Source organism: Boleophthalmus pectinirostris, unplaced genomic scaffold, assembly GCF_026225935.1.
Source record: "Boleophthalmus pectinirostris isolate CB_2022bp ecotype Guang Dong unplaced genomic scaffold, ASM2622593v1 HiC_scaffold_8, whole genome shotgun sequence".
NCBI lineage: Eukaryota > Metazoa > Chordata > Actinopteri > Gobiiformes > Gobiidae > Boleophthalmus > Boleophthalmus pectinirostris.
In genome coordinates, this window is record NW_026571515.1 from 27877865 (window position 1) to 27949953 (window position 72089).

At 38.6% G+C, this 72089-nt stretch overlaps 1 long non-coding RNA gene across 1 annotated transcript; it reads left to right on the forward strand.

Moving 5' to 3' along the window:
- Window positions 1-11521: 11521 nt before the first annotated feature.
- LOC110164788 (uncharacterized) lies at window positions 11522-53169 on the forward strand. The gene is made up of 3 exons (XR_002318913.2): window positions 11522-11671; window positions 12901-12965; window positions 53096-53169. It is a non-coding gene; the product is annotated as an uncharacterized LOC110164788 (long non-coding RNA).
- The last annotated feature ends 18920 nt before the right edge of the window (window positions 53170-72089 follow it).

Genomic DNA, 72089 nt, shown 5'->3' on the forward strand with positions numbered 1-72089 from the left:
TACTCCAAAACCACTCCAACTTTTCAGACGTCATAGGAGCCCACCCAGATCTCTGCTGCATGGACATAGCACAGGACCTAAATTTAGGCATTATATTTGACTGTAAAACACTGGCCCCTGCCCCACACTGAACACCACTGCCTTCTTTGGGAGTGTTTAGAACAGAGGCGCTTGTCACAAGTTCTATTATTCACAGTTTTGGTAAAAGTCACCTGTGATACACAGCATCCCTAGACAATAACATTTACTTAAGTTTATGTTGGAAGACATTTAAAAGCTTAACTTTTTACATAATTGTGAAGTGTTGAGTGTCAAAATGCTCTAAAACTGCACATGACCTTGATCAAATATCCGTGTTTATCTCTTCATATCTCCATAACGAAGCATTTAAGAAGACTCATGGCTCATGGTGTGACCATTTTCTCAGAAGCAGGAATTTGGAGCTCTGAAAGTTTAAAAATAATCCTTCTATCAAGTTCCACAACAGCTGTGACCCCAGTGTCCTAAAACTGAACACTTTGAGTGGTTGAGATTTGGCCTGACTGCCACGGCATTTGCCCTATTTCACAATGTTAAAGATAAAGTGACAATGGACTAAATAAGCATGCTAAATGTGGAGCTGTGGAGTTGGGGGGTAAATCCCCCTGGTCCATAAAGCCTTGTATTTGTACACATTTTAAACACATTCCAGAATTCATAGATCTTTGGATTTGAGGATTTTGAATGTTTAAAAATAACACTATCGTGTACCACAACAGGTGTGATGCCATGTCCTAAAACCAGACACTTTAAGGGCTCAGACTCAGCTCCATGAGGAGGACATCTTGGATGCTTTATTGAGTCCTTGGTATGTGATATGTTATTTTTAAAACAAATATGGTGGCCTTCTTAACAACAGCTCTTAACTGTGACAAAGTGCTCTGTGAGGCTGCTCTGACTACACAATAGCAGCTGTAGTGGGGACAGACATGTCAAGTTCTGTCTCTGCCAGGGGACTTTCAGCTATTCAATGAGGCTTTCAAGGATAAACGCCATATCAGGTGATGTACAGGATCAGAGCACTCAGCGGGACAGAGGGAGGCACACGCTTGTCCCAGTGGTGACGGTTCAACAAATGCAGAGGAGCAGGGAATGTGCCAGAGAAGTTATGAAGGACCAACTTCTTTTCAACACTGAGTTTGAGAGAGAGGAGGCTCTATTTACTGCGGCTGCAACTGTAACTGAGAATCACAAACATGACAAGACACCATGTATTTCTGTTGTAAGTTGTGCCAAATAGTATATGTTTATGCAAACGTATCAGCTGACTTATAAAATGCTTCTATGTGAAGATGTTCTGTAATTTGACCACTACCAACACATTCTCCAGAGGGGAGCCATTGCAGTCCATTGAGGGTTTGTAGAAAGGTTAAGTTCCAGATTTTGTGAACTAGCCAAAATGAGGTGTCAAGCTTTATGGTTGGTAGGACATTCTGGAACCGCATTTAGTGAGGTGCTGATGCCGTAAGTTGTTCTAAACAAAAGAGTTACGGTGATTATAAAATCACACCGATATATCGATATCCGATATCTGGATACCAGTGTAGAAAAAGTAAACTTATTATACAAGAGATTGGGGTATGCAACTGTTATTTACCCTTCACATCACTACTGAACAGCTTTGTATGAATTAAAGTTCAAACATTATGAGATGTTCTAGGCTTTAATCAGCCTGCAAGTAGTCTTGTTACATCTAATTTAAGGCCCAACCAGGATATCTTCTTAACCGATATCATGAAACCGATCTTGCTATCGTCACTAATTTTCTATACCAGTATCGGCATTGGTGCATGTCAAATGTATACACCTTGTAGCTGGAGACTTGAAAAGACTTCTTATGTCATATTATGTCATGTTTGAATTCCTATAATCGCACACACTCACCTGATCACATGAAACAGCCCTGAGGCGCAATCCAGGGCATCGCTCCCACAGCAGCCAGGCACTGACTGTATCTGACTAAAACTGGCCCTTTTACACAATGATAAAACACAGATTAGTGCTGTATAATTTGTAACCTGGGAATAAATAGAAGCCTGTGTGAGGCAGAAGTGGAGCACAGGTGTGTCTCCCAGCGCCTCCTCCTGACACCTGGGCTATAGGAGTTAATGCTCACTCTGAGATTAAATGATTCCACTTTTACATCAATTACACTGTTACAGGAAGTCAGATGCATACATACACATACATTCTCTGGCTTCAGTTTTCTCTATATTTGCAAATGACTTCAAAGAACAATAAAGAAATCTTCTCAATTTACTCAGTCAAGTGGGAATATTTAAAGGTAATAATAAATATGGAGCATACGGCAGTGGAGATGATTACTTAAATGCAGTCAAAATCAAAATCTCATTCATGCGAAACACTCTGGTCCCTGCAGGTTAACACTGATGAAGCTAAATGTACCACACTTTCACCTGCTCTTCACTTTAGAACAGAGATCAAGTACAGAAATGATAAACATACAAAACACAATCTTGTAATGTATCAACCAAAAACATAATGTATTTTTACTATAGTGAACAGTGATGGGAAGACCTATTCCAGTCATTCTCAGTGGTAGCGGGATGTGCACCTATTTGAGAGAAATCACATAACCGCACCTTTCTATTTTTGCCTTTTTCCCCTCAAAATAAAACCATGCTTTGAAACCAGTAGCGGGAAAAGTACTTTATTTCTACAAAGTGACAGGTAGACGATTCAGTTCATTCACTGTAACGGATCTTTGATGGGATACACGAGGAAACCTGAGTGGCGATTTTTCACCACAGACCGGGACGCTCTCTCTTATTGGCTGAATTGTTATTAAGTGTTATATTTTGGCTTACAGCGGTGGTCGGCGGGTTGAGGATGATTGCTGACAGGGGAGGATTTATTTACCACAACATGCTGTATAAGAAGGTCCTGAGACATACGAGCCCCTGGGTAATGGTGGGTAAAATGTGCTCTACTCCTCTGTCCTTAAATGTCCCTCCCCATCCCATGTCAACTGAGAGTGGCAGGTGAGCCAAGACCCAAAGCACCCAGGATTGTTTTACATTATATCAATCAATTATTCAAATGTCACTTGATGAGGCACAGTAAATTATTGTCCATCTTAAACGGCTTCAGTCTACACCAATGGTGCCCAAACTTTTTTTAAAATCTGAAATACCCCAAGCTGTGTCTCACTGTCCAAGAACCCTCTAACTAATGTGCAAATGTTTCTTTGGGCCAATTATTATTTTTTTTTGTTTTAAAGGTATACAATGGAACATTTCTGGGGAACGTATATGCCACCTGCTTGTTTTCAAATGGAGATTATGGCATACAAAGTAATACAAAGTGCTTTAAGAAATTAAAATCACAATACAAATCTCTGTATGATCTATGTTGTAATGTTGTTTTCTCATCACAAACATACCTAGAGTTTTGGTTCATTCACACAAGTTTAACTCACTAACTCTGCATATTTAGGCTGAGATCTTCTCACACAGAAAACACTTTGTTCCACCTTGCATGTCATGTGGTAATACAGGAAGTGTGAGCTGTGCTTTACTCCATACACCTTCACTAGAATCACCTGGATAATTATAGCCCTGGATTTGCCAATCTCTGCTGAACTAAAGGTAAAAGGAGCTGTTAACTAAAAAACTACGGCTTCATAGCATCACCAGAGCATTTTGAGCTTTGGAGATGTAGACAGACTAAAAATAACGGATTACTCAAACGTGTGAATGAAACAAAACACAACTCCAGGTCTGTTTTTGATGAGGTAACAACATTATAACATTGCTCAAAGCTCACATGAGTCAACTTTGCCTATTATAGAACCTTTAAAAGAGAAGAGTGCAGAATAAAAACCTTTCAGCCTTTCATATGCACAGCTAAACAGAACTGTTTTGAGCCATGTTTAGTCCTGACTCAGGGCACCAGCAGGAGGTCGGTCTCTGAGGTCCTCGGAGATGGTTCATATGGCACTAACATGTCAGAGATGTTGTGCTCAGAGATTATGTGCTTATGGTGTTACTGCTTTGCATGGAATGATCCATTGTTGGCATTTAACTTTACTGTCTGTCAATAACTCCATCAGGCTAAGTTGCAGGTCAGATCTGTGGAAAGGTGACCTGTACTTGAATAAATGATCAATAATACCATGCTTTGGAACATTCACTCAAGTCAATAGTGTCTCCTTAAGACAAGCAGGTAGCGTAACATCCTCCACATAGTGCACCTTCATACCTTCAGTTTTACTTTCTTCTGAAACTTTTTACTAGAGATGTTACAAGAGACAACAAACAGACATGACATAAGGGGATTTGGTCCAGTTTGGACTAGTTTGACAATATCCCACCCCATACGTAGGTCTATTAAGAACAGTGAAGTCTTACACAAGTGTTCAAGATCAGGCATAGTGTTAAGAGTGTCAAAAACACATAAATATTTCAAAGTGAGGTGTGTGTCAGGGCTCTCCATCAGACGTCTGCTCTGTTCACTCTCCCAGGGAAACAGGTGCAGCTCAAGAAGGCAAATTTCATTTCAAAAATAGCATTTAGCATTTTGGTCGTCCTGGAGGCCTTCTCGCAGACAAATTCTCATGTAATCATACACCGCGGTTACTGAAAACTCCTGAAGCTGATCCACCGAGACATATGGCGTCTTAGAGAGGGGAGGAGCGGCCGGGCGCAACACACAAATAGGATTTTGATGTTTGCTTTGTGATTATTAGCAAGAGGCAGATTCCTGTTACAACTCAAGGAAATGACCTGTTTTGCAGCTTCATAAACCCAGTGTTGAAATAAGGGAAAAATGCACATTCTCAATGCGAGTTTGGAAATGAGGAGTTTTGCAACTCTGAAAGCAAAAATGTGGTTGTCACATACTGTACATATTTAGTCATATACTTTTCTGCATAGTTCAGTTCAACAGTATATTGTTGAGGAATTCTTTCCTGAAACAGCAGGAATGTAGCAATAACAAAAGTATATTGTCGTGTCAAAACTCTCCTATATTATCATGAGCTGTCACAATGCATCAAAATAAAAGCTTCTTTGCATAAATGCATTGTTGTGTTGCAAACAGAGAACTACATATACTATGACCCTTTGCTCTCTTTCAGTGCAGACAGCATGAAGAAATAAGTGTTAGTTAGTACTTTTGTTTCTTAATTCTTTGGGTTATGACAGCAATGCTAATACCAAAAACGTAGCATATCCACAGTTCTGTTAACCTCCCTAAAATATTGCAATAAATACTGTGAGATGCACATCGTGATCATACCTTAAGATTTGCATATTGTTCCATACTTGAACCAGTGATTTAGTTCAGCAGTAAATGATTTCACTACCACAAAAGCCTTACTGAATAATAACAAACACTTCACATAATGTGAATGACCCCCTACGACTGGACTTATAAGGTATATGTATATAAGGTGTAACTGTAGCATTTTATCATCACCACAGTGAGTCACGTCTAAGAATAACAATACCAATTGTCCACACATTGTCATGCCCTCATGCATTGTATCTTATTTTTGAGTCATTCGCGTCACCGACTGCTGCCTACCTCATAATGAGAGATGTGCCAATTAATTTTCTTTTAATCAAGGTCGAAACAGAGTAAATTGGTGCAGCTTGGCGAGCCCCCATTTTCTATTTTTGCAGCGATGCAAAACAAATACGATAAAACGCCGGCCCTCCTCACCTCCTGTAATTAGAAAGCATGAAAAAGCAGATGATATGTGCCACAGCACACCTCCACCTCACTACATCAGATCTACTCAGTTCAAGTGCATCAGGGGCCAGGTTTAGCTAAGGTCTGTAAGCAGTACACAGAAACTAAAATGTCTTAAAGTTTTAGATTTTTTATGTAAGGTAATATATATATTATTGTCCCTATCAGGAAATTTGTCCCCTGTATCTGACCCATTTGTCAATACCACTGGGACATCTCCTCTGGACCAGTAAGCACCGCAACGCAGAAGAATTGACCTGGGGTTTGAGCCCACAACCTTGCTGTGGCGCGTGAGTGACCGTTATGTGCTGTATCTTTATGTTGCTGAGAATATTTACTGTAAGTAAAATTGGCACAATTACCTGAAAAATGTTAACACCATTTACCACTACTGATTTGTTTAATTTCATTTTAGAAATCCTAATATGTCTAAGATAGTATAACAGGTTTGCCCAATATTTTCTGAGAAAGTAACCTGTGGTGTAAAACTCTTTGAATCATCTTTGAAGTATTAGGCAGATGCAGTTGATGACAAGAATTAGCTGAACATTTTAACAAAGGTTTCTCAAATCAGTGAAAGTTTCATTTTAATTTTAATACGAATGTGTCCAGTTTCATTTTAGAAATCCTAAAGTGTCTAACTGCTCTGTCCAGTATTGCATGAGTATGGTACAGTGTGAATCATTTAAGTATTTGCTCACATTTCCATCTTTATTTGCTGCAGTTCAGACAGACAGTGGCTGTGACATTGAGTGCAGTGTTGTTGTAATGCCGCTCAAATCTTATTAAGGACCACAGCTGTGAGGGCCCTCGCTGACTCCACACATTCACATTAACCACGTTGTTTCAGGATCCCTCCAAGCTGATTAGGAATTTATTAAAATTAGATTCTACCTGGGCATCTTATCACCACCATATGGTGCAGTGACCAGCTCTCTCCAACGTGGGGTTTGTTTTCACTTCTTAATACACTAACAGCACAAAGGCTTATTGTTCATATGTCCATGGACTATTAACGCGGGGAGCTAAATTTCAAATGAGATTTCATTTGAAAAATCCACCAGGGCTGAGGCAGTTTGTGTGCAGAAAAGTTAAGATTGGTGCGATACTGTGCTCCCACACCTTAATTTCCTGTTGGAAGTGATTGAGGAAGTAGCCACCTAGCTCGTATTGTCCACGAACTAAACGTGTAAATAATCCCAATGGGGAAACATATTGGGATGAGATAAAGTCGCTAATAACCCAAAATTAGACAGAGTTTTGTGCAACTGTTTTATTTGGCCCTCTCATGTCTTGTTTGAGTAAAAAACATCTACAAACAAAACACTGAAGCTATGCTATAAAGGAGAAAAAACAACTAATAGGAGTCAACCCAATTGGAGTGTACAATGTTTTAAGGAGGCTACTGAACTACTTTTGGACACTATTGTTCATTCTTTACGAAAAGTAAGTGAGCTACTTAAAATTGTATTTTGTGTGATTTATGCATATTGGTGTAATCTTTATTGTCCTGCATTTGAGGTGCCATTGCTCTCATACTCCTTTTTCACATACATTCTATACACACACTCATACACAAGTCTCTACTTTGCTTTTTCAATCAAAATAAATTGATTTTTATATTAGGACATTTTTGAGCAAATTTGGCAATCTTATAACATAAAATAATATTCTGTTTTTGTCCTAGATTATAACTAAATAACAGAAGAATGATGTTTGCGTTAATGTGTGTACAACAAAATGGGCTGTGACGGTGATTCAGGTTGCACCATCTGCAGGTTGTACCCAGTTCCTTATGTTATAGGTGGTCCAAAAACCCTTGACGCAGACTGGCAACGACTTTTCCATCAGTCAGCCCCAGGGCATTTGTGGCCAAACTAAACTTAACAGCCTCTCTCCCCCATTTTGGGACAGTTCATAAAGATCCCACTTGAGGTCTTTGGGTTTGCATAGTTCGACAGTGGCTTGTCCTCTGCTCCTCACGCGCGCTGCATCTGTCACACCAAATGTCCCTCTGTGTGTGTGTGTGTCCCTCTCTGTGTGTGTGTGTGTGTGTGTGGACTCAACTCCTCTGCACCATGTCAAAATGCACTGGAAAAATATATACAGAGGCCTGATAGAGCATTAGTTGTAAGTCAGCACAGTGAGGTAGGTATGGAGACAGCTGTCCAATCTAACCACACAGCACACACACCAGCGCTGCTCAAAAACGCTCATGTTTACCAGACTCCGGCAGCTGCCACCTCCTCTAACTTCCATGAGACAGCCACCTGCTAAAGGACATTTGTACATGTCTTTATTTCATTAAGGTGAATGCGGGTTCATGCAGTGGCTCATGCAAAGTGACTGAAAACAAGTCGACCTTCATCAGGATTCTGCCTCTGCCCCGCTCACAGGTGACAGGTGCGCAAGGCCCTGTCGCACTTTTGCCAATAAATTATGACCAACGTTTATGCATTCTAAACAAGCCTGAGTGTAATTAATGAAGACATCACATGACCAGCTGTTCTGGGAGTAAACTGTCTGTCAGTGAGATTTAAAGGTGCACACCGTAACTTTTGTGGTGAGGGGTTCGCCACCTGCTTGTCTTCTTATTGCTTTGCCAGGAATGTTCCACAGTATGGCATTGAACTTATCTAGCATTGATTTATTCAGATATTCAACTACAGGTGTTTTTATTGCTGAAAAATACCTGAAAATATGCATTCTTACTAAGAACAGGATTGCCCCTCTCCAGCCGTGACCAGTAACTGAACAGCTTGCCTCCATGGAGAGTAATAATAATGCCATACTGCAGAACATTCCAGGCAAAACAAAATCTCCATGGAGACGAGCATGTGATGGAGCCTCCAACAGAAATTTTATATAGTGCATCTTTTAACTTACCTTGACTGTTTTAATATATGCTGAACAGAACCCAGCATAGTGAAGTTAGCAAAAATAACCCTATTTATTTCTGAGTTAGGTTTCTCCTTCAGCTGGGTTGTCCAGCAGATTTTGGCTCAAGATCTGGAGAAGGGTCACCCTCTGTTCATGTTGTTCAACAGATCATTCTCTTTCACATTCTAACAAAGCTGTTCAGTTATGTTAAGCTTTGAATCGTGTGAGAAATTTAAGAGTACCCAGAGATAACCCACATCCATCTGGCCTTGTCATTATGAGGTAGAAATGCTAACCACTCTGCCATTACGCACTCCTCAGCCAATTAGCGGCTTGTGTTAGTTCTGACCTCAGTGTGAGAGAAGTCAGGATCCACATGGTCAAGCAGAGAAGTAAGTATTTTTCCTTTCAAATTGATTCTCAACTAGAATTATGCTTTCAAGTTTCAAGTGCGTTCAATACTGAAAACCTATTGAGTAAAATGTGCCCAGTTGTATTGATTGCTGGAGACTGAATTGTAATAATTTTAAGGTTTAGCACCTTTATTATTGAACAATACAACACATATAAAGCAACACACACACGCAGCACTAACCTCTTGACTCAGATCTTCATGTTTTATGTTCACGCAGATAGAAAAATCTTTAGTTTATGCAAAGTGTGTCTTTTTAACCTTGGGTCGCTGTGATTAGTTTTTAATGTTTGATAATTAGTGGGACCATGGCAGGAGTCAGCGGGGCAGAGGTGGGCTGGCTGCACGTGCCCTTGAGAGCAGCCCGTATGAATCAACGCCAGGCCATAAATGCACTGGATCATTACTGAATCAAGTGATCTGCAGAATAATCTATTGATTTTCTGGTCTTTCTTACGTCTTTATTATTCGCTATCACAGTATTGCAACATCAGGAGAAGCTCTGATGGATGGGAGGCCCGCCACGGTCACTGTGGACAGACTGGAGGAGGAACACAGGTCAGACATTTTACGGTGTTTTGGGTTCAAATCAGCTGGACTCTTAAATCACAAATAAAAACCATATGGGTGATTAGAAACAAGTGAGTAAAATAATGAGACTTGTTTTTATAAATGTCGATACTTCTTCTCTCTCACATACTGTATATAAAGACATAATTTTAGATTTTACATTGCAATTTTTCCTTACTGCTGTGGCTACTGATTTCAATAATATTTAGTTAACTAGCAAAAATTTCTAACCTCACCTTTCCAGCGTTACAAACTATACTTAACTATAACTGTATTTCAAATATAAAATCCCTGAATTGGCCCCAAGTTAGTTTTTCACACCACAGTTAAACTAAGCATTTGTGAATGAGTGGAGGAAGTGATACACTTCAAATGCGTACTCGGTATATTTGCTGGATGTACTTTTGCAAATATTTACCACTATTCTTTTTAACCACTAGCCTATGCCACAACCCCCCCAAGTGTTTGTAAATGAGATGGCCTAACCCCTTGTTTATATGTGTTTAGTGTTCACATGTTTTTTTCGGTCAATGGAAACAAGTCACATGTACATCACACCAGTGGTGACACGTAATGAAGTCAAAGTAGTACTATACTTGAGTAAAAATGTTTGGTATGTGTACTTTATTTAAGATATCAAAATATGCATGAAATGTATTTACTTTTTACTCTTTAAGTCAAATTTTAAATGGGTACTTTAATACTTTTACTGAAATAGATTTTTTTGTGAGATACTTTTACTTTTATTTCCATATTTTTTTTGCTCTGGTATCTGTACTTTTACTTAAGTAACAAAATCGAGCATTTCTTCCACCATTGCATCACATCTAAGATTTTATTGTACCCTGCACCACATAGACTTTTCATTCAGATCAGAATTAGACCTTGTAACTTTAAGTAGGCTAGAGACATTGAATTAGCTTGAAATCCTAAATGCGTATTATACATGTATTGTACTTTGCCATTTTAGTCCACACATAACCTAGTGCTTCTTACACCTAACCTCTGAGAAAGGCAGGGATTAAGGCATTATCTTCCTTGTTAGTTGACTTTGCCATCGATCCCTGTATTCTTTATTATGTACAACAGGACACATCACAAAAGTGCTAATTGGCAATAATCTGTTTGTCAATAGACCAGGAGACTGCAGAATTTAGATAAGGAGGGTTCAAGTTTAAAATGATCAGAGTGGGGTTGTTCCTATGGGCTTTACCTGTACCTGCAGCAGTCACACCAGGAGAATATTTTATATGTGTTATTGACATGTGTGCTGATAGGAAAGGTGAAGGGAAACACAGGGAGGGCCATTTAGTCTCCAGGGAGATGATAGAAGGCCTAGATATGCATTAAAACTATAATAGTAGGCTATATAACGGATGGACACCTTTAGGACACCTTTTTCATAATAACATTAATATAAACATATGCCTAGTAATAGTAATACATTGAGAATAACCAGCCTCAACCCTGCATCTTTTCTTGTCATTGTGCACTGCATGCTTTCAAATAAATGGTTTTTAATTTGACTTAAATGTCCCATTCAGTGTGTAGCTTATTTATTTCTTTTTAAATACAATTAACTTAAATGGATATGTGGAATTCAGAAACAACTGTAGGCCTATTTGTGTTTTTATTTTCTGTTCCTTTTTACTACTGCAACAGAAGCTCATCAAACAGATGAGCGAATCTTGAACTTCTGTGGTTTAGACGCAAAAATGTCACGATAAACTTTGTGCATCTCTTCTGTGCTGCAGAGTTCGGTTACACAGAGGTAAAATCACGACTGTCTGACATTGACGGTGGAGTCCAGTCCTGCTTTTCCACGCGCCACCTGCGCGGCCATAAATTCAATTAAGGACTCCTCTTCCCACTCGGAGCCGGTCTCCAGGGCACGTCTTCCGGGCGACTCGGCTTGGAAGAAATTAGAAAAAGCAACAATAAAAAACATCAAAACTGGAAAAGGTGTCAACTTTGAGAATGACAGCTCTTGTTGTAATAAACATTCACGCCCCTCTGGATGGAAGTGAGCGGAAGACAGCTGCGCAGGAACCTCAGGTAAGAGTTTGTCTTCTCTCTCAACTAGTGCCAGCCTCATGCATTTCAAACACAGCGGAAAGCGACACCAAACTGTTCCTCGACACGTGTGGGGGACGCGAAACAAGCACTTTCACACACTTTGAAACAGTACACGGGGACACGGGCTCGGTGAAAGCGGTGTGAGCGGTGACGATGTAGCGGCGCCAGCGGCAGCAGGTCTCCGCTCCTGCCCGCTGTCAGTCCCGCTGCGTGGACACGGCGGGAGAGGAGAGGGAAGGGGCGATGCTTATGACTTTGGACATTCCACACCGGAAGGCGCTGTCCTATCGCGGAGACAGCTCCTGCTCCAAAAGTTGACACTTCTGTGTGTAACTTTTTCCTAGTTTCGGCTCAGTTCTTAAAGCGCGCTTCACGCATGACACACAATTCAAAACGAAAGAACGTGGAATGCGTTGCGTTTGCATTGAAATATTACGCAGACAACTTTAACAATGATGCTTGATAGTCTATTTAAACAAATGATTTACATACTAAAGCAACACATTGTCTATCAAAAAGACTGGAATTAGGCTGGCTAAAGTAAAGCTCAGTGTTTAGGCAGAAGCTGTAGAAAGTTTCCTAAAGGGGTTGTAATGCAATGTTCATTTACTATTAATAGAGGAAGTATTAAAATCAATATTTAGCTAAAATAAAAATGAGGAAGAAAGGCTCTGAAGTATTTGACACCACTATAATAATAGAAATAAAAGATCTACCATATGATATTCTGCAGGCTGTGAAGTTTATAAAGCTTATGTCACATGAATAAGAGAATTTAAAAGAAAAGAGATGTGTTATTGATACATCTCCAACACATCATGTTCTGTGCTGTGTGGCTGTGAGGCAGGTTTTTGTCTCCACTCTCAGTGCAGTAAGCGCTCATGTGTAAATGACCCAAACAAAAGCATGTACAATGTGTGATTTTAATAAAGGGCCTGTTTTGTGCTTTTATCCATGTGCACTTGTGTGTTTAGAGCTGTGCGTGTTTGTTGTGGCTCACGATGAAGACGCACACAGGAATAGATCAGTGGCACTTTAAAGCCCCAGTTCTCATATTCTCGCCGGATCTTTCTCCTTTGCTAATTATTGTGTTGTTTTCAGAGCAAATATGTCATATCCATGGCGACCAGGCAGGTTTATTGTCTGAGCCGTGCACTCGCTCACAAAAGTAATTAATTATCCCTTTTTTCTCTCCCTCCTGTCTGCAGTTAAACAGATCATTCATGGAAAGCCATCTTCTTTATTAAAAATGCCACAGCGCGTACAACACAAGGTAAACACCAAAGTTTATTCTTTCATTTTCCATGCCGTGCACCTTTTGATGCTCTGCTGTTTTTTCTCTATTACCAAACAGCTGTAGATGAAATAATTATCTAATGTTAAAAGATTCATGCATGCTTTTGAGGTATTTTCCATAGCAGCTGTGCAGTGGGACTGTGGCAGATGCATGCAAGCCCGGTACACATGAACAGAGGGGCTCAAAAACACATGTTTAGACATGAAATCAGCTGCATTTTGTGTGATTTTCAATAGAGAGGTTTACCCAGACCTACACACAGTTTACTCAGCGGCGTCTAGTATTTTATGAGCTTATGAAAACTATAATCAGGAGCAGGTGACAGACACACAGCACAGATACATGGGCAAGTCAAGTGGAAGTGTAAGGCTGCAGTCTGGGCTGGCTACTTTTAAATACTGATAAAGTAGTGCTAAGAATGTAAATATTGATTGTTTCATTCCTTTCTTTCATACTTTTCCTTCTTTTTGGATATTACGGCTTCGAGATGAATTAGAATCTTATTAAAATCACAGTTTGAATGGTCACTATTAGCAAATTGCAATTCTGCAAATATCTAAGTAACTATTATGTAAATAATTTTGTCTGCAAACAACACCGTATCCTGATTTATTCACTTTAAAACCTGCTAACCCTGTAGTTTAGACTTTTGCAATTGATATTTCAGTCATCTCTTGAAGGGGGCAGATTTTACAGGTTTATACTTCTGTCTGCTCCTTTTCATTCACATTTGATGTATGTAGCATCATTATTTTATATTCATCGTAAATTAATGAACAAGTGAAATAAAAGAAATTAAATCTCTGAAATTTTCTTACTTATGAATGTCAGAAAAAAATTTGCTATATCTTTTCAAAATAGTTCAGCTCTCTTGAATACTGTAACATAAAATGTATCAGTCATAAGTTCATGTAGTCGTATATCGAGTTGGGACATTTTAGTATAAGTATATATATTGTGTAGTGTAAGAAACAGTAGACACTTTTTTATTATTCCAGTGACAATATTCAGACAATTTTTATGCTACTTGATTTGAACTGTGCTAACATGTGTCTGTAAAAGTATTTTTTATTGGGGTTCAAGTATTTTTTGTTTGGAACTGGTAGATTGTTTTGCAGTTTTTTAACTTTTCTCTTAAATAACAATTTCAGTGTTTAAATTTTTCAATATATTTCCCATCTCCATCCCAGATATGGCCTATACTGTAGTGTGAAGAGTATTTATGGCTCTCTACTCCTTTCGTTGTTGTGATTGCGTGTCTCTCCCTGAATCTGCACTTAAACTGTTGTTTGTGATGCCGTTGTTCCTGGTTGACTTCACTAGCGCAGCATCTCATTGGTTAATCAGTGCGACGTTCCCATTTCCTGCAGTCCTATCAGTCACTGAAATGCCCCATGTCTCATAAGCACCAATCTACATTTGTCAAAGGGCTGTGTAGAATTAAACCCTGGTGGATTCGTCTCTCTCTGACCTTGGGGCTGGACCTTGGATCTCTGATGTCAAAATAGCAATGATAATACCAAAGCGCCATTTGACAAGCTTCAGAAAATGGTCGCACGACTTCTTACTGTGGTAAATGAATTAACTATGATGTGATATCAACAGTAAAGGTTCAATACCTTTTTTATTCAGTTAAAACAGAACAATATATGGTTTATTTTCTTTTTTATACTTATGACATCATGATCTGATAACATTTATTTTACACAGCACAAGATTCAAGGGTTTATTGTCATTGTCACAAGTTACTGTGAAATTACATTTAGAGCATTAAACAGTAGCGTGGCTATAGTGCAAGACAGTATTAGTGTAATTGATATAATCATGAGAACTAAAATGAATTGCGGAAATTTTACAAGCATTTTACAAAAATAAGTCATTTCTATGCTATCGATACACCAAATCACTAAACCTAAAGTACTTTGGGATCTGATCACTATGTCATATTTACTTCTTGTGTCTTCTTTATCATTTTGTTTGTTTTGTCAAGTTTGATTTTATACAGCTGCTCACTTACTAGAGTAATGGTCACATGAATGAAAAGTGAATTTGTTGTTTGGTCATGGATTCAGTGATCGTGAATAATCATACAATTGTGATGTTTAATCTAACAATAATTTGATATAGTGACACCCATAGTACACTAATATGTCATGTTAATGTTGATGAATAATCTTTGCTTAAATTACTTTTGCTGGAAAACTCACTTTATCAGGAGCACTGACTAATACAGAACTATTTTTTCCCATGATGACTCATTCTTGTGTGAGTAAAGTCTGTGTAATATCTGATCATGCCCTCTTCCTCTTATTCATCGATTCCAATCCCTTATATTTGAACCTATATTTCCCACTTTATTTGTGCATCTTAAATATTGCGTGCTCTGGGTCATTGTCCACAGCCACTGCATGCATCATTTTGACCTAACAGTAAGTTTTATCTATTGCTTTTTTGTAATGACTTTGTATACAAACCCACCATTGCGTTTCCCCTTGTAAGAATATACTGCCTTCTCCACATACCGTAATACCAGCATAAATAGCACACATGTTTTTTTAATCATCATTATTGTTTTTATTTTAGTGCAGAGGAAATGTCCTTTTTGCATGCTTGATCAGCCAGTGGAGAAATCCAATATAATGGAGGTTCAAGGTGAATTGCATCCCCCCACCACCCCTTACTTCCATAGCGGGGAATATTCGCCAAGCCAAATAAACAAATCATGCAGACAACAGTAATATAGGCTTTGATTTTGAAGGCATGAAATAAGTATCGATTAAACGCGGCCGTTCATAGATGAAAATGGCCTTTTTGGTGATTTGTCCTGGGGTTCCTTCAATACGCTGGCATAGAGAGAGGAGAGGAGGCGAGCAGAGAGGAGACGCGCTGCCCCCTCTGCGAGCTCATTATCATTCTTAATAAGTCTTAAGGAAAGTAGGAGAGTGTAAATGCAAGGTAATCCGTACACACTGGCCAAGGTTAGCAGGGACAGTGTAGCACATCCCAGCTGGCCACTTTTGGGACAGGGAGGGGACTCTAGCTGTACTGTAACGGGATAGAAGCTCAAGGAGAGGCGTTCAGAGGTGAGGTGGCACTTTATGTTTGGGCCTTTACGTTTGGGAGACTGCACCACCTGCCACAACAGCAAGTAAACACTAACTATAAAGAGTGAATGGTATGCACAGTGCCATATACACACTTGATGATGATACACAATTTTCTATACACAGTTCAATAAGTTTGGGATACTCATAAAAAAAATTTAATGTCTAATTTTAAGATTTTCTGATTTATATCATAATGTTGTTTCTTCATCACAAACAGATCTGGATTTGTGTTTTGTTTCATTCACACATGTTTAACACACAAACCCTTGTGATAGAAATTTAGATTGTGGAAAGATTTCTCTCAATCTGTTTTGTGTAAATTAATGTGATTTCTACCTGAAACCCAGACCAGTCATTAACATGTGTAAAGGTTCATCAGGCACAACTGTCTCCGCCTTCAGGAAGCCTTTTGTTATCATCAACTGTATGTTCATTTAGCACCAGCCTCTGAAACCAAAGTCACTCTGCATTGATATGTATGCAACTTGTATTTCTGTATAAATACTGAGAGCTCAAATGCTCTGGGATAGGGAGATGGGAAGAGACAGGAGGGGACATGGGGGAGACACGGTGAGAGGCTGTTGGGCTTTGGCCGAAACAGGCCTAGGCCCTGTCCATATCTGCTGTAACAAGAATAAACCTTAGTCTATATTCCAAAAACTCATCGGGCTTTGCAAATGGATTCATTATTTATCTTCAAGACAGATATATAATTTTTTCCACAACACCCTACATATTTAGGCTATGTTCTTCTCTAAAACTGAAAATGCTCTGTTTCACCTTGTGATGTCAGGTGAGAATACAGGAAGTGCTCCTCTGTGTTTTTAAACTCCATGCACCTTCACTATAGCATTTGGATGTTTTCAGTCCTGCAATTGCCAATCTCTACTGAACAAAAGGTAAAAGGTTAACTTGAGAAATAAAATAAAATAAAGTGTGAATGAAACAAAACACAACTGCAGCTATGTTTTTGATGATTATAACATTATAACATGGCTTAAAGCTCACAAGATTAAATTTTACGTAATATATCGGACTTTTAAATGTGTCAGCTTGTTGGCATAACTACTATATGCAAATACATTCAATGTAATAGATATGCCATCTATTTTACACCAACTCTTACATTCCCCTGTCCCACATGTCTTGCCCTACAGAACTCAAGAGAAGGATAGAAGCTAAAATTGAATCATAGTTTAACTATTAACCTCACTCTCATGTCCCAGTCCTAAGCATTTTGAAAGTCAAATTCAAATGGCTAGAAAGTTTTGCAACTTTTCTGATTGTGAGATTGTAATCATTTTGAAAATACAATTGTAAACTACAGAGCTCGTTCAAATGGTAGAAGTCTCAATCACTTCTTTAGTTGGTTGACACTGTCTTTAGTCCACTGTGTTTGGATGACTGTTGGCTTCCCCTCTTGCTAACTCCATGCTCTTTGGGTGAGCTCCAAAAACAAGCATTAAGATGAATTGGATGAACTGGTGACCAATTAACTCCTCTAACAAATTGCCGGAGACTTGTAGCGGTTGTTGAGCTATGCCGTTTTAATGGAAATCCAATGCGGCATGTGTTTCTATCATGTAGACTGCAGCAGGATTGAGTGTGGCGTCACTCACTTTGCAGTGTTGGTAATAATGCACATTCCTCTCATTAATCAAATCAGATGTATGTGTGAAGTGCTGCAGATTAATCCAGTTCTGTGAAATCACTGCATGTGTTCTCTTACATCACCAACCATTGATTTGGTCATGTTTTTTACCTCTTTTTACATCTTAGTTTAAATCATATTCCTTCGTATACTTAGACAAACTTTATTGATCCACAAGAGAAATTACGTCTTTAGTATAACCTAAGTATGCTCAGCCTATTTCTGTTCCATAATGTAAAAAAAATCTGAATTTTTCCCTTCATTGCTAAAATACACTTTCAGATCATTTAAATTGTCATTTTTTTTCAGTATGTAATTTAAAATGACTTTTGACTTCTTCTATACTTTTCATGTTAATTATGATAAAATTATACCCATCATATTTCTCATGTGAAGTATTTTGTTGTCTGTATTGTCTGTATGTCTGTATGGCGTGGTCAGTTGTCAGTGTTGTTAAATGTTTAAAGTCGGCTGGGACAGAGGTAAATGCATATGAAACTGGATCCTGGTGCCGAGTGAGTGCCCTTTGTGGTGTGCTCTGTAACACAGCCTCAGTGCTTTTCTGTCATATCTGGATGATTTACTCGGAGACAGGTGTTCACGCTTTTGCTCGTGAACCCGAAACATTTTCTTCTATTTATTGCCCATCTGCGTGGAGTCACAATCTTACAATCCAACAGCCTCCTTCTGAGCTGATCAAACACATGTGATTTGTACTTGAGTCGACAAGTGAGCAGTTTGTCCCCAAAGATAATGTGTCAGAAGTAGAGAAAATTTACAAGTACAATAAATTAGGGATTAATAATTTGTGATGACTAGATGACTGAACCAAAGCATCTCCAAAACGTAACTCGTGTGGGACAGGAACAGCAGTACTCAGTATCCAAAATATCAATGAAAGAGCGGTAGTGAACAGATGATAGTGCACATGCTGAGTGTAAAATACCCTGTGGTCCAATTCCTTAGATTATGAGCTCTGCAATTCAGATTATTGATGAAGTTGTCGCTGGATGTGATAGTGATCATTGCATTCAAGTTAACAGTTCTGAAGCAAAATAAAAATAGTTGTAACAGATTAAAACTTAAAGACTCAGTTAAGACAGTGTAATCTAAATTTTGGCTTTTAAAAATTTAGTTAGTTGACCATCATAACTGCAAACATTATTAGTACATTTCTGGATTTGTGTCTTTAAGAATATCCTTCAATCCTTCAGTTCCTTCAAATCGTTAATTTTACTCCAACTTTCGGTTTTACTTGTCTGTATTTCCAAATAATGAATTGACCATCTTTATACATTATTATGCAGCTGTATTTAGTGGCAGCTCCTCAGCCCCCTCCAGGGAGCTTTGGGATGCAGAGAGGTGTCTCCATGGTGACGTGAACACCAACCCCCCCCCCCCCCCCCCATCCCCACCCTGACACACACACACAGACACACACAGACACACACAGAGAGACATGTACGGTGCACTGTGGTTGTTGTGTGGAGGTGAGAAGAGAACAAAATGTCACGGCAACAGGTTTTTCTGTGTTTTTGTTTTTGACCCAACTCTCCTCGGGATTGCACCTCAGATCCGTCAGTAACTCGGGATGCACTGGCTCCTGGGAAGACTGGGGAGATATGGAAACAAGTGATACATGGGAGAAGATAATAAAGGGCATGTTTTGAGTGACCTTTTTTTCCTGTTATAAGTGTTTGCAGCAGTATTATGTAATCAGAACAGTAAGGATCAAAAACCTTTAATTTGCTGTGTATACATAACCTTTAAAGTGAAAGCATGAGATGAAATGAGCTTGGATGTTTTTGAAAATTAAAAAAGTGATTGCAGATTATCACAAAAATTGTGTCAGTTGTTACAGTATACTTTTATAGCGCTGTGCTCCAAGTTTTAATTTAAAGGTACACTGTGTATATTTTCTGGTGGAAGGTCTGCCATCTGCTTGTCTCCATGGTGATGTTATTGCTTTGCCTGGGATGTTCCGCAGTATGGGATTAAACAAATATATCTTCAATTACAGGTGTTTTTATTTCTCATAACTACTGCAAAAATATGTATTATAACCATGAGCTTGTAACTAGGCCTGGTGATGTGGCCTGTTTGTCTTTTTATTTATTTTTATTTATTCAATATTTTACCAGGTAAGTCAGTTGAGAACGCCTTCTCATTTACAATGATGATGTGGCCAAGAGGCAGAATAAAACAAAAACACAAACAGAAAACACTCACACAGCAACTATAACAGAAAACAGTGAATAGAAATATAAGAGTAAAACATTTGCAGATTAAAGATATAAAAGTGTTAAAAACATGTGGAATTATCCTGTAAGATACTCTGGATGGAGTTTTTATAAGTCGATAGAAAAAAACAAACAAAGTTTTACGTTGTCTCCATGGAGTTAGTTAAATTAAATGCCATACTGTAGAACTTTCCAGGAAAAAAATATAGCATCTACATGGACTCAAACAGGTGATGGGCCCTTTACCAGAAAAGTTACACAGTGCACCCTTGGCTTGTCTTTTGCATAATGAAACTGATGATTTATATTTGAATTAAAAAAAACCAAAAAAAAAAAACATAAGTGGCCACAGTGTTAAGTAAACCAATCATTAGAAATATAACTATATTGTCATTTCAATAAACTATTACCACACATTTAGATTTTTTGTTTTTGTTTGTTCCCCAATATCTCCAATACTATACATCTAGTATAGTAGTAGTTGTAGTAGTACATAGACCTGTCACAATAATTACCATATTGACTTCATTGGTCAATGTAGGAAAGCTCGAACAATATATTTTGTGCTATTTATTATGTGTGCAATTTCTTTGCAAAAAGTGGGAAGATTTTTGTCGTTTTGATGTAAGAAAATAAGATTGAACTGTAGGGGGTATACATTAGCCAGGCTGGCGCCACCGAGTGCCTCCACTCAATTTCATTGCTCTCATTACTCTCCCGCGACTAGGTCAGGAATTGGAATACACTAGACGGTTTGCAAAAACCCCAGAAGTGTGAGTTTGGGCGAAGAGCCATACATTCTGTGTTTGCAACGATTCCTGAGATCCAGGATTTAAAGCTGGAACCAAGAGCATGTTTGGTGAATTTTATCAAGGGGAAATATGTTAATGTTCTTCTCCCTACGGGATTTGGGAAAAGCTTAATATACCAGTTAGCCCCGATAGCGACGCATTACCTACGTCATGACCAAATAGCAGTGATTGGTTAAATGAAAAAAAGTATCCGCCTATCATCGAGCGAACAAATTCTAATACTGCGAGGTCAGACGGTTTCTATGAAGTGAAACCGGCTGATGAATCAGGCTAAGAATACATAACAATAACAATACATACATAACATACATAACAATGCATAGCTAATTATTGATTCATTCTACTGCTTATTTGTTGCAGCTTATGCTTTTTATTAATACAGTAAACAATATTTAAAAACTGCCTCCTGGGATTGTTCTGCTTTACTGTTATTGTGTCAGTGGCATAAAGTTGTGTCAGTGTTATTGCTTGTTGCAGTATTTCTCTGTAGCGATACATCGTGCTTCAGAATGTGTTATCGCGACAGGCCTAGTAGTACATATGGTTTTTCTTCATAACTTGTTCTCTCCTCTCCCTCACTAGGCACCAGCTGTGTGCTAATGGTTGACGCCTTTCGCTGAGAACCATGCTTCTTTATCTTGTGGCGTGTTCGAGATGGGCTCTGTTTGGCCTTTACCTTTAGGCGGCTCCTCTGACAGCCTCAGTGTTGCCCCCAGGCCCAGAGGTTGAGAGGTAAAGTGCAGGGCAAAAGGGCACGTTAGCGGCTTCAAACCCACAACCCGAGCGTCTGGCATCATGTCTGCACTCACTGGCCTTTGCTCTAAAGGGAGACAGCACTGAACCCAAGTTTTGTCTTCTTGCATTGTTGTTCTGTTGATCACTGTGGTAGCCCATAGTGACTTCATCAGAATTAAAGTAGCTGTTGCATCATTAATTATTGTAAATATGTAAATACAGTTTTCAGACCTTTTGATATCAGATGTTATGGAGCAAAAGCCTCATCTTTCTGAAAAGATGTTAAATTTAAACCAATATGCACTTTTATCATAGATGTACAAATCCCATTGAAATGTACACAGGTTACATGTATCAAGCTTTGTCTAAACCAACTTGTAGTAACTAAGCCTGAGTTACAGATTTAGCTTAACTAGATCCAAATTAGTACTAAACCAGGACTGAATCACATCTAAACCAAGTTTAAACCAGGTCTAAACCAGGTCTAGACTAGGTCTAGACCAAGTCTAGACCAGGTCTAGACCAGGTCTACACTAGGTCTAAACCAGGATTAAGCAGCTTTACATGTTTGAGGATATGTTTGATCTTTTTCCCACCAGTCAAGCAACACCCAAAACATTAATTACAAGATAGTTTCTTTTAAATTTGAGATACTGGTGATTATCCCAGCAACCATGAAATGGGAGAGCTAAATCCTTAGTTTACAATGACTCAATTGTGAGTGTCTAATTTTGTTACTAATTTTGGTATCACTTAGTATCAGATTTTCAAATACTTTTGACAAGTGTAGAACAAATATAAACCCACTGTAACACATAGTGGACTTGCAGACTCAAACATTTGTCTTCTCCCACTCTTACCTATTGTGCAGAAGAGATCCACTTGTGTTATGATATATCTTGTATAAATGCACACCCAAAGTAGCAGTTACCTCATTAATTATTGTTGATGTGTAGTTTTAGCAGTCAGGCCTTTTCATGCCAAGCCTTTAGGACTCACTGCTGCGTCTCGGAGCAGATGCAAAGGTGCATATCCTGGGAGACCCTTTTATGTTTCGAGACCTCTCTCCTCTCTCTCTCCCCTCTCCTCTCTCTCTCCCCTCTCCTGTCTCTCCTCTTTCTCTCTCTCCTCTCTCTTTTCTTTCTCTTCTCTCCTCTGTCCTTCCTCTCTCCCCCCTCTCTTTCCTCTTCTTTCTCTCCTCTCTCTCCTTGCTCCTCTCTCTCAACCCCAGCCTCTGTCTCAATCAGCCCTAATCCCACTCCAGAGTTCCTCTTGGCGCATGGAGTAAATAAATTTTTCAGCGTTTATTAGAATACAGCTTGCCAGAAGGGACTCTCCTATAGCCGCTTCAGTAATTAGCAAATTGATTAGGAGAACTTTAACACACCACCTTGGCTCTTATCTCTCTCGTTCTAGGACAATATTGTGGTGCCACGGGATCAGTGTAAATATTTTAAGGGAAGACCCCTTTGGTGAATAGATTAAATGGCTAAGGGGCGCAGCAGCTGTCTCCTGTGGAAGGTCCCAGCCAATTTTCTAAACTATGATTAAAGAAAAGTTTTGGATATTTAAACACGCCTTGTCCTCTGGGTTTCTTTGATTACACAGAAGACCACCAGATCACGCCCCCTCTGTCGCCCCTCTGTGGTACCAGGAACATCCCATCGGATCTATTAGTATGAAATGACTTGAGTGATGACTCTTTGAAAGGCCTGGACATGCAGTGTTCAAACTCAAACAAAGACAGAGTCTTTTTTCACAAATGCTAATTAAAATATTTGAGCCCCCTTCCACCAAACTCCCCCATTCTTGCCCCCAACTGCCACCCCGGAGCTGCTGCGAGAACTTCTTGGCAATTTGGCACAAAATCAAATTGAATTTCAAATGGAAGCGTTTAAGAATTGGGTTTGCTTTGAGCGAGACATACGGTGCAAGCTGGGTTTCATAGGTGGAAATAAAAGAGATAAAAGTATGGAAGTATGAAAAATAGTCTTGTCTTCCTTTGTACATTGACTGCATCCAGTGTACAATAAAAAAAATCCTTTTAAAGATATATATTTGTAAATATTATGACATGAAGTAAAAGAAACAAGATGATTTTCTTTGAACACTCGCATAATGGAAGCATTTTCATTTTACATTTTAAGCCTGAGAGAAACTGTGTGGAAAACCTTGTCAAAAGAGATGTTTGTCTACAAAAATGCAGCTTAGGAGCTGTCCCCCCAAATTTGGTATACATCATTAAACTCCTCGTGGCCAATCAAATCACCGCTCACACGGCATTCCAGTTCCCATTAGTGACATCTCGTTAGTAGAATACAGAAAACTGACACAAAAATTTGGGAAAAACAACCCTGAATTGTTTACCTGTCAGAAAGTGTAATTCTGACTGTGCTGAATTAAGTTCACTTGGCTTTGAAAAAATACAGTTTCAAATGTCTTGTCCTTAACCCTTGTCATCCAAACAGGCCTAGACTACCCAGGTCTTATCCTTAACCCTAGACTTGTTTAAATCTAGTTTAGGTTCATGGACTAATCAGGACCTAATCCTGTCTACACCAACAATTAACTTTTATTATATTTGGTCTAAACTGGGAATGAATCACAGCTAAACAAGGAGTCAATCTGAACTAAACCAGGACTAAAGTAGAATCTAAAGTGACCTAAAGTAAATCTGGACTAAATCTAAACTTTTTTCCAACGTAAGTGGAAACAAAGCCGAAATAAAACAGAAACCAGGACTTGCTATGAAACCCCCACATACCTGTAATTTGAGCTCCACAGCCATCAGAATTGCTTCATATCCATAAAACCTATTACGGACAGCACAACAAGTGAAGCCTGACTTGTAAGTTTAAAGGCTTGTTAATTGGCTGTGATTTGCCGTAGTGCAGGAGCAGTAGCAGGGCTGTAATGATCCTGCCTGGATGATACATGACTCGTGGGGGGACTTATTGCACCTTAATGTCCGGATCTAACTGTGGCCCACCCGTTAAACTGTTGGCTTCATCTCAGCTCTGGAGCTGACTGACACGGCAATGCATTTGACCTTTGACCCCCGGGCTGAGTTAGAGTAGATCTCACCTTGACCTCCACTTCCTCAACTGGTGCGCACTTCAGGAAAGCACCGGAGAGCGTCATCCACATGGAAATGAGAGGTGCCTTAAGAGAGCATGCTTGCCTTGGTTGGTACAGTGTGTCATTTTCTGGAGGTGGTAGATTGTCTCTCTGATTCCATGGAAATAGGAAGTTAAACCCACACTTTGGAACATTCTCCATGGAGATAGATAAGATTTAAACTATACTGTGGAAGTTTATGTCCAAAGGAACAACATTTCCATGGAAAAAAGCAGGAGAAGGCCCAATCGCTAGGTCAAATTTTTCAGTGTATTAAACACAACCAAAATGAGAAAAAGATTATTAAATAGTGTAGTTAAAACACCACCATGTAACTTTTTAGCCCAAAATAGGTTTGATCATTTTGGTATATTTCAATGCTCTAAACTGCAGAAAAACACACATTCTTACTCTGAGAGGGATTGCATCTCCATAAAAAAACTAACAAATAAAAAACAAAACAGGCCAAATATTGCTCATATTGTCATTTATACTGTCAGTTTTATTACATATATTTAAGCCATATCTCCCTGTCCTTGTAGAAAATACATTTGAAGTGTGACACGCAACATATATCAACAGACATGTGAAACTATTGGCTTTTACACTAAGGTGGTATGGTTTTCGAAAAGTGTGTGTGTTTGCATTGATTATCTATAGTAACCGATCTTTATCATGCACCAGAAACATGGCCACACTGATCTATTGTTTTTTACGTTATTATATTTTTGCTGAAACTCATCTTTTCTTTCCATCAGAATCGAATGAGCCACACTAATTGGCGCCACACTGTGCTGCTTTATGACGCTGATTGACAAACATTGTTGCGAAGTTAATGGCACAAGAGGGATTGGATTGATCAAGTGGATGGCTGATCATAAAACTTCAAGTCAATATTTGGCCATGGCTTGATTTCCTCCTCTCTGGCAGAACATCTGAAGAGTGCGCTTATGACAAGCACATATTTACACTTAGGGCGCCGCTGTCTGTTTGTCCTACAGTAAATAATATCATGAGCAGACTGGGGCATATTTATTCAGAAAGGGTACATGCTGTATATGGCTCAGGTTAGACTGCTTATTTCAGATTTGATTGTGATTTAAAAAAAAAATTGATAAGTTTATTAGTATTAGTATAATATTAGTATTATTAAACTTCCCGGTTAGATACGGACAGCAGATATGATACATGTAGAGGTAATACCATAGCAGTTACCTATAGCAACCGACAGTAGCTGCTCTCGACATTAACATCATTTATTGAGCGGTCAGATCAGATGGTATGATTCCAGCTCCCACAGATAAATGCTGCCGTTGTGTCCTTTGGCAAGACACTTAACCCCCCCCCCACCCCCTCCCAGTGTCTGGAATTTGAACGTTGCTTTGAGTGCCTTGAAGGTGGAAAAGCGCTATATATAAATGTGACCAAAAATTTACCATTAATGTTAACAAGGGCCACTAAGTAAATTGTTATGATTAGACTAATGAGAATATTTATCACTTTTATTTTGTTGAATCAGTGTTTCATCTCAGAAAGATGCCTTACTTGTACATACATTGTCCTTGCATATTTGATGATATTTAGAACTCACTGCTATTTCATAGTTTTGTACTTTTCTTTTCAATCTATTTTCCACAAACTCCCACTGAACTGATGCAGGACTATAATAAATATTTACCACAGGAACTACCCACCAAACGAAAAGTAATAATTAGAAAAACATGCAAACCTATGCACTATAAAGCTGACCAATTCTGCAGAGGCTATGACCAAAACCTCCCACTAATTACTGTGGCAAGTCCCCGTCCCTCTGCTGCAAATGACAGTATTAAAATCCCCTCTTTTATTCACAGAAGTAAAATTTTAGCTTCGGAGACAATAGGCTAGTCCGGTTTTACGGCACAGCAGACTTTATCATTTTAATAAAAACTGGTGACTTGGTGAAAGTTTAATTAATAAGGGACTTAAAGCTACTGGAAGGGGCAGGGGAGTTAGCTCTTGAAGGGGCCGCTTACTTTTCCATCTGGGCTATCCTCCAAAAAAATGCTCAATTAGTGCGTTAAGCTGAACAGACAAAAACGTCATTAGTTTGGTGCTAAAAGAATAATGGGTTTTAAAGACCAAAAGCACAAGAGTGGCGCTAATGCGTTTTCACCTATTTCCTGCAATATCCTAGGTTTGACAGAGTGGAGTGAGGGAGGGCAAAAGTGGGCATCTGGGGGTTTGTCAGTGACTGTGCATCTCTGCTCTCTCTGTGGTTTGAGGATGTTTTAGAAGTATTGATGAATTTGAAAAAGACAGGAAACGGAAAGAGATTAAGTTAAAAGTAAGTAAGAGTACTGCGTGTGTTCATTTCATTCTCAAATACCGAGATGATGATGAATGCAAGGGCTGTGCTACAGCACAAAAGTGACTCTTGTGAGCTTAAAGCCATATTATAATATTGTTACCTTCAAAACATTCTTGGAGTGATTTGTTTCATTCAGACATGTTTGTGTAATGATTTATTATTAGTCATTCTTCCTGTCCTCTTTGCAAAGTTTCCTATATTGCCACATGACATTTCATGGTTGTTTTCTGTTGAAGAGAAGAACACAGCCTAAATATGAAATGAAACAAAATATTTGATTATTATAACATGGATCAGAAAATAGCCTTAAATGGGCCCTCAAGTGACCAAAACAGTTATTTCTATCAGTTCTCTGGTGGGTGTGGGCCTGTGTATAATGGTATCTGTCGATAATGTCATCAGGGTTGATCTTACATACAAAAAAAAACAAAAAAAACAAATTTCAAAAACAAAACAATCCTGATTATACAATAACTGTTTTTGTACATTTTTTTTCAATGGTCTGAAGTCCTCAAATTATCATCCTTGATAGGAAAAAGTGAAACCCAGAACATGCACATCGCTCTTTTATCTAAATTATTTTAATTTAAGACTTAAGACTTTAGACTTTTAATGTAAATACTAAATATATGAGCACCAGTGGTAATGTGTGGTTGCATGTTAAATTCTGAATACATAAGTGACTGATAACTGACATCCAAAGATGTTATTGAGTCTGTCATGTGAGCTGCAGTGAGACAGTGGTGTGTTCCATTATGTAAGTGGGCAGCAGGAGGTTTCTGACTCGTGCCACACACAACAGGAGACGGGCTTGGCAACGCGGCGAGCTCCAGTAAATGATTGGTTACAGGAGATCCTCCAATAAATTAATTGTTTCCACTTGATGGTTAAGTATGTGCTACTCTTCCAAATCGAGAGCTGGTTCTTGGTTATTACACTTTAATAGCTCGCTTGCCAAACTAACGATATATTACTCGACGTGCTGGCTCCGATCACACAAGATGAATTGGCTATTAATTAGAGTTGCACTGAGAGGGCACAGGGGAGAGACTACTCATAGCCCTGCAATCAGTGTCAGAGGGGCCTTTTCTGACGGGGCTGTCCCAGGGCAGGCCCAGGTCACTGCCCCCGACATAAAACCTCTGAATCTGAGGAAACTAACCCAACATGGCTGCTGTTTAGACAAGTCAAATAAAGGACATTATGATTTATGAGGATATAGCTGTCTCCAACTGTCCATAATGAAGACGTCATCGACTTTTGGAGACTTAAAGGTGCATTATGTAACTTTCTGGTTGGGGGTCTGTCACCTGCTTATTTCTATCATTGCTTTGAATGGAATGTTCCACAGTATGACATTAAACAGCTCTGCCTTACATTTATTCCATTACCGGTGGTTTTACTGCTCAAAAATGCCTACAAAAACACTGAGCGGGGTTGCCTCTCCACAGATCTGACCTGCAACTTGGTCTGGTTTGGTCTCCATGAAGATAGAAAGGTTACCATACATACCACACTGTGAAACATTCTAGACAAATAACAGAGAAAAGCATTTGGCGGACCCTCCACCAGAAGAGTTACACACTACATCTTTAAACATGATTTTAGTTGAACACAACTGGACTCTTAAAATAGATTACAAGTTACCCTTCACCCATTAGTCCATATTTAATGTGAAATTTACAGAATTGACATGTAAAATGAGAGGTGGGCTGTTTCTGTTGAGTTAATTTCTGGAATCAAATTAGTTAAATATGATGTAATTATGTTTATTTATATTATTTATTCATTATTTTTTGACTAGCATACATTAAATAAAGTTTCGTATTTTTTATTAACTCATAAATGTTTTAACAACCCCACTGTCTCCTGACTTCCTCCTGTCATGACTCATTAACCAAAAACAAGGAAGATAGTGAGACCTGCAGGTATCATTAAATCAAAATATCAACTTTTGTTCAATAAACACAGCCTTTCCCAGTACACATTATTCATCTATTTATTTAAAGGTGCACTATGTAACCTCTAAGGTAGAGGGTCCGCTACTTGCTTGTCTCCATGGAGATGTTATTTCTTTGCCTGGAATGTTCCATAGTAAGGAATTAAACATATCTCCCTTGGATCTGTTCAACTGCAGGTGTTTTATAGCTCAAAAATACATAAATTCTTACCATGTGCAGGCTTGCTTCTTCATAGATCTGACAGCTAACCCCTCATTTCCTTTATGATTGCCAAATTTATTTCCATGCTGAGGAATAATCAGGGAAAAGACAAGCAGGTGACGGACCCTCCACCGGAAAAGTTAAACAGTGCATCTTTAAACATTCGTATCTCAACTGTAATCTGACAAACAAGCTCCCTTAACAAAAGCCTCACGTTCGAAGGACTCGTAAAGTTATGGCGGAAATATTTGACAAGGCGTTATGATTTGTGGCTGAATATTATTGTTTGGCTCTCTTTTCTCGTGCTGCGTCTGAATTGGGCCTTTTATCACAATTAATTAGCGCGCCCTATAGGAGCTTTTCCATCTTGAGCTCATCGCCACCGGATAAATAAGTCACCGTCCCACAATATATGTCCTTTTATTGGCGGACTTGATCTTCCCGGCATCACAACACCGCGACTTTGTGGTTCACGCTGCTCTCATCCGTCACTTTGAATGCGTCTTTTATGACCGTTTTGTTAAAATCCTCTTTTTTAATGCAGGTATCAGGAGTTATGAGCTGTCTATGCAAATGAGAAAAAATTGACAGTTTGTTATTCATGTCATCGCCTTTTTAAACACTTAACGGCCGTAAATACCGCAGTGACAGGCTCAGGCGAAATTGCCACTAAATATTATTAAATATTTTAACAAGTTCCCTGTAAATATGCCTTAAATGTTTGAACGATGGGCAGAAAGAAAAATGGCTTTGCATCAACTTATTAGAGGCTATAAAAGTGCTGGTGATTTATCATAGACTGCGTGCGGCACAGGGCATCTCGTAGTGTTGTTTTGCGTCTGCTTTGTCCTGATGAGCACATTTAAGAGGTATTGTGTTAAAAGCCTGCCGCTCCGCTGGAGATATGGCCCTGCCTAAGTGATATTGGACAACAGCGGTTTAAACTTTAAAACCGCCCATACGCATTTATCGTTTTTAATGTTAAATTTTGTGATATCATATGATTTGATGCTGCCGTGAGTTATGGCAAAGCTTTTAGTTGTTTTAAGTTGCCATTTAAACACTGTGCTTCTATCTGCTGTGGATGACCTGAAGTCAGACAGGACAATCTTTAAACTAAACAATCAAACAGACAGGGCTGTTGGACACCTCTGAGATGTTTATTATAGAGTGTAAACCTCTTCCAAACACTAGCTCTATTGCCATGAAAAATAATTAGTGTTCTTGTTCATTTGTTCATATTGTAAGTACAGGCTCAAGTGGGCAAAACTTGGGAAAAAGTCTTGCACAAGTAAAAAATGAGTCAGAATGGGAATAGAACCACCAACTCTCCAGTAATTTGACAGCATCTGAAAATAATTATTAATAATTTAGATTTCTGTAGTGCTTTTTTGGACACACAAAGGTGATTTATTTCATTCCCTCCAGACCTAGGAATTTTAAGGTGTACTTCTCTAACCACAGTTGCCCAAACTGATGGAAGTGAGACTGTCAGTCTGCACCATACAACCACCAATCACTCATTCAATCAGCTTGCATAAAGTGAGTGAATCACCCCGCCCAAGGACACAACAACAGTATGTATTGAACATCAAACTGCAGCTTTTGGGTGACTTGGACAAGCACTAAAACACAGATCCACTGTCGACTTTCAAACTAAAAGAAAATCCAACACTGTAAGTTAAATGCTTTAACACACTCTGAAAAACCTTTTGCACCTCAGCGTATGAAATCATACAAAATAATGTGAGTCTGATTTAGACATCAGAAATGTGTGCAGTTGAGTTAATTACAAAGTGAGGCTGTTCTCAGATGCCTCTAAAAATAGTGTCAGATGTGAGCACGTCCTGTGGGCCTGAGCACCTTGTGATTGGCTGGAGCTGCACAGATTCTGTCACATCAGGGTCAACCGGAGCAGAGCCAGCTTCTCAGGGACTGCTGCTGCTACAGTCTTTTATCAGAGTCACTCCAGGTTTTTATATTCAAAACGCGGCTTTTCTGTGACCCAGACCCTGCCATTTTGGGACTTTGAGTGGTTTGCTAATTTATTGCTCTTCAGTTATGATTAAGTTCAGCGAGAAGTTATAAAGGGATATAAAGTCTGCTTTGAATCAGAAGTGGATTGTGAGATTAACTTATTTTATGAAACATATAGTCATTTATTTCTACTTTACAGTGAAATTGTTTGTGAAAAGTTTTTGTTTGTTTTATTTTGGAAATAGCAGAATTAACTTTTTATATAATTTATGTTGGGCCTTTGCATGCAGTGTTTTTTCATGATTTAATGTATGTAAGATGTATGTTTTCTTTTGGGGTTTACATTTGTCATCACTAAATCCCTTTGTTCATCCTCCCCTTGAAAATAGAGCGATATAAAGACGAGTCACTCATGGGTCAGGTCGTCCACAGCGCGCTCCACTTGGGCTCTGTCTGAGCTCATCACTGTTGCTGCTTAGTGTGACGTGACGGCTGCCATGTCAGCAGCAGGGCCCATCTCTGCTTTTTCTCTCCCCAGCCTGGGTGACTGCTCCCTGGGGTGAGCAGAAGATGAGTGCCCCTCTCTGACTGGATATAACCTTGCCACCAGCGTGTGTTTGTGTGTGTCTCCTCCGGTTCTAAAGACTTGAGCAGCGATGACTGGAGCCACGCACACTGCACCTCAGGGAGAAGAGCGTGGAAATAAAAATAACAAGTGGATTTTGACTGCAGTCAGATGTGGATGAGACGCACTGGCAGTGGGCTAAAAGCTTGAACAGAAATGCCCCGTCCAAAGCCCCGCGTCATTAGATTAGACTGTCTCAGATGCAGGAAGTGCTGAAAGGCACCGCAGATCCTATCTGCACAAAATACTGTCCTGATGTCCACAGACACATGCCAGTCCCACTCCCAGAGTCCTCTGTAATTCTCAATCCACTTACATCCTAATCTGTGATAGGGATCTTGGTAAAAGTTTTAAATCCCTGGAAACGCCTTTCAACATTTTGTATTTATGCATTGTGTTTTTATGTGAATACTGCTGACACATACTAGTACAAAGGTCAGATGCCTTTTCAAATGCCGCCTTGTCCCATTTATCCAGACTTGGGACCAGAGTAAATCATCATAAAAGTATTTAGCATAATAATAATTATTAGAGATAAATATTATGACAGTGTTTCAGTTTTGGGCTATTCTATGCTCTAACCATCACTATATTATGGTTTTATATACTCTTGTTGGTTAAATTCTATCTTTCCAGCTCATTTGGGGCCCCCAGTTCAATCTGCCCCATGTGTTTCTTATCAGTGCAGTTAAGCACTCAACAGTATTTGGTATACTGTCCCTGTAGCTGCTCATCTGCCTTGCACACATGAATTTCTCCTAAATTATTTATTTTCCTGACACCTCCATATGGCGCTGTAACGTGTTTGTTTTGGAGCATGCAGCTGAAAAGCAAGATCTAAAGTGGATTACTTGTGGTGTGTATACTTGGGAGACCCTCTTCAAACAATGCCTGTTTTCTGTTATTTCTACTGCTGGGTGGGCTTTGTTGATGCAATTCCAAGCAATCCACTACAAGATCTCTCCTCTCATCTTCCTATGAACACAATAGAGCCAAAATGCAGAGATGCTAAGGTAGACTGTTACTGGGAAGCATGAAGAAGCCCTGCAAAAATGGGGTCTTGATCTTCTTTGAAATGCCACAATTAATTGCAATGCGTTGTCCCCAATGCATGGATGATTAACGTGCTCCTAAACTGCCCTGATTTGTGGGGGCACCTTGCCGATTTTATTTGCCACTGTTAACATTTTCCTCTCTGCATTATGCATGGTGCTGTGGGGCAAGGAGGAGCGGCAAACAAATGGCCTGCGGAATGGGCGTAAACACAGAGGGGAGAAGACTAACTGTTCTGGACTGCCTCTCCGAGCTCACTAACTACACACATGCAGTGAATCTGAGGAGACGCAAGTAGTATTTAGTGTTTAGACTTTTACATGTTAGTTTCAAACAATAGCATGGTCATGGTTTCTAATCCAGCGGTTGTTAGTTTCATCTCAACTCCAGCCAGTGCAGTTATTGTGTCCTTGGCCATGACACTTAATGCTCATTGCCTCCAATATTTGTACCAGTATATCCAGCTATAAAGTCTAATATTTAAATGCATGCGAAATAAGTGGAATTATACAAAGTTATATTTATTTATTTATTTACTTTTATTTTTTTATTTTTTTGTATTAGTATCAAAAACATTGTAAACTTGGTGTACTAATTTAAATAATATTAATGACCCAGAAACAGATTTATATAATTAATTATTTACCATATGTGGCAAAATATTACAATTAGCAGTCAGTAAAGAAATCATATTGTTGTATATGATCACAAATTTGTGAAAATTTCAATGTGGAATTAATTTGGTGGACGTCAAAATGATCAAATGCCATGTCGTGTAGTCAGTTCCCAATGACTGAAATTTGATCTGAGCCACTTTGATGTAACATTGCCATCATTAGAGACTAAGCCCAAACTTTCCCTGTAAACGTGCACGTTATTGGAAATGTAAGGACTGGGATGGGACTGGCGGAGACCCAGTATGCTCATCCGTATCTTTATTAATCAACAGTGAGCGCGTGTCTGATAGAATACTTCTGTTGGACTAATTGAATGTGATTCCCCTTCTTTGGGCGCGTATAGGCCGGGGTCACTTTCACTAGTTAATTCTGACAGCCGGAGCCGTGCCGTGCTGCTTCCTTTGTGTTTGGGGAGTTTAATTCCACATTGCAATAATCAGTGAGCGATGGAAGCCTTACTGTTGCATGAAGGCGAACCAAATGACAAGCCCCTTTGAACATGAAACACTCAGTACAAGTCTGGATTTTACCATTAGGGCCATATTAGCTGTGTGATTAGGAGCTAGTTGATGTGGGATCTTGGAGGTTGGAACACGGTCGGCCTGAGTCGTCAGCTGTCATGGCCGCCTCCCAGGGCAGCCCTCTTGGCAGGTCTCCACCCTCTCACCACGGGCTGACAACGCAAATACAAGCAAAAGACGTGTAGCCGACGGACAGCTTTGTGTACTCTACTGTAATTCTAGATGGAATTAGGGCGCTTTTTACGATGGTGCTTCTCTCGCTTTGAACAAGAGATTTCTTTGTCAATAAAGACAATAAAGGATTGTCTCACCTCAGCACCCGTCTATCGTACAGTACATTCACTCACTTTGATGTGCTCTAAATCTTCCGTTTCAGTGTCATACTTCCAACTCTGTAACCAAAAAATATTACAGACTTCTGGCTACTTCTGAAAGTAAAACCTATATTCAAAAGGCACTTTTAAACCTATGAAGACTGAGTGATCTGACAATATATAGGAACATAGATACAGATAAATTCTCAAAATCTGAGATGTTTAAAGAGCCCATATTACGGTATTATAGGATCTATGTTATAATGTTGTTTCCTAATCATACCCAGATTTTTTTTTTGTTTCTTTCACACATGTTTAACACCCAAACCTGCATATTTAGTTCTCAAACAGAAAATACTTCTTGTTTCACCTTGGGATGTCATGTGGTAATACAGGAAGTGCTCTACTGTGTTTTTAAACTCCATACAGCTTCATTAGAATCATTCATTTCAGCTCTGGAATTGCCAGTCTCTCCTGAACTAAATGTAAAATGCTGCTGCCTCTTTATGACATCACAAGGTGTAAGAGCATTTGAGCTTTGGAGATGTAGACAGACTAAAAATAATGAATTACTCAAACATGTTTTTGATGAGGTAACAACATTCTAACATGACTTAAAGCTCACAAGAGTCAATTTTGCATAATATAGGATGTTTAACTAACTCCTTGGTGAAAGATTTGGCAATCGGTATTTATATTGTTCATGAACATAAATGGATCCCAGTTTTTGCAGTCATAAGTTTAACTAATGTTACTTCTATTTATAATTTTGACTTTTGCAGTCTCTATCTAAAACATAAAAACTTTACCTCATTATAAACAAATCAAAACACTATAAATTTCCCACAATCCCCTACACTGTGAGACCCGCCAAATTCATGCCCGTAACCCACCTCCAATTGTTGCCGCTTGCCGTTAGCTGCATACATCTCCACCCTGGGCCTGTGCCATTCTGCCAAATCTGCATAGCATTATCAATAACTAATGCGGGATGCTCTAGAAAGAGGGCAGATATTGTGTTTTATGGCCTGACCTTTGAGGCGTTATTATTTTTATGATGAATAAGTGTTTACTCTCAAAGCGGGCATTAAACAAGTTTCCTTTAAGGCTCCAAGTCATTGCCCCCGGTGCAATTGTCAAAACAGAAAACACCTCAGCCCGTTCGCAGCCAAAGTGAAGTGAAGATGTCAGCCGTTGCTACGCTAACTCGGTGGTGTTAAAGAGGTGGCTCCCAGTTCATTAGGATGCCTTTCGGAGCATGAAGAATGACCTTTTCCCTTGTAATTGTTCCGCGGGTTCACAGATAGTTGACTATAACCCAAGCGTACTCTACACTGACAAGGATCACTGCAAACAATTAGCGTGCTGCATCTCTGTCCCCATTCAAAAACTCTATCCGTGTGATTTTATATCTTCCAGCGAAAGTGCCATTTTGATCTGATTGGATCTGACAGGGGAAAGGAGTTTTTATTTGGTAAACTGCAGTGCGATGAGTGTAATTTATTTTGTGTCACTTTGAGAGGATAGTAATAATGTTCTTATTCTTGTTCCTCACTCTTTCATATTCTGCTCATGTTTTTAACTTTTTGAGATTAAAATGGGTTTGACAGTGTCACTAAATGTTAGAGTGATATTTCTCATCTTTACTTAGATTATGAGAGCATAGTGTACATTTGTCTTGCAGCAGAGAGGTTGTGGGTTCAATATCTTGTGTGTTTTGTTACCATGACTACTGTTTTTATCCCATAATAGATATATTGGGAAACTTGTGATTCTGTAACTGCTCTAAATTAATGTTTCTTCTGTTAAAACTAAGAACAATTTGTAATTTTATTATTATAAAACAGGGCTGTGGCTGTTTACTTAAGGTGTTCAGTCCTTTAGAGATCAAACTGGCAAAACACAAAACACATAAAAACCCAGACAAAAAAAAGTGTGAGTTGTACCAGGAAGTAAAATACCTTTATTTACAGGACTAAGCCAACATGTTTCAACTTACAATGATCTTTATCAGTGCTTACATAAAACCATGAGTTTTGGAGTTTCTATGTTGTGTCTTGATTCAAGGATCGTTCATCTCCGCCCCTAACACTGCAGTACCATCACTGTCCACTGTAAAACATCTGACTACTCCATAAAAACACTAGTATGTTTGAGTATTGAGTTTTTTCATTCTGTTGACTCTCAATGGCAGTGGTTGTTTGCCCCACTTTCAGTTTTATTTACATGTTTTAAGTGCATAAAAATAATAGTATCCCCTGGCTTTTATGATGAATTTTATATACCTCTGAGTGAGACAATCTTGTCGTGACATTAGCGTGAACCTAAGGGAGTGCTATATATCCAGTGTGCTTGTGGAAAGATTCAAAAATGTGTTTGTCAATATTTATGGACATCTGTAGGCCTGTTTTTAGCGCGGGTCACGGCAGGGACACCACGCACAGATAATGACGATGCTTTTGAGCTTTTATTGCTGGCGTCATCAGAAATTTGCTCCGACTCTGTGGTGTTTAGAGAAAGCAAATGCGGTTGAAGCAAGCAAATATTTAAGGTATCTGCAAATGTGATGCACATCTGTGAAACAGCCCAGGGGTGAAAAGCGGCGCATAACAAGGCAACAAATGCTGATCCGGGGCTTCTCTGCGGCAAAATAAAATATGGCTCAAGTTTTCATTAAGGTGCTATTGATTAGCTTTTCCTGGCAATGAATTATGGGCCACATTAAATAAAAGGGAAAATATTTTTATGACTTTGCAAAGGCCATGCCAGATCCTCCGCTTGCTTTGTGTGTGCTCGTCCCGACAGGCTTTTTGTTTTCTGAGGGATTCTTGTGGCTTTCAGAACTGTGAGGTCTAAGATGAAGGCAAAATAAGGTTATTTCACCTCACATTAAAATGCAAGCACGGTACTTGAAAGGCTGAATTTGTATCTTGGCTCTTGGAACACAATCATGAATAGGCTTATTAACTTCAAATGCAGATAACTGCTAAATATACGTCTGTAAATTCATTGTAATAATACGAGTCTGTTGCTGGTGACGATGCATGCAGCTATTACACAATAGTTTGAGTACTCAAAGGGATTAGCTTCTGTTGCATCATGTGACTGGTTCTGGTTGTGTTCAACATCTAGTACAGCATGAGTAACAAAAGGAGGTGTCAATGTGCCAGAATCAAACACAGTCCAAATATGGTCATCACTTCCCAAACACAGGGACACTGTGTTTGTTAAAGGTGTCTGATACTGTCACCTTCAATGTTGTGCATTCATATCTTCTGTAAGATCTATGCAAATATTTTTTTTAATTTATTGTTGGCACAACAGCAAATGTGGTCAGTGTGCAGGTCCTGATAGGAATAGGTGCAATTCTTATTTCACTGATTATAACAGGCATGTCCAAACTATGCCCCGTGGGCCAAATGTGACCCCCAGACAAATTTTTCTTGGCCCCCAGCCTTCTAGCTGAATTGGCCCAAATTACCTTGCATCAATTAAAAATGAACTTATTACTGCAAGTTTTTTTTTAAATCTACCTTGATAAAACTATGTATTAAATATTAGTGTGTAGTTTTAAGGATCTTAGCATGAAAAAAGACTGATGGCTTATTCTAACGTGTTAAACATGCACATATTTTAATTATTCACTGTACTGAGCACCAATCTACTGCTTCTTCTGCTTTGTCTGTGTTTAGATATGTGGCCCTTGATGAAAAAAGTTTGGACACTCCTGGATTATGATATTAATGTTTAACAGTAAATGTGCCAACAGTTGGCTTAGCTGTATTTATTTAGAACCAACCAATCCAGTTTTATATTCTGTGCACATTAATATGATCTATAAATGTCTGTTTCTATCTCACAAAACATGTCCAATCAGGCTTAAAACTTGTAAGTAAAATGTATTTTACAGTTGTTTTCTTATATGTGGGTGTAAAACTGGATTCCTAAAACATAAGCATGTAAAAAAGTATGTCCCTGGCATTCAGACGAGACAGTGGTGTCATTAACAGTGCGTGTACTGTATGGGAGATAAGGGTTTCAAAATAATGTATCTCAACAAAAAATGCAGCAGGTGCTCAAACTAGTTTCTCCAGAAAATCACATAAATACGGGTAGTGACAAAATGTACAGTCAAAACAGGTTCACAGAAAGAGCGACCGAAAACTTACAAGCCATGCCAAATTTATATATATATGTGATACACATTTCAGTTGGTAGCAGATAATGTGGCAAAACGGCTATCAAACATTAAGAGGGTTACTGTTCGCACTAAAAATAGCTCACTAATATAGCTTTCATTAAAAACAGAAATGGTTCCCACCAAATTTCCTTATATGATGTTTTTTTTTTTTTTTAATAGTCAAGTTTAGTCAAAAAGTGCATTGAACCTATAATATCTGGCCTGGTTCTGTTTGAAAAGCTTCATAGGAGAGATATTCAAAAGATCACAAATGCTCCAAACAACCCAACAGGAGGTTTATTATATGAATAAGTGTGTCATGTTTTATTAATACTTTCACTGTGATGCATTAACTGGAACAGAATAGTGTGGTAAAAGCTCACTGATTTGAATGATATGTTTTTAAACAGATCACTTTTTATTGTTTTAGTTAATTTAGCAGCTAAAGAGCCTTGAATCCTGTCTTTGGAAGCTCATTAAGTTGCCTCATAATTACAATCAAGAAATGACAAGCCAGTTTTCATGGAGTCCTGCATATTAAATGGGCAAATGTTAGCGTTGTGACAGTGTGGTGACTGCTAGCTGCTCTTCACTGTTCAGACCCAAAGCACTTAGAGCCACCAGGTGTTTGCCCAAGATCCTTTTTTCCGCGAGACAAATGGAAAAGTGTCGTATCCCTTTAAACACGCCATTAATATGTCTTGTATGACTCGCCGCAACTGCGTACTTTTATGACAGTTTCTCAGTGTCTTTGTTAGACATAGCTTCCAGTTTACGTTTTGCAGGTAATTATAGCGTTGTGCACACCGGAGTGGCACAAATGAGCACTTTGGGGGAAGAATCAGTTGGCTGTGTGCCCATCAGGACAGGGTAAACACTCCAGTACAAAACGCCTGTAAAAAACACCCAAAGTCTGTCATGGTTTTTAATAGAGGAGGTGTCCGGACGCTGAGTGGGTTTACACACTCAAACTGAAAAATATAACAAGTTTGTGAGTTATTATGTGACATGGGGAAAGTGGTAAAATCACGTCTTTGTATGTAACTGGCGTGTCCTTTGGTGTTATGAATGTGTTTGTCAGAATCTAATATTAACCAAGAGGGTGGCCATTCCGATGGTTTTGTGAGGCCACCATGAAAAACACCATTTGTCTGTCAATGTCTTTTTAAACACCATAGACTGTAAATAGATGCCATAGACGGCAAATTTTAAAAAACAAGAAAGTTTGTCCCACAGATGCAGATAATGGCAACACTGGCTGTGCATATTCTACTGCCAATGCAAACTTGTAAAATGGCTTAAGTCTTGACCTAGTAAAATTTCAGAGAAACAATACTTTCAAGCAGGAAATGCGTAAAAAACTATAGCAAAAGTAACACATATATGAAACTGCAAAGGCCCATAAATGTTGGCACTAAATTGACTGTATACAATGAAGGAGGGAGATTATGTTGATTGTGTGATAGTGTCATTGTTGCTGATTGAAGTGTCACATAAAGCAGCCATTTTCAACCAGTGGGAGATCAATCTAAGAATTATCAGAATGAGAGTGATGAATGGAGGTCTGAGCTTAGAGTTAAAGTGCTCATATTATGCTCTTTTGTGATCTGTTTTATAATGTTTTCTCCTCAAAACATTTCTGGAGTTTTGTTTTGTTTTATTCACACATGATTAACACACAAATACTACATATTTAAGATGACTTCTTCTCTCTAACACTCTGTTCCACCTTCTGATGTCATGTAGTAATACACTGTTTTTAAATTCCTTACATCTTCACTAGAAAGTGAAAGCAACTGCTTCCTGACATGACAAAGTGGAGCAGAGCATTTTGAGCTTTAGAGATGTGGACAGATTAATATGACAGGATTGCTCAAACATGTAAATGAAACAAAACACAACTCCACTTATGTTTTTGATGAAGTAACAACATTATAACATGGCTTAAAGCCCACAATCTTACAAGTATTTGGGTATAATATAGAACCTTGTAACCTTGTTTTTGAATGATTTCAAATGTACTGAATGTTTCCACAATGTATTTTTTCAGTATCACTGAGGAATTTTACCAGGTTTTTACTTGACCAATATATTCATTTCTTATTCATGTATTAATCGATCCATATATGGTTACACTGGCTAATAACAAATTACAAAGAAATGTTAATTAATTTAGTCCATTCTCTTTTGAGAGCTGAACCAATTCCTCTTTTTTCCCTAAAACATGCCATAGAAAGTGTATTCCCCACTTCCCCACTGAACTATGAGATTGTATATATATATATATATGTTTTTCTTTTCTTTTTTTTTTAACCTTATTTGAACCTCTTAATGTACATTTGTACCTTTGTCTGTATATTTTCAAAGCCTTTTAAATACTATTGTCTATTCAAAATCAATACAGCTTTAACTACCCAATAAAAAGTATTTTCTAATCAAGTACTAACTCTTACGGCAACAAAAACATTTTATTATGCAAGGAAGTGTTGTCAGCCAGCATTAATGCACATCTGTTCTGTACGTATGTAGTAATCGATAGATGCCAAGAAATACTATATAGTTTACAGTGCGATCATGTGGAGGCAAAAATAACAATAAGTAATCTCATGTCATTTAGCTGTTCTATGCAAAGTTAATGTAATCCTCTAATGTTTAGTGTAACGCATCAATCATGCAAAAATCTATTGTTGCATTAGCCTTGAAAGAACAATAATAATAAAAATGCTATAATGGTTTGAGCTTCCTTTCCATAAATCACGCGCAGGCTGGGGAGGGGGCATCTTAACTTGCCATTTCAGCTCATCTGGTCTGTGGAGGGGATGCAGAATACTGATATCATATTGAACTGGGAGCTGCGATGCCGTTTGGTCACTTTGAGATCGGAGTGGTGAAATACTGCAGGACACAAGCTGCAGCCGCATGTGGACTTGACCCAACGCTTTGTACAATGACATCAAGCAGTTTTCAGTTCAATAGCCACTCAAGCAGACACAGTAAATCAACAAGAAATGCATAAAAACTGAGAGGGCTGTGGGATTTATTGGAACAAAGCAAATCCTGCTAAACAAATATAAAAATAAGCCTTGAATCAATAGGAAATGTAAATGAAATTAAATAGGACTTCTACGATTGTGTGGATGTCTGCCATAAAAGGCCACAGGTGTATTATCGTGCCACTCCCAAGCTTATTAACATTTGCATATGCTAAATCATTATGTAAATTACCACAAGTGAGGAGCTATGATTCACCGCCCTTCACAACATTTGTCATATTCACTTGTATATGAAGACACAAATCAATAATTGAGCATGTATAGACAATGTGTCAAAATCACAGTGTTTCATCTTTCCATTCATTTTGTTCTGTTTTTATGCTAATACAAGTCAGGTTGCGTTACATTAGTTTTACAGCATTCCTCAGCTCTTATCAGTACATTTTCTAGTGCTTATTATATTGGCTGTTAGGGTGGGCAATATGGCAACATAAAAAACAAAAAAAATATAGTAGAACACGTTTTCTTTTTTTTTAGATCACCGGTAACTAGCAGCTTTAAACTGTTCACATGTGATTGGTTAAATCCGCCTGTGACTGTGTATATTTATATTGATATTATTACAATATGTATTTATAGATTTTTCATATTAGGAAATATTGAGACAAAATCACAAAAATTGTCATTGTTGAAGTTTAAAGTATTGCAGAAAATGTGCATGGACTATAAAATGTTTTTTTTTCATTTTTTTTTTTTCTCAATAGTAACCAAGTTGTTTCGCAGCCTTTTAAGAAAATTATATCCAAGATGATAATATTCTACACAAAGCAACAATCTCAGTATTATCAATTTTCCGGGTATAGTCTATTTCTAGAAAGCCAAACCCATAGTACAATGGAGTACTATGTTAACATTGAGGGTGTAGTAAAATAGTTTCCCAAAATGCAGCCTGCACACAGAGATCAGCAGTAGAGCCAGTGTTTAGATTTGATAAGTGAAGTGCATTTGCAGAGTGCGGTTTCAACCTGGGACCTTGAGGAGAGCAGTGGAGGAGCTGAGTGCGTCTGAAGAGGCTGTTCCATTTCACACAATACACTACACAGGCAGAGGGAGGAGAAGATAATACTCCAAACCAGACCCAAAAACGCAAAGTGCAAAATTAATAAAGCTTTTTAGTCGGCATAATCATCCATTTTGAACCTAAACTGCGCAGAGCAACAAAACAAATCATTTTTGGTGAAAGAATACATGTATTTTAATGCCCTCAAGCAAAACTAATTAAAGACGACACCTCATTTACATAAATAAGCATTATAATTTGCATGCAGGCACAGGGGAATAGACTCAGAAAAGAAAGCAATATTTTGCAGTCTGCTAATTTCATTTTATTCAGGATTTAAGCTTAATAAAGATTCATTTTGGAGGGGAAAGGAAAATAATCAAAGGGGAAATTTGAACTATCTCCAAAGATGCAGCAGCATGTATTCAAAGGGCTTTTTGCGAGTCACCAGATGACTCCTAATCTGGAGTGGCACCGCCTGGAAGCGCTCCAACCCAACTCCTTGAAAGGTAAAAAAAAATTTAGAGTCCAATTTATTAGTATGCAGTTCTGGCATCGGGTGGAGAATTAATGGCGGTGACTGATAATGACTGTAATCGCGGCATAAATGGGGTGTTGAAATAGCAAACAACGGGCACAAGGCATGTAATGGGGATTTTATTAATTAGCCCATGTCCCTAGCATGAGCAGTCTGCAGGATTTACTGTGGCCATGCTGCCGGTCAGGAAGGGGTCGGACAGGCTACTGCAACTGAGAGGGGGTCAATGTGAAGACTGTAGACTGGGCCAGAGTACGCCATCACCCACTGTTTTAAAATACTGCTAATATGTCCTCAGGATTTATATGTGTTTATTAGACATATTTTATTCAATGGAATTATGCTGTAGTGAAAGCAGTCTCCTATATAATCAGAGGCCCAGCTTATAACTATATACTTTTTTATTCATATTTTGCAAGGAGTTGGAGTATTCATGACACACTATTTGAAAGACCAAAGCCAAACCTCCAGTCTCCCTGTTAGTTTGAAACCAACAGCACCAACTAATCTTGACATCCCTGAAGCTTTAATTGTATTGCTGTTAATGTTAATGATAGACTTGTTTTTTTTGTTTTTTTTAAAAATCATTTTTAATTTAGTATATTTTTAATCCTGAAAGGCACTTAAAAATACTGAAAGCGTGCCATTAAAGTTGCAGTGGAGTTATTTAATAAGAGTATTAGAGTGGTAGTAGTTTTAGGGGTAGCTGTCAAAAGTAATGGTGGTATTTTTGTACTTTAGTTGGAGTACTTGTATTTTGTACCTTACCTTTCCTTGTATTTGGATGTTGCTAGGAGAACTGAACATATGGTGGCAGTGTCGCAGGAAGAGCATTCACACATCAGCTCATCAACAGGAGAGGATTGATTAAAAGTCCTTTTTATTACTCACTGCTTCCTTAATGGACGCCAGACTTTCAAAATGGAAGAAACAATTAGACTTTTACTGCTTTGTGGCCACTACTGATTTATATCAATCACTGTGCGGGTGTAAATTTTCCAATAAAAGACGGGACCACTCCTAGCATACATAATCAACATCTCTGTGTGCACATAGGACTGCAGCTTGTCTTTAAGTGAGCAGGTCTGAACAGTTCACCTCATCAACAGAGTGACTGATGGACTTCCTAAAATACTCCTGAGCTCGGCTCTCAATCACCACGAGTGCTAAAAGATGACAGATCTCTCACTCTGGATCAAAACACTTTATTTTGATGTGTCAATCAATGGAGAGGACGTTTAATGGATAGGTGTCACTATAGCCACAATCAGACTTAATCTTTTTACAAATAATACAATTTTACTTTCCAGTTTTCTACAGAATCACCACAGCAATCATCTACCTTTTTAAAGTTGTGGTTTGGTAAAGGTTATAATGTGCACACATGTATAAGATGCCCTTCCAGACATGCACAAATCACAACAATAATTTGGTAACTGGCAGAGGTAAGACACCCAAGGCCCACACTGTTGTCCTGCTTCGGCCCACAGCTCCTCTTTAGGGGTTATTCTTCTCAATCAACAAATGTGAAATAAAATGTCATGTTCTATGTCAATTTCGGTGGTTCCTCAGCTATAGAAATGTATCAATAATAAATAAATAGATTATATTACTTTTGAGGAAATTTTAAAAAGTAGAAAATTTAATAATTGGCTGCCCAGTTACCAATCAGAATACAGAGAATATGAATCAAAATTCCATGGCCATGGTGAATGTGACATGTGATAAAACAATGGAAATCACAACTTAGTCTTCATGGGACCAGAGCATTTCTGCCCTGTGCAGAATTAACATAGACACTGAGTCAGCTCAGTCTAAATCTATGAAGGCTCAAAAGGCTAAAAACAGGAGCTCCGGTACTGAAGCCATTGCCTGGAACAGGAGACCAAAACCAAAAAGAGCAGCAGCTATAAGACAAGGTTCTGGATTCACAATTATCCATGTGGGCAAACCTGATCCCAAAGTCCAGGGGACACAACCATCCTTCAACCTTGAGTCTGACTTCCCTGCTCTCAAAATGATAGATCTTGAAGTTCAGACTGAGGAGAAAAGGATTCTACACCACTTCATTTGAAAGACCAGTCCTATCAAGGAACTTCACCTGGTACACGGAGGCAACCTCTCCAATGTGAACCAGGTTCAGCCTTCCAGACAAAAAACTCCTGAGGTCAAAGCTGCTGCACTTGTGCAGCCCAAAATAAGAGAGACCTACACCTACATGACTACTCTCGTGAGGAGGCCATTGAGATCTTCATCACACAGAGCAAACCAACACCAGTTTTGTTCAGGCTGATAAAATGGCAACTCCTTCTGCAGGTCTGGAGCCTAAGTTCACCCTTTCAAAGAGAAATCTTTACACCATCTCTGAGGTGGAGGCCGAGATGGACTCCACCAGAGAGGAAGTCCTGGAGATGTTCCTGAGGCAAGCCTACCGCAGCACTGTGCTTTGTTCATGGAGACAAGATGGCCAAGATAGCCATGGTCCCAAACACTGAGGAGATCATCTTAAAACCCATGGGACCTCTGGCAGCAGGATGCCCAATTCTGTACAAATAAATATAGTGCATACAACAAACATCTTATCAGGGCCATCATCTTATTATTGATGATAATTATAACTATGGATGTGTCGATAATCAGATAATCAGTGCCTAAGTTTGACTAAATTCATAATCAAAGAGAAAGGAGGCTTAGAGCAAGAGGGAAGGGATTCAGGGGGATCAGACTTTTAGTCTAAATAACTAAAAGTATGGATTAGTGACATGTGTGGGGCTTTACACTGCACTATTGGGCTTATAATTAGTCCATAATTAGTTTGTATGACTGACAAAAGCCAGTTCCTTTAATGCATTCACTAAAAGCATTTCAAGTAATTTCTCTTCCTTTATTCACATAAATAAACTAATAAAATTACACATATAAAGCACAATATTACTAAGAAAGCGCAATATCTAAGAGCATTTACTGATATGTTTTAAAACTAACAACCTTTTAAAAGTATGGCATATTTATTGAAATGACAGGGTTTGCCAAATGTCATGTTTACACAGAACCGGATTAGAAATTTGTGATAAAAACTGGTCCAGTAGTAATGGCCAGTTTTAGTTTTAGTAAGTCAATAATGTTTATCATCTAAATATTTAGTGGTGGTATGGTCGTGGCCTATACCCTTAGGTGACTCAGTTGTCGTCCATAAAACAGATGGCTTCTGTATGAGAGCGAAAATATAAAACGGCCACTCCCTGTAACATACTCTCACTTTAAAATGGCATTTTAAAGTTGGCTGTGTCCCGAGTTGCAGTCAAAGCACTACTCCACCCAAAAATGTCTTTGCACAAGCTCACGTTGTTGACAGCTTTGTGTAAAAAGTCTGTTTTTGCCCTCACAGTGAAACCAGCCGAGGGGCACCTGTATTCATGTCAGTTACAAGATACTGTTTTTCAATGTGGTGTGTGTCATTTTATTGTAGATAGTTGTTTTCTCACACTGATAGGGTGCCACCTTAAACAAATAAATGTACTGTTCTAACCTACTTCAGACACAAGTTACTATAGAAAAAACCCTCAGAGGAGCATCATCTTATAGTGTGTACACATTGAATTTGGCCTTATCGATTTAGACTGCAGACTTGACTTTCTGAAACAATACAAAATTAATGGCATTTTGATTACTTTTACATGCGTGCCACTGCGTAATTAATGGTTTGCAAAAAGAATGTAACCTGGATTGTTCTTAACAGCTTTTAATATGTCTGAACAACTTAAGTCCTAACACAAAACACAAGAAGATTATATATTTACACTACAAAAGAGTGATAAGAAAAATGTTTACTCTAAAGGCACCTATAACATTGGACCTCTGCCAAGACATCTTATAGCTCCACAATATAAGCTGACTATAATAACTATAACTTCTAATACTTAAAGATGTACTGTGTAACTTTTCTGGTTGTGAGTTGGCCACCTGCTCATTTTTCATGAATATGTTATTGCTTTCCCTAGAATGTTTCACAGTGTGGCAGTAATCCATGTGCAAAACAAGCCAGTGACGCCATCAGGCCAAGTTTCAGTTGAGATCTGAGGAGAGGCAACCCTACTCACAGTAAGAATGCATGTTTATCAAGATATTTGTAAGCAATAGAACATCTGTAATTGAATAAATGCATGTTGGGGAGATTTCATGCCACACTGTGAAACATTTTAGGCAAAACATTAATCTCTCATGGAGACTAGCAGGTGATGTACCCCCTACCAGAAAATGTACATTGTGAACCTTCAACTATTGCTTATGACTCATGACTTATCTCGAAAATAACACATTTGTGCACCAGACTTACGTGTTTGCATTTTATTGTACCCTTAATAGACAAGAATCCTCCATACCATTGCACTGGATTGTAGCAGTAATAATGAATAGAAATGCCTTCCCATTGCGTGACAAAGGTGTGCTTATATTGTACTGTATATTTATCTCATGCTGATGCCCAAGGCTAAATGTTGGTAACACTAGCTGCTACAATCTCACCATTCAGGTTCAGATTCACACTTTTTGTCATTGGCTTTTAATGGAATGAGCAGAGAAACCTTAAGTGACTTTTCGCTCAATTCATTAAATATGTTGGGAGCAATTCAAACTTTGCTTTTATTGAAATGACTTAAAATAATGAATTCTAATTATGGAGAGTTGTAAAAGCTACACAATGCTGAGTAACCTAAATGCATTGTTTTTGTAAAGCAACGTGGTGATGAATTAACACAAAAAATCTCAGTCTTGGCTAAAATAAAGTTGAAAAGAGAACCATTGATCAGGTGCTATAACATTGTGACCAATCTCTCCTTATCATGACAGCTGGCCTTTTGGATTTTCTGCAGGACAGCAAGTGAATTTTGGTTCAAAGTTGGTATATTAGAAACTGGCAAAAAAGCACACTTAGGAATTGTTTTGAAGAATCTGAGTCTAGAAAAATATCATGACTTCAGAGATTTGTGACTGCAGTAAAAAATGGTGCAGAATAGAAAAATGTGATGTGTGTTGTGAGGGTCCAACCAACAGATGAACTGTAGTTATGAAATGAGTTGATTGAAATGGGTTGTTTGAAGTTACCAAATAAAAAAAACAAAACAAAAAAAACCAAACAAAAAAACATGGTTTATATTATAGGTTGTGAAATACTTCACAAATTACTACAACTCACATGTATTCACAAAAATGCATTCTTAAAGAAACATAATTTTTATTTATTCTGACTGAAAAACAATACTGCAAAACACTGAACAAGAGGTGATGCAGGGGAGCTTGATGCACTCATTGCAAAGAGCACATTCCTTACTGACTTGTGAAATCTCTTTTTGTGGTGTTTTACCTCAAGTACCTGTTCCTTTGGGCGTGTGCAGTGTTTTTCAACCCCTGATGAGGTCACATACAAAAAATGTGTTGAAAAACAGTCAGGCTGAAACATATCAAAACCTGTTTTTATGTAATCATAGAGGCATTTCTCAGAGTATCTCCCATCTCAAAAACATGAAGTGAATGTTCTTTTATGACTTTGTTTTTGTTAGCTTTTCTGCCTTTTTGTGGTGCTGTGATGAAAGAAGGGCAGATGAGAAGTTGGCAGCATTCCTTGGCAGTGACACAAGACTTACACACAGGTATCACCTTATTGCGAACACATAAAACACAGTATAAAGCAGATGTGCCGGCACCTCTCTCAAAATGAAGGTTCATAAGAAATATCTATATTAGAAAAGCTACAATTTCAAACAAAGCCTTCTCAAACACTCTCACAACTTTTTATATGTATATATATATATATATATATATATATATATATATATATATATATATATATATATATATATATATATATATATATATATATATATATATATATTGTATATTGTATATTATTATTTTTTTTTTATGTGATAAAAGTTTCACCTTGACACACCACAAAAGTTACCAGGATCATGGAACGAATTTTGGGTATGAATAATGTAAGCAGTGTGTTTTTGGGTCCATAAAACATTGGTAATACATTCACACAACTGAATCCATTTCACTATATTGTAATGAAAATATAAACATTCTCTGTACTCTTACTAAATGTACTTTGACATTGACCTTGGCATGTTTTCAGAAAAGATTTGTTTTTCAGACCCTGGGATAGGATCTATGTCTTCTGTGTGCTTTTATGTTTTGTATCAGCAAACTAAGCCAAAGTAGTTGAATAGGCACCAGTCACATGAAACACTTAATGGAAGTGAAATAAGGAATAAGGAATAAGGGAGAAATTATGTATTTACTTATTTGCTTTATCTATGCTTATTTGAGAATAAAACAAACACTAGATATGAGAGAAGCACAGTGCTGCAATACCAGCAGTGTTTGACTTTGAATTTCCTATGTTTTGCTGTGTTTTGTTTTTAAGTATATCTCACACATCTTCATCTTTCTCTGTAATTCTTGTATATTCAAAGCTATCCTCAGTGCAAATAGTTTTCCATGCAAAATTAACCAGAAGAAGTGGAATCACCTGGCAGTCATAACACTGAATTAGTCATGGATTGTAAAAACACGTTTGTATTGAGCTTATTCCAGGATGCCAGGAAGGAAAGTTTGTGAATCGGACTGGTCCCGTGGGCGTATGGAGTGGGAGATCCCTGTGAGACGCGGAGGTGCCTCAGACAGGAGTGTTGCTTCACCTGCTCCTGTGTTTACCTCAGATGGTGGGATTAGGAGGCAGCCATGTGGAAGATATGACCGTAATCCAGAGCGCTTTGAGTTGGCAGTCACATCCACCACATCCGCTAAAGGTAGAGCACAGAGGTAGAGTTAGGAGAGTGAGAAACCCCAGTAGAACTCACAGAGACACTTGGATTTGAGTCTGACTTTTGGAAAAGGTGAGAGGGAGATGGATACTTAGGTGGATTGTGGATTCTATTAAATAACACATGGTTAGATTTGGCCAGAGTGGCTGTAGATCAATCAGTCATAACACTGCCATAGTTTAAGGGCCCGTATTACACTATGATTTATGCTATAATGTTTCCTCATCAGAAACATACCTGGAGTCATGTTTTGTTTCATTCTCACATTTAACACATACACCGTGCATTCTTAGGCTGAGTTTTTTGCTCAAACTGAAAACTGTTCCACCTTGTGATGTCATGTGGTAATACAGGAAGTGCTCCACTGCGTTTTTAGACTCCATACACCTTCACTAGAATAATTTGTTTCAATCAATTCAGACCTAGAATTGTCCAGTTCTTCTAAACAAAAGGTAAAAAGTAGCCGTTAACTGGAAAACTACCTTTTCGTGACATCACAGGGTGGATCAGAGCATTTTGAGCTTTTAAGATGTAGACAGAATAATAATAAAGGGTTACTCAAATGTTTTTGATGAGTTAACAACATTCTAACATGGCTAAAAGCTCAAAAGAGTCAGTTGTGTGTAAATAAATACGTTTTATTTATATAGCACTTTTTACAGACATATGTTGCAAAGACGCTTTACAGATCATTATTCATTCAGTCCATACCCGGTGATGGTAAGGTACTATTGCAGCTACAACCATCAGCCCCTCCGACCACCACCATCACTCACGCGCACACCACTTTCATACTAGGACATTTAACAAAAAATAAAGATGAAAATATGGGCAAAGACTTGAGTGAGTTTGACTTAACTGTGATAGATGGAAAGGGGCCAACATGAACCTTTTCTCCTCAAATGAGTTATGCACTGTGCACGTGTGGATCCTGCTTTGATGACCTGTTGCGTGGTGTCAGATATTTTCCTGTGTTCTTTGTGTGCGTGTGTCAGTGTGGCCGGGCGCCACACACACATACAGAGAGCTGCAGACGCGGAAATGAGCTGTTACTGTGCACTGGATAATCAAAGCAGGGCCTACAGGTTGCATGCATGAGACGTAACTGAGAGGATAGACGGTTTGTGATTGTATTAAACCATGTAACATTTGCTTATTGATCCAGTCGACCATCAAGATGTGGCACTGATGCTGTTATGATATCAGCTTTTGGTACCCATTCCTAGCATTCATCCATGTGAGGAATGACGGATTTTATGTGTAAATTTAAGCATGTCAGCAGTGTTGTTTCTGAGTTTCCTATCCGGGAAGTCTCCATAACATAAAGGGCCTGTACCAGATTTTTTTTTCATGTATTTGAGCAACATTTGTCTTGTCCCAGTACAGATAAATAATAGTATAAGCAGCAACTTAAAAAATAAGTTTACTGTGTATTGCTTGCACCTAAAATATAAAGAGTTTTGGAGGACTGCTTATTGCAGTGAATAATCAGGATGTTCAGAATACAGATAAGGGTGGAATAAGTTGAGACCACCGCAAATCTTTTAAAATGTATGTATTCTATTTTTTCATGTTTTTAAGACAGAATAATTAATACATTTTATTAATTTTTAATTACTGAACAATATTATCAATTTTGATATCCCACATATTGCAACTGGAATTGTTCATGGACGGACTCTTAACATCACATAAGATAAAAATGTGTGTGGTTATTTTTCAATCAAACTGAACAAATTATTTTTCTGAAAACATTGCCACCAGTCCAAGGTTAGCCTGTTACCTGGCAATAACAGTTTGAATACACAACCGATAGTACAACAAGGGGACGTGTTAAGTTGTTCTCACATCCAACAAGGCCATCAGTGCTCACTTTGCATCCTGGGTAATACTTGTCTAGATGTAAATATTAAAACAAAATGAATGACCAAATTAAATCGGTTTGAATGTGCATTTCCTGATCATACGTCAGCTGAAGAAGTCGTGTTAACTTGTGATTTGTTGTCTGTGGTCCAAGCACCATCGCCCGCACCATCACAAACAGGCTAACGCTAAACTCTTATTTATCCATTGTTCTGATAATTAAACCCTTCTCATTAGTGACATAATTGGAAGTGTAATTAGCAATAGTAATAATTATTGCATTTAATACGTTTTCTCTTTTGGTTATCAGCCTCGTTCACAGCTAATTAGCAGTCAAGAGAATTTCATACTTTTGTCCTTGTTCATTTTACCACCAATTATTTCAGATATATTTTTCCTCCAAACTTGGCTAAAAAATCAGTTTAGCTTTGTATAGCAGACAGTTATTTGTTTTCATAATGTAAAGTCCCATTTGCAGTCTGAACTGTGCATTAGTTTGTTAAATGAGAGAAGGTGAAATTGGTTCGGTGACATATGTGGTTTTTAAGTTTGACCTACGCAAGGCCCCGATCCTTTTACACCAAAAAGTGCTCTTTAGAGACAGCCTCCGAAGCACGCATACAGAAGCATACGCACAGAGCTGTAATGAAAACATATTTAGTTTAGTGTATTCAACAACATAAAGGGCATTACCTCCAAGCAATCATCCTAAGATTCCATGTTGTAGAGATTATTGGTTCAGACTTTAACCTTTTACATAAATCTGCTGTAGGACGCTGTTGAAATGCCTAATGCATATACGTTTTTTATATATGAAATTACAATGCTGTGTTATTGAGTTTACTTCTAGTTACAAAGAATTATCTTTGTACTTCCACAGAGTTATCCTAGGAAGGGCATCTGATGTAGATTATTTGTGATGAACCCTTTGAAGGGAAAAATGTATTTATTCAAGACACATCACCCACCTTGCTTTTGAATGTGAGGTATAAGTCGAAGGTGGTTGTTGGAGGGTTGTTGGCACAGATTGCCACCCATGCTTCAGTCTGTCAGGGCAGTTGTGGCATCATTAATAATGTAAATTTTATTTATCTTAAATATTTGTTTGTGAGCATTTTGACTTGACTAGATTCTGACTGGATCACTGTTGTTTTGATGCCCTGCATGATTTATTTGTTGTAAACGTTTTAGATTTGTGACATCTTTGGTATAATCTGCTAAAAAGCTCCAGGCCTTGAACCACTTGATGTCAAAGAAACCAGTGTAGATGAGATGCTGAACAGCTGTTTTATGTTTATCTACAGAAATCATATGGAGGACGAGTGAGCTGTGGCTGCAGGCGATAACTCCTCTGTGGATCCAACTACTGCACATCCTCCAATAAGAAGGTAAGGCTTTACTTATGTACACAGGCAATATTTGTATAATTAAATGACAAAGGGCAAGTAAGACTGTATGCATTTAGCAAGTTATTGTCAAACTAAACCTCTGATTTTCTTTTTTTCCTTTGATTTTGTTTTTTAATGTGTTTCAGTATTTCATATAAACATATACACATTAAAATAATATTCACTTTACATTCTTCAAATGTTCAAAATGCTTTATTTTTTAACTATGATGACAGATATTTTAATGAACTTGTATTAGCACTGGCAGATGGTCTATGCACCTGCAGATTAATTTAAGCATTCAGTGTTACACAAACTTTTATAAAAATCAGTGTTACTATCTGACAGTTAGCATCACACACTATCAGTCTTGTGGTCCCATTGTAATACTGTGTGTATAAAGTTATCACAGAGAAGTCACAGCTATGTCACAGTTTAGCTCACGTCAGTTTGGGTGTAAAAAGTTGCCCCTCTGCTTCATGGGACGACTTAATTGTGTGAGACACAGAGTGGAGTCATGATACCCCAAGGCCTGGATTAATTTAGCTGTGAAAGCCCACGAGCAGCCAGCGTTCAGCAGGTGCCTGTTTGTCTTCAGATGGGACTTGTCTTTGGCACTGGTGCAGCGGCTCATTATAAATCTGTAATTAAGTTACATTTTTATTTGCTTTTTTAAACTCTCTGTCATGAGGGATCAACATAGTGTAAACTCAGTCTCTGCTAAGTGCACTCCTGGCTACATCAAACTCATAGCCTTTATTCTTCCATGGGAGGTTCAGTTTGCCAAATAACTCAATATGAAAGTGAACGTGTCTCTTGCTGCTTGTTATCTCAATTCATTTACAAGTAACTCTTACCTCATACGATAAAGGATTAGCCAAGTTAAAGTTTAATTATTTACAATAGATGTATATTCAATTAATGGTGAGGAAGACTGTAATGTTTTACAATCAGGTCCTGAAATCCTGCTGATTTTTTGAAATCTCTCAATTTGTTTCTAATCTGTAGCAGTGTGCTCCACCCTCTGTGTGTGCACAAACAAACAGTGTGTCCCTGCTGGGCTGGAGGGATACTCCTGTGCCCCCTGTGGCTCGGCTCATCCGGTGCGGGGCGTGTTGCCAGAGCTAAGTGAGTGCACCGAGGCTCTACAGTCACCTGCCAGGGGAGAGACAGGGGGTGAGAGAGAGGGAGAGGGAGAGGGTGGGAGGGTGAGAAAAGATGGAGCGCAAAGAGAGGGTTTAGATGAGGGAGAGGGGAGAGAAAGAGGGAGAGGGGAAAGAGAGGGGGGGAGGGACAAATGGAAGGGAGAGAGAGAGGAGAGAGGGAGAGTGGAAAGAAGAGAAGGAGGGGACAGAGAGAGGGGAGAGAGAGAGAGAGAAGGAAGAGAGAGAGGGAGGGTGAGAAAGACTGAGAAAGAAGAGAGGACAGAGAGAAGGGCGAGAGGAAAGAGAAAGAGGAGAAGTAGAAAGACACAGAGAGAAGGAGAAGGAGAGAGCAGAGAGAAGGGGGTGGGTGGGAGCTCTGCGGGGGCCTGAGAAGGATGAGCATGGATCGGGCAGAGAATAGCCGCCTGCAGGGTGGTCAGGCTCAATGAGAAGCACCACTGCGGCGCTTGCGTTTGCCAAGAGCCTGCTCCAGCTAACAGCTAACAATGTGGCCTGTGGAGGGCCAGTGGGCAGGAAATTGAGGTTAACAACATTGTTACATATTAAACATGGTTTAGACAAGTGCAGAGTCAATGTGGGAAAGTGAATTCCAGCAGTTGAAATAATGGTTATGGTAGCAGAAAAAAAGATTTTGGATCTAGCCACAGAAAAGTTACATTTAACTTTTTTCTTGCCAGCCATTGAAATTTACACTATGGCTGTTGCAGTCCTTATCCAGAGACAGAGAGTTTTGTAAATGGTGTTTGTTTTTTACCATATCTAAGCATGTACTTTGCAATTATGTCACTAAACAATCTCTAAAACCATTGCCAATCTATCATCCCGTACCTCTGCATGGTCACTTTTGGTTGACATAAAAATGATTTGCATAGTGAACAGTGAGATGTGTTTCTTTGGCCATAGATTTGAAATCAGATGCTCTTTGTAACACATCACCTCATTTATCTTGTGGACTTAGGACAGGCGCAATTTCCTTGAAACCAAACTTTTACAGTGTTGTAAAAGTGTATCCGTATGTCTGTGACCAAATCACTTCCATAGGCTTATAATTACAAAATCAAATCTGAACCGTATATGATATTTCGATAATGCTTTGCAGCTGGTTGAAACACTGAGATGTTCAGGTTGCTGCTTACTTTTAATAGTAGTTGTCAAAGTCATCTGATTCCAGCAGTTCCTTATCATCTCCCAGCGAAGTGAGTTGTCAGCATCACAATGAGCACTTTCTTAGGTGCCTCTTGTACATGACATGCGTGTTTGGATTCCTTCACTGGAGCCTTCCCAGAGAATCTCACCGCTTTCCATCACACTTTCCCCACTGAGCTTTGCCTCGGGGAGCGGCGCCTGCTACGTGTTGTAATAAGGAGAGCTGATATAATGAAGGTCATTGTAATCACAGCTAATGTGCCAAAGAGTCAAGGCACTGTAGCTTTATTTGCAGCAAGACTGTGCATTGTGCGCCCGGGGGAGGGGCCTGATAGTGTTATCTTAGCTAACCTGACTCTAATACCACTGTTTGTGTCAGGGAGGTGAACTTTTCCCTATGATCCCGTTGGTGGATGGGTACAGCTTGGGCTCCTGTGCTGCATCCTGGTTAAATCCTCTCCCCAGGTGTGTGCCTCCTCAGACCCTGAGCACAGATAGCTGCCTCTGCCTCTGTCTGTTTGCCCGCCTGACTGACTGGGCTCTGACATGGGCACACAGAGCTCACAGATGACCTCTAAATGTAATTCCCCCCCACAGGAAATGCAAATGACCTCAGCTCAAATTTGATTTGTTTTTCTTGGTTCAGGATGCAGTAATTTGCAGTAATAATCGATTGTATTAACATAATGCGAATCATATGTTTTAGGACACTTATTGATAAATGTATAGGTATATGTCTTAAGCATCTTCTGACTTTCCTGATCTGTTTGCAAATAATGGTTTAGCAAGGTTAACGCTGACGTCAGGTTAACAATGTAGATATCTCAAAGTTCTGCAGCTGTCAGTATAGATTAACACCCACTATATGTTTGAACAGTTGTCTGAAGTGTCGATCATGACCTCTTTTTGGGTTAGGTGTTGAATTTCTATACCTCCCCCTTTCATTTTTTACATAAAACCAAACTGAAATATAACAAAAACATAACAAAATAATTAATAATAATAAAACAGTGTTGAGCAACATAGCAGATTTAGACACAAATCTAATTAACTTCAACATTCAGAAAACTGCACACAAAGCTGCTCCACTGCTCAGTAACTGCTTCATCTCAAGTCCCCTCCAAGCGTCTTCTCACATGCAGTCCTATCATCTTCTCATTTCAAAATTTCAGTAATATTTAGTTTTAACCTTAACACGTTTTACATAAATGATACTGTTTTCTCCTCCCCATCACATCCAAACAGCCAAACCGTGCTCTAGCTCCCTGCTCTGATCGTTCAAACTTCCACAGGCCTCTCACTATGGCTTCCTCCTGGACCCCGGTGAAATGATCTCTTTTGTTTCGCATCATTAGCTCCATCTGTTGTGCGTGGGGCCTGTCTGTTCCGGCGGCTGGCGATGTGACGGTAGCCGGGGGCGACGGGGTGCGGCTCGTGGGTCGACCTCCGCCACCACCGCCGCCTCTGCCACGGAGCGTCCCTGATCCTCCTGACATGGCAGCACAGGCCTGATGCGCAGCTCTTATTTATGCATACAACAACAGAGAACACAAGCCAGGGTGGAATACAGTGTAGCTGGGATAAATGTGTTAGTATATACTTTGTAGATCACATTTTTGTGGGAAATGTGTTTTACTTTTATTCATAGATTGCAGTTGTTTTTTGTAGCCTATAATCAGCAAAGGCAACATTATCGTTCTGATTCTAAATGTTAAGAATGACAGGTGTGATGATCCGCCTCCTCCAAGAGTCTTCTCTGTCTAAACCATAAACTATATAAAGAAGTCGACTAAGTAAGTGTGACGTCACCCACAGTGTTTGGCTCCAGTCAAATGAAGCAGTTATAGGGCTGAATTTGGAATTGGGTCCCATATTATGAATAGGAATTTATTCATGGACAAAATGGCTAAATAAAAACGCAGTATCTCAATGCAAAATGGATTGGAACCAGAGTTGTTGGAGCCAAGAGCACACCCTTGTTCACATCCTATTTGAAAACTGGCAGCTATCGTGGGTTAGCCATGTCCATTTATATACTCTACCTGTCTAAAGTTTTAGAACACCCTAATTTTTCTAACTCTATTTTTTTTAGCAATTCAAGTCACCCAGTGAATAGCTTGAAATAGTACAAAGGTTAAAGAGGTTAACAAAAAAGATAAAAGATAACAAAACACACAACCAAGCTCTGCCAAAACTACCTCAGGAAAAAAGAACAAGATGGTAAACTTGAAAACATGGAGTGGCAAGCACAGTCTCAAGCTGTTTTTTGGGTGAACTGGACAGAAGAGTGAAACCCAAGCAACCTTTAAGTGCCACACATTTATGGGAAGTTCTGCAACAGACTTGGGAAGAACTTGAAGAATATTTGATTTCTTTTGTAAAAAGAATGCTACCAGTGTGTTCAGCTGTTATATCTGCCAAAGGTGGACACTTTCATGAATCAAAAGTTTAGAATATGTTTTGCTCAACTGTAAACAGTAAACAATAAAAAACTGGAAAAAGTGGTGTTCTAAAACTTTTCAGTGGTAGTGTGTATACAATCGGTGGTCTAAACCTACAGGCTTGGTATACAATTTAGGGCTTTTTAGTTTTTTTTAAGGGATGTGTATTGCACCTAACAATACTCAAAATGTTGGTTAAAAAAACAAAACATTTTCAGCAGCACTAATAAATCTTGATTACTGACAGATGGATACATAATTTTGTTAAGCTCCTTACTTATTTCTTGGTTTTTTTTGATAATGCATTGATTTTGTTACACTTTACAGTTTAAATTAGGAAAAGTATTGCCACCACTATCACCACTTATCATACAGACTTTGTTTCCAAGTTTGAAATGCTCCCCATAAATATGAATGACCTGACTTGTCTGTCTCTAAACTGGCTTTAATAGGTCAGATCTGTGCGTTGTGTTTTCTGCAGTCAGGAGCAAACAACGTATCAAACAGATGTAGCATTTTCTCTCAACAAGGAAATATTTAATTCATGATTTACATGAATGATAAATCTTCAGAAAGTCTTCGCCGCTGATGGGCATACACAATTTAACATCTGTCTTGCTCAGAATAATTAATCACTTTGCCAAACACTTGGGACTACAGTTTTTCCTCTCACTTGGCTTCGCTTTTAAAGAAGTAGCTCCATCCGAAGACAAACATACGCCGCACTAATGACAATATTACGGAAATCTCTGAAAGTGGTGTTCCGCTAATGACTGCCTTTTAGCCCCTGTCACTGTAAAACACCCAGCATCCGTAAAAAAGACTGCAAAATGTGCCCTTTCTAATTATAATTTTTAATTCCCAAATGAATATTTCCGTAATGTCTCCTGCGAATTGCTTTGGCCTTATCTCTGTGTGGTACCAAGGGCATTTGTGTTGCATGTCAATGTGTAGAGATCATTTTCATTGGAGATATAGCCATCAAAGGTCATAACCGTCCCAATGACCTAACCTTGCAATGTAACACCTGGGTGTAAAAGTGGACTCATCCTATCTTCTGGGATGGCTGTAATGTACCTCTAATGTATAAAGTGGGGAAATAAAATAAGAGTTATAGGCAGACTGTGAGGGGGGGGAGATAGTAACCCTATTGGCTGAAATAGCTGTGTTCTGGAGAGGTGACAGTCTATTGCCAAAGTGCCGTATTTGTTGGAGACCATTATGAAATAAAGTCTGTGAAAAAGGCCAATATTGGGTTTGAATTGATTCCTGAAGACTGCACAAGTGAATATGCTTTCATTTTGATGGTGTTACTATGGACCCGGTGTGTTAGTGTGTCAGTTTCACCCCAACCATTACTTTGCTCCATTAGGCCTAAAGAGGGTGATTTTATTTTTGCCCAGTCTATTTGGTGTGATAAAATGAAAAATCTGGAGTGCTTTATTAAGTCTGAGTGACACCTAAAGCCGCCAGCCAACAGGAAAATAAGTCATGTGGGATCCAGTTTCAGCTCATTTTTGCTCAATTTTCCATCTCCTGATCAAATACAGCACTTTCCAGTATGAGCCTAATGGGAGTGTCAAGTTCACCCAGGCCTCTCTCTTCCGCTCACTCTATTACCACAGAACAGAGCGCTGTCGATGGGTATTTTCACTGCTGTTTAGATACACATTGCAATTGCACTTGTTACTATAAGTGCTCGAATCTTACAGCAAAGAGGTTGTGGGGTTGATTCCTGTGCTGGCTGTTGGAGTGACACTGAATGGAGGTTATCTGAACTGCCCACATAAGTAATAGTGTTCAAGAGAGGTGTTGTATCTTGCCCAAAGGCACAAAAGTAATACAATTTGCTGCAGAACAAACCACCAAGTTACTGCAGTTCACCTGCACCTGAATGGGATTCTTGAAAACAAATTTTCTTTTTGGTTAGGCCATGTCTTATTTTGAAATAAGATTGAAAGTTGTAGTAAAGAGTAACATTTTACAAATATTCAGGAAATGTATAACTTTGTTCTATTGAAGTGCTATTTCAATACTGCTTTAATCTAGTTTCATTGATTATTTTTTTTTCCCTAGGTATAATTTAAAATTTTTTTTTTATCATACATTTTTAACAGTTTATTGCGGTGCAGTGATTGTTGCCCTAACAAAGGTTATTTATTCATAAATTTTTTTTCTCCTTGTGTGTCAGTTTCCCATCTGATTTTGGCTGCTGTCTTATGCGCATCATTCCGCTTTAAGCTAAACAAACATGACCGGTGATGTCTTGGGTTCAGGGCCTTTCAAACAACCTTTCAATAAAACAAGCTGAGCTGTGAGAGACATACAGGATCTCTCACACTGGGTCGCCCCGCTGAAAATACCCTCCCTCCGGATTCAAAGGCTGCAGCTTTTGGTTCCCCCCGGGAGAGCCAGCATTATCCATGGGGTTTATTTAAACTTGTTGGGAAGGTCTTGGTGTTTTTTCTCTTTTCAGCAGTAGGTTATGTGACATTTAAAAGAAGCTCAGTGCGTTTGAAACAGATTTTATTTGGATTATTGATCGCCGTGACGACCACAGCTGACAGTTTCCGGGGGCAGCTGAGTGGTGGGTGGCAGTTCTTTAGTGACACATGCTCCAAAAGGTTATGTGTTTTTGGACTTTCACCAAATGGCAGTAACCTACAGACAAATTTGACAAGAGCATCTTTAGAGAGATACAGTGTGATTTGTTTCACTGACATTTCCTCATTTCTTTTTCATATCTTTCTGCAGTACTGTAGAAGAAGCCACTTACGCAAATGTCACCCAGCCATCTGTGCTTGATACTGACACATGGTATTTCTGAGATTTCTTTCAATTGGCCCGTTATGGGGAATTTTGTGCTCCTTTTCTGTGTAGTAATGCCCAGACTTGTGTGAACCATTAACAACAAATGTGTGCTATCACATTTCCATGTGGCTTTGTTGATGTGATTTTTCTTTATTTTTAGATTAGTCATCTGTCATTTATGCTGAATGGGGCTGTTAGTGCTTGGGTGGGAGACTGCTGAAAATACCAGTAGTGTAGTGGGCAGCTGTGGCTCTGTTCATAGTGTTGTTGTGTCCTTAGGACACTATACCCACCTTGCCTGTTTCTGAATGTGTGATGTTGGTGGTTTGGAGGGCCTTGCTTCCATCTATCCCAGGGCAGCTGGGCTACAAAAGTCGCTTACTACTATCAGGTGTGGAATGAATAAATAATGCAATGTAAGGTATCTTTGAGTGTCCAGAAAATGTAAATTTAAATCAAATATGATATTACTATTACAAAGATAATGTAAAAGTTAAAGCATCACTTGGAAAACTATTTTATGTGACTGAATGTCCACTTTTGTGAAACCTCCCTTTATAATCACTCCCGCTCACCTTAACAGCCTCTTTAAGCTCACACAGGTCAGTGCTGTGTCTTACCGTGCTGCCCTGTCCTGGGAGTGCAGCTTCCGACATTACTGGGCCATTAAAGCAGGGCCCCTCCCACCCCTGTGCACTTATACTTCTGTATAAATGCATCGGAATGACTCTGGGAGAGCGGCTGGTGAAAAAGGACCACAGGAAAGACTACTTATTCTCCTAATGATGTCCTGTCCTTTTAAAAGTCGTCATCTTCATTCACAAATGGATGAGTAAGGCCCAGGAGCACCCAAGGGACTGAGGTCATCCCAACCTCTGTGTCCCGCCTCAGGAAGTTACTCTCTCTCAATTGAACCGAAGCCCATGAAATTAAAAGTTCAATTTCTTGATGGGGAGATGGATGATTTATTTGGCAGGCTTCAAATGGTTAACCTGACAATAGTTATTAATGAATGTGTTTACATTTACAACAATGCAAACTATGAAATATTATTTTTTAAAATGGATGGACATGATCTGTCCGCTAGTAAACAAAAGACTACACACCCATAAAATGCATGTTTTTAATGAATGCTTTTAGTCATAATCTCTATAATTAGTAAACAGCACTATACCATCACTTTCTATGCAAAGTGTTTCATATTCCTTGATTTTGCATTGTTTTTTCCCCGTAATTACATGCAAATGCTCCCAATTAGAGACAATGTTAATGTTACATATTTAGTAACATTAAACTAGGCTTAGGGTGTATTTTATTAATAATTTTATATAAATGTTTTGAACTTCTGATTACAGGTTCAAATAGGCTGTGTTAAACACAATGTGTTGCAAGCAATACTATCTTACATGCTTATTTCCGAACAATATTTAATGTTTTCCTCTCAAATATTAATTTATTTATCATCACATATCAAAATGTCTATATGGGCTTAATGCAGATTTAAAGTAGTAATTGAATCAAATAAGTTACCATCTGACTTTTGACATCATTGTTCTATGTAAACCCATATGCATTTCTTACATATATTTTTAAATTTAACTTCTAATTTTAACCCTTGTTTCATACAGTAGTATAAGTATGTACTGCCATAAACAAACTTCTTTATTATTGAGAAAATAAATAAATGTCTTGCTGCTTAAACTCCCCTTTTAGCGTTATGATGAGATGTGGCTCTGCTCCGACTCATGTGCAGTTCGTCCCACTGTAATAAACAGTAATGAGAGGCTGGAGCACCTCTGGGCTGTGAACAAGCTCACATCAAGCAGCGGAGGTGTACTGCCTGATACACATGACACCGCTCTCCCAGGAATCTGATTTGTATAATATCCTTCAGACAAGGTCAGAGCAGCCCCACCGTCTTTGAAGATAGAGCAAGGAGAGCCCCGGTACAATCGTGAGCGCGTGGTGTCGAGGGGCTGCCACTCTTCAAAGTTGATATGAATCAGACACGCAACGATTCGGATTAAGTGATCTTTGTTATCTTTGTTATCTTTGTTATCTTGATTCTTGGTGCTGTTCGCTGGATGGGCAGACAGCGTTTAGGCAGGGGCTGTGTTTTCGTGTGAATTCCCGGGGAAATGTATCCATCTGGAGCATGCATAATTTAAGCGGCTCAAGTTAGTTCCTGTTGCTGTAGTGTTTGCGCTCTCTCCCCCCTCCTGAACATCACTCTGGAGACTTGTTTGTGATGCTTAAAGGGAAGTGGGGCCACAGGAGGAACAGCTGGGAGGAGGACTGCACTTTACCCCTGTATCCAAGCCTCTTCAGCCTGTCTTCTGAGCTTAATTCAATGTTTATTGAGTATTCCTCAGTTACAAATGTCAAATCAAAATATCTAGAGCTGGATTACTACATTCATTATAGTATTATAGTATGTTATGTATATAGTATACAATATGTATATTTTATATAATTAAATAATAGTAAATAGCAGTTTTAGTTTAGTTAGCCAGTGACTGTGCCTGATTTTTGTCCATGCAGTAGTTTTTCCTGTACATATATATTGTGAAAGCAGCTCTTTGGTTCAAGATTAAACCACTGTGTGCTGTTCTCATTAGGAAGTGTTTTATCGTCTGAGAATCAGGAAGTGTACTGTTATCATGGCTAGTTGTTTTTCACTTTAGCATGACAGCAAAACTCGATTCTGGTGTCTTAGAGTTGTGAAAAGCACCCATGAACTCATCACAGTAAATAACTGGGATGCCGTCCACTAGGAAATTGAGGAATATCTGTGGACTGGAAACACTTTAAAATAAATTGGTTCTGTTTTCCATGTTTTTAAATGAGGTATAGTGTCTTTAAATTCAGAAATATCATTTAAAAAAACAAATGTATTAAATTACTAAGTTCAGCCTTGGTCTTAATAAAGTGGTAAATTCAAGCGTAGTTAAATCAGGCTCCCAGATATTCTGTGGTAATCCTGAGATGGAACAGCAGACTGGAAAGAAATTGAATTAGGGCTGTCACTAAGTAGTTGTACACATTTTGTACCGTATGCTAAGATGTCTAAAAAGGTTTTCTATCAATTATTAGTGAGCCAAGACCATTTTGTTAATAATCGTGGGTGTGTCTTTATATAGTACTTTGACAACACACTGCACTTATGTATCCATTATACATTACCTATGTTGTACAGTTTATTGATGGAGGTAAGTGGAACAGAATAACCGGACTGACTCATTCACAGCTATGTAAAGCAATCTGCACTGACACAAACTAGACAGTCTTGGATTTGTAGAAACAACAAGGTTTTCATATTGTCTACCAGCTTTTTTATAACAGCAGTTATCACGATAACAAAAAAGAGGTGGTAAAAGGGAACATTTAGTTGGAGTTTAGTGACATGCCAAGTGTTTGCAAACAAGTGTACAACATGCAAATGAACCTATGTGCCAAGGCAGCTTTAGCGTGCCCACATTAATTTATTTATTGTGAAAAAGCAAGCGTGCTGAAGCCCACTTGTGTCCTGTGTGTAATCCAGTCTGTGTCTTTAAGCCTGTGCGAGGGGCGAGCGAGGAGGGGCACAGGGGGAGAGAGAAAGGAGGAGGGGGATGTGACAGGCCCCTGGAATCTCAACCCCTCTCTCCTGGCGCCCGCACTAATCAACCCCTGTAATTTATGCAGAAAATATGATTTATATTTAATTTCACTACACTTGCATTGTTAATTTGAGATGTAATTAACGCGTCGCCACGGCAACTAATTTCTCAATGCCGTAAATTATCACCGCCTTTTCATCAAAATTCAGTTACTTTGGCTCCTCTGTGCTCTGTTGTGATGCAATTAGGTTACCCGGGCAACCCCAAAGTGTTAATTTTCTTTTGTTGTATAGCGGCAGAGGCAGAAGTTTGTATAACGCCAAGACAGTTTAAGGCATAGAGTATGGAGAGGGAAGGAGGAGGGGCTGTGGGACAGGGGTGCCACGTGCTAAATGAAGCCTTAGGAGCAGTCGGCTTGTGAACACAAATATACAACACTGTCCCAGCAGTGTGCAGTCATGGCAGCCAAGTGAGCTGAGTGACGAGGAGACAGGCAGCGGGTCTCCTGAAATCTGAAAACAATTTCTATAAACCTTATGTAAGATATTTCCAGAGGCCCCTGGACAGTGACAAGTAATGATTGAGAAGTGTCTTGCTCAAAAACACTTCAACAGATTGAGTCAGGATGAGAATTTATCTACTGACACAAAACTGTGCACAAATGAAAGCTGCGTGTATTGACTTAGCCTTCAATAAATGATGGAACAATATTTTTTGTGTACATATTCTTTGCACAGTTGGTATCGTTTTATTGTACTATGATTAAGATTTGAGCTGTTGGAGGTTGATTAACAAAATATCAGTGTTTTTTTTTTTTTTTTTTTTTTACGATATTGGACTTTTAGAAAAGGGTTTACTGAGATTAATCTGCTTCAAGGTTATGTTAGTGGTATAAAGTTTCAAAGCTTCATTTTCTTTTTTTATTCAGAGTTGATCATTTATCGTGATAGTTTCTGTAGCAATATATCACTTCTCAAAATGTATTATTGCAACAGGCCTAGCCACATCTTCAGTTTTTTATCCAACAATAAAAAGTATATTTTAATCAAGCCTGCATCATTCCACTGGAGTAGTACATGTGTATTTGCAGTAGTGGCTCTAGTTGGCTCAGTGTGTGCCCTGTGGACGCGTGTGTGTTTTTGTATTGTCTCTTGCTCTAGTCTCTGTGGTCCTTCAGACAGTCTTCAGTGAAGGCATCAGGTCATTGGCTGCTCAGCTTTGGTTAACGGCAAAGCTAATTCAATTTGTGGCAGGCTTTGGGAATCTTTTAAACCTCTTCTTGTACCTGTGGGACTGAATGCATTTTTAACCACAGTTGAGAAAATGGCAAAATAGTGACAATATAAAAAGATCACAGATGATTGTCTCATATTATTATGATTTTGTATTTTTGTTATTACCTTTATTTAAAAAGTATTTAATAATGTGTTAAATGACGTATATATGAAGTGGTGAGCCATGGAACAATGATCACCTGCCAAGTCACTACGGGTAAATACATTTATTATAACTGTCAGAGTTAGGGCTGGGTATCATTCAGAAGTTGCTACATTGATACGATACATATCTCAATACAGTGAGCTTACAATTCGATATGATTTAAAACAATATATATATAAAAAAAAGGCTAGATCATGGCTGTGATACTAAAAATCTTTGTTAAACCTCTTCTTGTGCAAAAAAAGTTAAAAACGTTAATATGAAACACAACCATTTTAATCATCAAAACAGTGAAAATGTCAAATGTGTTGCTTGTTGAAAGGAAGGAAACTTGTTTATGCAACAAAACTGTAGCACTGAATCAAAATAAATGAGTAAAATATACCAAAAAATACTCTTGGTGATATATCGATACAGCAGCCCACGATATCGATACTGTATCATCACATTAAACGATATGATATATTGATATTTCAATATTTTTGCACGCCCCTTTAGTTTAGTTTAGCCCCTAGAGTTTTTTTTTTATCAATTGTTTGTGTTTGTTATGTTACAATTTCAAATACTTTAAAGTAAATTTAAGTATTTCTCTCTCTCTCCCTCCCTCCCTCTCTCCATATAAATATATATATTTGGGGCCAAATGAAAAGTCTGTGGTATGACAACGCATACCTGTGCACGAAATTCTCCCCCGTTACCTTCCACCTCATTGCTGTGGATGGTATCTTTTGATAAATAATTTCAAACCTTTTAACACCAGTGATTATTAAACCATTTTTGATTTCAACAGATCCTGCTTTAAACAACAAGTGGGTTGAGGTGAGTCTTTGTAGAGTTAGGCCATAGGGACACCCCCGGCAGCAGCCTGTTTGATTTCCACACATTTTGTTTATCATGTGTTTTATGTATTGGAGGGATTTACCTGCTTCCTGCTTTGATCCCTCCCCTCTGATCTTGCACCTTGCAGTTTTCAGCAAGCTTCAACTTGTTCTGAGCTGCACCTGTGGGACAACAAATACCGGAATTATGTAGAAATTTACAACGGCATATTGCATAAAGGAAAAGCATGTTAGTGTCAAAGCCTATGGTTAGCGTTGCAATTAGTCACAAATAAGAATACATAACAAAGCAGCTTTACTTCTTTGTACTTAAAAGTTTGGCTCCACTTCACATGACTATAATCTTATAGACATAGGCCTGTGTAATTATAGACAAGTAATAGGGCCAGTCATTTCCCAAAGAGCCTCTGGGCCTTTATTGTGCATAGTTAAATTTTTTTGGACATCTTAGCTGTAGTTGGCAGTGTGAGCTTGGAAATTATAAAGTCTTAGGTAAAGAAAGCAAGAACTCTTTCAGTACAAAGCACCAGCAGAGGCCGCTAGGGTCTGCATCTGCTGCTGCACTGAAAATTGAAGTAGTATCAATAAAGTTAAAAACATCCATAGCCTGCGAAATTGAAGAGGAGACCATTGGAGTACAAAAACCTGTTTTTGTACCCCAATGTTTTACAAAACATGTTTCCATAAACTAGTAACGTGTGTATGGAACAAAAGACGACTTTACATGTTGAAGTCTACCAGAGAAGATGTTGCAAATGAGACTAGACAAAGATGCTCTACTAACTACACAATAATAAAAATGGCTAGCTGAATAAAGAGCAATTTTGTCTTTTATTAAAATTATCTTAAACAATTGTATTCATTAGCTCAAAGCAATATAGGACTTATTTGTCGGCTGAATTCTCCTGGAAAGCACCTAATATCCAAAAGCCGCAATAATAATAACGAACCTGTCTTTTTAATTTGATGAGAAAAACAGCGTGTGTTATGTCCTGGCGGATGCACAGTACAAGCTCGCGAAAAGGTCACGGGAAGTTTTTATGTAACTGACTCGCTAAAAACACTAAGTTGATTAGACTTGTTTATTTATTCAGCCTCCAAAAGACTATTTGCTTTTGTCGCATTTATTCCCATTTTGCCAGCACAAGAGGGCCCTGCGAAGACGAGTTACCAAGGAACACAAAATTTTAATTAGTGTATTTTAATCATTCAGGCTTTTCGAGCTAATCCACGGACCCCTGAGAATTCCCAAGATGCAGCTCTCTCAGTGCTCTGCTTTACCATTTATTGTGGAGTCTATTATAATTACTGTTAGCAGGTGGGGGCAGGGAGACGCTTATTATGTTTTTCCATCTTTATTATAATTACCAGAAAAAATGAAAGGATGCCGTACCATTGCGTTTGGAGATGGTTCCATTTTGCCCCTGTTTTGTGCCTCATTCCTGTCTTTGTTTTACTAATGCCATTGTGCGGGCTTTTCATTGGCAGGCTTTTATATATTGCACAGCTTTATAGAGAAAAACAACATAAAGAAACAGATATTAGAAAGAGAAAAGGGAGGGGATATGGTCTTAAAGATTTCTGAAACACTTTCTTGGATAAAGTTGTTTTAATGGAGTTGGACTGGGATCAGAACAGCGAAACAGTTAAAACTCAACAGTAATGGGAGATAAGACAGTAAATCTTTAAGCCCCTTTTGCGTTTTATGCTCTGTTGGGATTTTAGCGTCTTCCAGAAATATTTTTGTTTGTGTCTGTTTAAATACTATTGTGGCACCACTCCCGCTCCCAAATGTGCGGTATTCGGAAACAATCGAGCTGAAACTCTGCCAAACCACACAACTTTTCCGCGTATCTCTATTTGAAACGATTCTTTGAACTTTTTACGACTCTGACGGCGTATTCTCAGGCCGTATACTGTGATCTGTAATTGTGGACAAGCTTGCTAAAAACTGAATGTGATTGTTTAGGATAGTCCGTTGTCAGTAGGATTTCTCATTGACTTTGTGATTATAGTGGCTGTTATGGCTGGCTCATACACATCACATAAAAGTTAACGCCCGCTCTCTCCCCAATGTGTGTCAAGGGCACCATTTTGGCAACATCAATTTTCTTAAGACGCCACTTCACTGACTGTCACTGTGCACTGAGCAACACTCCAGTTTATGCTAGCAGCACTGCATCTGTCAAGCAATGCTACCAATAACTTAAAGGGCCCATATTACACTATTTTCTGATCTTTGTTATAATGTTGTTTCCTTATCGAAAAAATGCCTGGAGTTGTGTTTTGTTTCATTCACACATGTTTAACTCACGCATCATGCATATTTATGCTTTTTCTCTCGGACAAAAATCACTCTCTTCCACATTGTGATGTCATGTGGTAATACAGGAAGTGCTCCACTGTGTTTTTAAACTTCATACACCTTTGCTAGAATCATTTAGATGATTTCAGCCCTGGAATTGCAAATATGCACTGAATAAAAGGTACAAGGTGTTGAAAACTACCACTTCATGACATCACAAGATGGAGCAGACCATTTTGAGCTTTAGAGATGTAGACAGACTAATGATAAAGTGTTACTCAAACATGTGTGAACGAAACAAAATACAGCTTCAGGTATATCAGATGAAGAAAAGAGGTCGAGCGCTTCACTGGATCATAAAAGAGTTAAAAAATAGCAGTACAGCTGCTCTACGAGGGTTAAACTAGAAGTCTTTAAACAGAAAGTTGCCCGTACTGGAAAATGTAAAAGTGGGCAAGGTACAAACCCGAGGCACTCCAACTGAATATATTAAAAGTCCTTTATTACATGAAAGGATGCCAAAGCGTTTCGACCAGCAAGATGGTCATGTGATGGACACGCCTACTTACCTCCACCATGTCCTGCTATTCTTGTTGCTGTTTGGTGGGTTATTCTGCTTATCACCTATATATTCCTCATGGTTGGCCAACCTTTTTTGTTTTTGGTTTGTTTATTGTCTTTTTCCAATAGTCATGTGATGTTGTCATGTGATTGATAATTGATTGTATTTTACGGCACCTGTGTGTACCTGTTTTACCACTTTACCCTGATGAAGACCATCTTGCTGGTCGAAACGCGTTGGTGTCCCTTCATGCAATAAAGGACTCTACATTTTCCAGTAAAGGCAACTTTCTGTTTAAAGACAGTCCAGGTATGTTTGTGATGAGGTCACAACATTCTAACATAAAACTCACAAGGGTCACTTTTGCGTAATATAGGACCTTTAAAATATAGAATAAGAATAGCTGTTGTTCCACCTTATGCGCATATGACTTGAAAATTGTACTATGCTTCATGACTGTATGTGGTACAGAATGTATATGTGCATTTAGAATATATTAAAGTCAGATGCCCTACCTGCGACATCTCTCAAATAACAAGGATTTAGATAATGGCTTATCATATTTTTTGATTAGATTTAAAATACATGTACTTGTTTACTCTGCAAGTCTCTCATTGTTGGGATTTTCAAATAATAAATTTGAACTGACAAGTAACTGTTAACATTTTGCATAAGACATATCCACCAAAGTATTACATAAATTTAACAAAGCAAAAACAGAATGTATTGGTGTGGATATGACCAATGAGAAAGTTATAATCACATTAATAAAGCCACATAATTATTATATGCAAAGTTAAGTTATTTTTTAATTAAGCTGAGTCACCACAGAACCCAACTGAAAAGATGTAGAAAAACTTGAAACTGTTGCAGAGAATCAAATATATATTTAGTATAAAACTAATTGACAATGACATAAGTCATTAAACCGCAATGCCATCAGATAAACTGGAATTTTGCTTTGTTGGTAACGGTTGAATATTTTAATATTAAGTTTGTGCAAGAAGCCAGTATGACTTGTTTTCTAAATTTGGCTCTGATAGTAATCTTTTGTGATCATTAGTTTCTTACTTTTGAATGTGGACGTCAGTTTGTGCTGAAATGTCAGGAATGCCCTCGAGATCGTCCTCAGACTACGCTCACAAGTTCAGCTCAGTTCAAAAGAGGCAAGTTATGATGGCACCAGTCCAATCTTTTAAATCAACAAACAACTAGTACATAAAGTATTGACAAATGCCTCAATTTTCACTTACATGGAAGTGTATGTGCCCTCAGACAGAAGTAACGTAGATAGCAATGAGTTGGGGTATGTGAGAATACAACAGGGCTGGGTTGGCCAATTTAATTACATATAATAGCTGTAAGATGACATGTGATCTTATACTTGCTATGACCCCTCTAAAATACTTCAGTACTTGGTTCAATTTTGTGTTTTTTATGTACATTTTCAGTATCAGTACCTGCTCAAATGCTTCTCCTCTTGCTTTGATTGCTCCTACTTTACCAGTATTATCTGTTTACTGACTTGGCTTGATTTGAGTGCAGAAAGAGCAGTGAGGTGGAAGTGTCAAGTGAGTGTTATTTAAGTTTTCATGAAAAATTCCACACACTCTTATGAGGAGTGTTTGAGTAAAAACCAAGCTGCTGGAGCACACGTCCGAGAGGGGGTAATGACCGGCCCTGTCAAGTGTGAAAGGCCATTCCACTTCAATTATAGACTCTTTGTGAAGTGTCAGGATTTTGGGATAATACATAGACTACAGACTAATGGTAACAATACAGGCACAGGACCAAAATCTAGTTTAACATTAACTGCAGTACTCTTTATGTTCTAAGGTTTTACACTGGGAAATGTTTTGATGTCCACTATAGCTCACAATGTTGCATTTAATTGTGCTGCAGAAATGTGCAAATAAGTGCCCAAATCTCATAACAAAGCTTGGAGTTTTATCTATCATGATCCAGCGGAGGAGAAGCTTGTAGAAGAAAACAATGACCATAAGGCTAAGGAGTCACCAGAGGCAAGAGTCTCATTATCTTTCATATAGTGTGTTTAAATGCACTAAATATTATAGAAGTATAGAAACAAATGATCAAATATAGGTTTATTTTTATTTTACAGTCTTTACTCATACAAAACATACACTACTTATTTCTACTTTTATCTAGATGCATACATACAAGGTTTTGAAGAATACTGGCTTTGTCCAAAGACACTGAGAGACAAGATGTGGTCTCTCAAACAGAAAAGAACAATCTGATGCCCCCTGCCCCTGGAGGTGAAGTGAATATTGGTGTCTGTAATTAGATGAGTTAATAAACACACTTATTGTCTTGTCTAAATTATGCATATTCCCTCAGTTTTCATCATTTGACTCATGCCTATTGCTATTAACATTGTTTCCCTCATGCAGAGTGCTTTAGTGTTTATAGCTGGTTAGAGTACACTTACATACTTATCCTGTATTGATAGCAAAGGTAGTAAAGTTATTCCTGAAGTCATTTGTAGTTAATATTTTATTGTTTAAACATGTTTTTGTGATTCCTGTTCTCCTGGAGTCCTTCAAAACTGTCTGCAATGCTAAACCCAGCTTAGTGCTG